Below are 72,089 nucleotides of genomic sequence, written 5' to 3'. Positions count from 1 at the left end.
ATATATATATAATCATAGTGAATAAAAAAAACAGATACTGACAACAAGCAGCCCTGGATACCAGGGGCTAGATAAACGGACTTTATTATAATCACATGTATACTGATTCAAAGAAAGTTCTGGGGATTAATGTCACTTTTGTAATACACTATAATTTCATATATATATATATATATATATATATATATAAAATCACTCAGAACTGAAAATGATATTTGCCAAAGACAGATGCACTTTCATTTCAAAGTATTCCTATCAAACTCTATCAGAAAACTTGAAGGGTTTAAAATGTGGCTCCTGTGAACAATTGGTATTGATATGACACCTTGATAGTATTTGAACGTGACACAAAAGTCATAAAAGTATATAAGCAATTGTAAGGTGTAAAGTGATTTTTTCCACCAAAGCTAGGCTTTAATGTGTTTCCAAATAAAACACAAGATTAAGTAATTTATTTTGTCATATGATTTATTTATGGGCTGAAACACTGTAAACAACAGATAAAAGATACAGACTCAGATGTCAAAGTAAAAGATGAAAATCATTACATTTTATTAGCAGAAGATATATAAAAATGCCAAAATGAACTGTAAAGAGAAGGAAAGTGTTATGCTCAGAGGTCCTGCAGCAGAGTTGCATTTGTTTTTCCCACCTCCCCTAAAGGGGAATAATAGCTCTGAATTTAATTAAAAATCTATTTTTTAAGATTAAAGTCATGAAAAAGTTAAAAGACTGGATCACAAAGAAGAGTAACTGTGAGGATCTCAGGGAATATGAACTGATGAACTCCCTTATATTTTATTTCCTCTCAACTATTTGTGGGAGGATCACTAGCGTTGCATAGGAATTGTTAGTCCTGGATAAAAGCAAGGATTTCATAAAGCAATAAATTTTTCATTAGTTTTACATAAATTTTAGTAGCAATAGTTTAATTCCAGCCAAATTATTTCAATCAGATGAGTTGCTGCTGAATGTAACATTATACACTATATTAACTGGGGCATTTAGAAACCTGGTTCCTAACTGTGCTGCAAGGCTCGAGGCATTGTTTGCCATACATTTTTTTCTTAACATGTAGAATAAAAGTAAAATAGAAGAGATAATGAGAATGAAACTAAAAAGGAATTTTATAAACTTCTAACCACTCAGAGAATTGGAAAACCCAAACTGACTAGACACTTGTGAGGTGTTTTAGTATATTTATACGCCTAGAGTTTTCTTGGTCCTCTTAAAAATAAGTTAGAAGTGTTATGATGTAATTTCTCAGGCTTCAGCTTCATCTGTCCTTTTTCTCAGGCCACATATTGACACTCCAAGAAAAGACTGGAAGAAATAATCATGTTGCATTTGATCCTGACAAATTCTGAAATGATACAACCCTGCAAGTATGTTCATGACACACATGAACATCTCAGACAAGCTCAAGTAGGAAAACAGAATTTCTCAGATAATTCAGAATCATTTATGGCTTGTCGGTCAAGACCAACCTCTTCTTCCTCTAGATATCTGATAACAGATCCTGGTACTAAGCACAATACTGTCCCCTGCAAAGCAGATACAGCCTCTAGTCATAGGCAAGCCAAAGGTTTTCAGGGCAGCCTCATCTGAGGCATATTCCACAAGTGTAACTCAAAGGCAACAAAAGTGTGAGAAACCATGGCTGGGGGCATTTATGAAAGAACCACTACCACACTTCTTTCTTGCAAAGTGCAGTTGATTGTAAGCATCCACTGCTACTTGGCCATCCACGCTGCTTGGCCAGCCTGGAAGAGGTGAGGATGAGGTCATGAGAAAAGAATCAGCATTAATCTTGAAAGAACAGTTTCATTTCAGAGGGTGCATTCCAATACTTACAGGTCAATGTTGGTTGACTCCAACCAGAATTACATACTCTTTATTATAATTTTGATAATACTCATACATTAACCTTCCCCTGTTGCCCATTTTGCCTCAGTCAGAATCGCAGAATGGCACCCAAAGGCCTGTATGTAGAGCTTTCCAGTGCCAAATAAACCAAGCATGTCTTTTTATGCTGTATGGTTTATAATTTTCTTGATCCTGACTTCAACAGAAATGCTGTGTGTGGAAGGATGACAAGATTGGGTCCCCAGGCAAAAGCTCCGTAAAATAATGCATAGGAATGTTATTGTTAGAATTTTAAGAAACAACATGCCCTAATTGGGCCAAACCCAGGCCATCTCCCTTATGCAAGAAATCAGTCAAACTACTCCTATGAGTAAATAAAAAGCTGTGAATCTATTATGGTTTACTTGCCATACCTTTTGGGAATTCTTCTCTGTTATCTGCATACAGTTGTACCAATGACATCTAGTTGGCAGGGGGGAAGGTTTCCTAGCTCACTGATCCCATGATACAGATAAATGGATTGGCCCAGTCCTTCATTTCTAGGGGGTATTTTGCCCTGTTTAAAAACGGGCAGAAACTCTGCTACCTTTGTTACAGCAAGGTTAAGCAAAAGTATGGCTCCATACTGCCAAGCATGGCAACTTGTAATACTTGCTACCTGATGCTTTCCACATATTTGCTCATTTTCATAACTAGTAAAATCGTTATTCATAACACTTGAATTTATATACCTACTCAGAGAATTTCAACTTTGCCCTTTAAACACTAGAGCTTATAATAACTTGACTATTCTCACAGAAACATTGTCAGCAAAGTATTTGAAGTTCACAGTGACTCGATGCAATTATGCCACGTTTTGGACACAAAAGGAACAGTCTGTTAGCATTCCTTCCTTGTACATGGAGTTCTTTTTATTGATAACTTTATAAGCAAGCTTAATGGAGTTAGGTGGGGAAGGAGACGGAGGGATAATGATAACAATGAGAACACAAAGCTGCAATAAATTCTTAATCTTTATTGCTTGATGTACCCTGAGAAACTTGGAAGTACAAGTCTTTTCCCTATGAGTTTTATCCTCTGTTTGCCAAACATTTTAATTTGTTGTTTTTCTAGCACTGAAGAAGCCAGCATGGTTTTGCCTTTTCCTTGCATTTCTGTCGGTGTGTTAAATTCATACTATTATATTTGTAAAGGTGTCAGCAGCAATGTGCACAGCACTGGAAACACAGTTGTATACTAGAAAATTGCCATGTAGTCCACCTATTGCTTTTCCTTTGTATAAAAGGCATATTGCTTGTTAATTACACACCACAGTGCATAGAACAGAGGGAAGTCAGGCAGGCAATGAACACACTGAGCCATATCGTCCCCCGTAGTGTAAAAAGGAAGGGAATGAAAAGATACACCAAAAATCTCTTCTCAAATAAAGCAGCACAAAAGGCACCCAATATCTCCATCTCCCCTAAGTGAGTTTCTTCTGCAAAACAAAAATCAGCTGGTGCTGCAGTGAGTGAGGAAGCTTGAGTAATGAAAGGGTAGCAGTTACCTCTGTGCTGTAGAAGAATCTGAACTTCTATCTTCTGGACACCTACTATGCAGTCAATTGCATAGGATGTATATTTTGTGAGGGGACAAACTCTGTTCAGCAGACTTGCTGTTTAACCAAGCTGCATCTAAGAGTGGGAAAACTCTTGCTAACAACTCAAGAAGCCTTAAAACAGGCAGTCTGTGGCTCAGCGCTGTACATCATCCAGTTAACCCTCTGCAACGACTTGACCACAAAACAGCAATTGGATGTAGAATAAGGAGTTTGTTATGCTAAGCAAATGAGGCAGCAGATACTACTCACACATTGTCAACACACACAACTGAAAACAAGTCATATTAATGGTGAAATGGGTAAAGAGATCCTTGTTGCAGAGGTATGGCTAATGGGCAGCTGGGGTAAACATTGACTGTAGTGGCCTTCAACAATCATGGGAGATCCACACCAGTAAATTAGTTTCCCCCCTTTCTCTCTCCACTCACTGAACTCAAGGCATTCCAATGTATGTCATGATTTTTTAGGTGTCATTCCACCTCTCATACAGTTTAATCTCAAATTTGAACAATTTGCAGGGGGGAAAACATTTTGAATATAAAAAAGTAAAAATGCAGAATGGCTGTACAAGCCACAAAAACGTGAAAAGATTTTTTTAATATGACCATCAGAGACAACAGCTAAGAAAGCATACACATATGAGACATATTACCGATTATGAGAACAATAAATCACAGACACAGCGCACCAGCACTTAACAGCTCAAGACAGAATATGGAATAGTACCTAGTCACAAAGAGACAAGCTGAAATAAATGTACTTTTAAGTTTGGAACAATCTATCCTATATATGCCATGCTTACTATAGGGTAGTCACCCTACACTACTATCACAAATAGGTGTTTTCAGGTGCAGTAATAACATTTTATTGCCACTGCTGCCACTGTTCAGTCACTTTATCTTTTATGCATATTATTACTTTAGGCTGATTCCAAGCAAAAGACAAAAGGGCCATGGCTTCAGAAACTTTTTTACAAGAGGCTGTACCTAGCTTTCCTCACAAAGGACATGATCCAGATACCAACAAAGTCAGTAAGATACTTTCCATTCCTCTAATGTGACTTTGTCCAAAACAAACATGTAGAAACCTGCATATACTGCCACTCGATGGGTCCAAGCACCTGATAGTAATTTCATGGTAATTTGCTTTATCTTGTATTTTTGTACTCCATCTTATTTTGACTCCTTCCAACATAAAGTGTTCCTGCTCTTAGGCAGCATGTAATAATACGTCTGAATAATATAACTGCAGAAGCTGATTGATAGCAGTTTATTAACTTGTGCAGAGTTTAGTTTCCTTTAACTCATTACTATGTGCCTGCATTTTCTAAATTTATATACACATTATAGTCTGGATGAAAACCCCTGAGACAGGAGTCTTAAATAGTGTACAAAGCACAAAAGGGTTACAAGCATTACCAGGTCACAGAGCAGCCCTACACAGCTCTGCACCACCACAGCCAACATATGTATAACGGCTTCCTCCCTTCTCCATCAGTGATGGCTACTGGGAAGGGGAGGATGACTCTAACAGGGAACAACAATTTTTCATGGGCCATACAGTGAAAGGTGCCAACTGTAAATTGGTATGAATACTTAAGCCAAGAAACCTATCTGTAGAGATTTATGCCAGTTCGGGACTTATCACAGAAGTTTTAAAGCAGTCCCCAAAAACCAGGCAGCTATGTAAAAAATACCTGTGTCATGTTGTTATAACTGTTGTCTTGCAAGCAAAAAGACACCAGGCAGTAAGCACCACAGCAAGAAAAATACAAAAACAAAACCAAAAAAAAAACCCAAATCACAGAAAGCACAAACAAACAAAACCCCAGAAGACAAAAGAAGATCTTGAAACATACTAGGAGAGCTTCTTTTACAGTTGCTTTGTGAAACATCAGTTCAATCAATCAAATGACAGTGAAAGAAGTGCTTTTCTTCCAAATTAACATTTAAGTAATTTTGTCAGACTGATAGCCTTTTAACTGATGTTTATTTTTCCACCAAAGGACAAGCTGATTAAAATAAACACTTTGTTAGTCTACCTTTAAATGTGAAACTTAAATCAGAATGACCAAATTCTATATTACTAAGCAGCCTTTGAAATGAAATATGCCTTATTCCTAAGAGTGGTTATGTTTTTATCATATAGAGCTTATTTGTCCACATTCATCTCACACTGCTTTGATATTTATAATAATCTGAATACTTATTACAAACCTAATTGTGTCATCAAAAGAATAAGAGAACAAAGTGACAATACTAATAATTCAAACAGCAAAATTGTTTGGTAAAAATACCAAATGAAACAAGAAAAATACAAAATAGTTTAAGATTTTGCCTTAGCTAGATTTCACAAAGGAGCTCTATACAGAGAGAAAAGTATCTTACCCATTTACAACAGATTATAAGTGGCACTCACTGCATAAATCTATTCAATACAACAGTGGGGTGGGTTCTGATTTCATCTCTTTAAAATATATATAAACCAGATGGTACAAAATTTCTTTTAAAAGCAGAGAGTAAATTCCAGTATCTAGGTCCTTCATTTGGAGATACAGTGAAGAGCTCCGACTATCTGAGGGACTTGCTGTCATCATGAGACTAGGCTGCATGACTATGGTGTACATTCAAAAATGCTTTACTTCTACAGGAGCTCTGCTGCTCACATTTCAATATAAAAAAGGTGCCAGAATCTTCCCACCAGTTTGTCCTATGCACATGCAGTAAAAAATCTGCAAGAAAATTACTTTAGTTCAGCTGAAAGTTGAATGTAAGGTGGAGACTTTGTAGTTGAAAATATAAAGGAAATAAATGATCATAAGACTCAAATTTACAAACATGAAGATAAGCAACTTTATTTTCTAAACCTGTGAATAGCTCACTGACGTAAATGAAGTAAGTTCAGACTCCTTTTCTGTGTCTGAGATAAGGCATTTTTTTGCAAAGACACAAACTTGTTTGGGAGTAAACTGAGAATTAAAGTGCACGGACTCCTTTTATCTGATCATATAGCAGTGAAATAATAGAGATAATCTGAAGGGAGGAGAATAAAAATGGTTTGCATTGGAGATTCAATACTCTATTACTTAAGAATAAAGAATTTCTAATAGCCATTAAAATGAAAATAAAGGAATATATAAATTTTAATTTGGTCTCTGCTTCATATAATGTACTAAAGGTTTTCAAAGTGACTTTTAGAAGCTGGATTTTAGGTGTATGTCATGAAATCAGGAAATGCCAAAGGCAAGAAAAATCTGAGCTATTAGCAAAGCTAACAAAAAATTAGAACATCAAAAATCCCATAGTAAAAAGCTTATGTAGAATTGCTACAGATTAAGGCACTATTGAATAATATTGCTGTTAAAGAAGCCAATTATTTTTATAGAGCAAATAATTTTTTCTATGATAATTCATATAAAACTGGTAAATGGTTAACTGCCTTAATAAAAGGGGAAGAGAAATCTCAACATAACAGCAATTTATACAAAACAAGGGATGATAATGAAGAAGAAGAATTAGCTTTGTGATCTCTCCAGGGCACATTATGAGACTACATAAATCTGAAACTCCTGAAGATGATAGCCAAATTTTGGGACTGAAAATTTAAAAACTTGAGTCTTATCTATCTTTGCCTTAACACTGGAATAAAGAGGTTGGCTATGGTCCAAAAGACGCTGGGAACAGCCAGACCTCAGTGGCACCAGGCAGAGATGGCTGTCCATGACACTTTATTAATGCTGTTCTTAAAGCACTTGGCCTCTTCATGCCACAGTCTTTTACATTTTTTTTGACTGGAGCTAAGTAGTCCCTATAATATTACTGAAATCATTACTATTTTGAAACAAGAGAAAAGGTCTTTGTCATTGTTCAGCTGTCATCCTCTTTTTTTTCTCACTTCTGACAATACCAAAATGCTTAGTTAGCTGGAAAAGCAAGGTAGTGAGAAAATATTCATGGGGATCAGACAGGTTACATTAAGAGAGACTCCCACCACAGACACAAACAAGGTATTTAACATTACTACTAGCTGTGCTCAAAATATTTTCCTCTTCCCTAACTGGTAGCTGCAGTAGCTACTGAAAGACTGTATAAGCAGCATGATTGGCAGGACTATAAAGATTTGTTTGAAAAACAGCCTTAAAGAGGCAGCTCTTCAGAGTGAAAGCTCTCACTGAATTAAGCCCTCAAAATCAACATTTGTTTCAAAGAAACTTTCATTAATGTGATATCATCTCTCAAAGAATTTATTTGTGAGCAAAACCACCTCTGGCTGAACTTAACAGCCAAACAGTAGCCTACAGAGACCTCAGGAAGTGAAGATTCAGTTTTATTCACATCTTCCTTACTGGTAAGTCTGACTGAGAAGTCTGACGGCTCAAGAAAGACTAACTGCATTTGGTCACTTTCATATTGTTCCCACTTGCACTGTTTGGCTAAAAAGAACAGATCTGGTGAAGAAGTTCTTCCAATTAAGCATTTGCTATACAGGAATACAGTGACAATGCTTGAAAATGGATGTTCAAGTGTCTTCCTTTTAACTCGCCTACCTTTCACTCATGTTACTTGAAGAAGTTTTGTTTCATCCTGTATAGATTTATGCTAAGAACAGGACACTTGGTCTCTTTGTGACTCTTGGAGTTACACACAACTCACTAAAACTGACCCACACTCTTCTCCTCAGGATGAAATTGATAGTAAAGGAGAATCAAGCACATTCTGTCAAGCTTAAAACCTTCAAGTTCCTTCTTTCTCTTGTTCTCATTTTCCTTTGAAGTAACATGAAAAAACTGTGTCTGGGGAAGTTGAAAGCAATAGTGTTCAAGATTAGGATAGCAACACACATTGTCTGGAGATGGGTCACAACTAAAAGGGATATATTTACACTAACTAAAAAGAAGTCCTTTGTGTGGTGTCTTTGAACTACCTGACTTTGGCTGCTAATGTTATAGTCTGAGACTTGCATGTTTTCAAAAAGAAACTGATTGTCCTTTCCAAGGTTTTTGTGTAGACTTGGTAAAGGTAGAGGAAGAAATTACAAAAGGTCATAGAAGACATTACCAATTCTTTACATAAGTAGCAGTCCCCCCTCAAGAAAACTTGCCCTTTGATGGGAGAATGGCTTTTGGTTTACAACTCTTGGAGCAGGGATGCTTTATCTTGCTGGTGTGCTGGAAGAATAGTAGATACTCTCAAGCTTTATGATTATTTAGCACCATGGGGACTATTAACTGCTGGTAAGACTACAGTCTGAGTTACTGGATTTCAGTAACAGTTGCAGACTTGGCCTTTAATCTGATTTCCAGTGTGCTGTTTTATTTCTGCCTCATCCAGCATGGTGGCAGCAATGCAGGATCAGGCCTTCAAATTTGCTTACTGACTGTTAATAAAACTCAATGCACAAATCATGGTTTGAAGTCAGTATTTAAAAAAGGGCACTGTAAAACTTTTCTATTGAGAGACATTTTAAAATGTTTAGCAGTTTGACTTCTTGTGATCTCAGGAATACTTTCATTTTCAATGGTTTCAATGAATTAGTGCATTTCAGAAAGGAATAGCAAAGTAAAAAAATAGACTTATGTTCTTTGTGCTTTTATAACAAATTGAACTTTTTTTTTTTTTTTTGGTAAAGAAAAGCAACAAATCATAGAATAACTTAGGTTGGAAGGAACCTCTGGGAGTTGTCCAGCCACCTACTCAAATAGGTCTAATTAGATCAAGTTGCTCATGGCCATGTCCAGCTCAGTCTTGAATACCGCACAGAATGGAGATCCTCTTTGAGCAACCTCTTCCAGAATTTGACCAATGTAATAGTAAAAAAAAAATAATATGAGAATTTCCCATACTCCAACTTGTCTCTCTGTCGCCTTCCTTCCTATTTTTGTGCAATTCCAAGCAGAGCTTGTTTCAGTCTTCTCTGTATCCTCTGATCAGGTCTTTATAGACATCAATAAGGTCTCCCCTTCTCTTTTTAAGGCTGAACAGGACCATCTCTCTCAGCCTCTCTTAGTCCATTATGTTCTCCAGCCCCCTGACCAGCATGGTGGCATCCACTGGACTGCCTTCAGTATGTCAACACCCTTCCTTTACCAGAGATCCCCAAACTAGACACACTACTCCAGATGCAGTATTACAAGTGCTGAAAAAAATGTAAATAAGTGGTCCAGTGGTAAGAAGATTACAGCAGTCTGTACCAAAGACTCTGCTGAAGTCAAAGCATACAACATCAACCGCCATTCCCTTGTCCCCAGCTCCAGCCTCCTTGTTGTAAGAAGCAACTTATACTACTTTGGAATTGTTAGAATTCAGAGCCAAGTCAAAAAAGCCTAATGACTTTATGTTATTGAGTTTATTCCTTATGTCCTGCCCTGCTACATGTAGATATATACCCTTAGATTTTCTCTGTAGTTTCCTACATGAACCTGACAATATATTACTTATACCCTCACCTGATACCAACAGAAAAAATGAACAGCTGTTCAAAAAGGGCAGAAGTATAGAGATGAAAAACAGTAGTTGTCCTTAGTCTTCACACTGTCAAAGTGATTTTTTTTTTCCACTGTTTTATACTGGCCCACTCAGCAAATAAAAACCAAAAGTTTATTCAGGGAGGAACAGGGCCAGTTGCCTTGGTTCACTCACAGGGGAAAGAAGAATTACAGAGGTAACAGAAATAAGATGATCTTCCCCTGGCAGCACCGCATAGTGTTCTAGAGGAAACAGTTGCTTCATTCCTTCCCAATCGCTCACCGGTTATTACACTAAAATGCACCCAAGACAATCACTATCATAATGAGGTTAACGGATATGATAAATTCAGCAGAAGCATTCTTCGGTTTTGATTGACTTTGTGGCTGTGAACTCCTAAATTCATCCTTCCCACACTTTATGACTGACAAATATTTGTTAGGGCTAATGTGAATATTCATTGACACTTTTAAAGATTTTGCAAAATCGTTGAATGAGAATTGCAGCAATAAGAAGTAATAATATTTTGAAAACACCTTAGAGAGGGAGTTTCCTTCTTTTTCTAGGACACCTTTCTGGTGAAGAGGCATGCTGCTACATCAGATCACCAGAGAAGAAAAGATTGTGCTCGAGCAGAGAGGATCTCGTGTACATTTTGCAGAGCCAGAGGGCAATTACTCCGCTCTTGTCTGGCCCACACAAACACCGCATCAGGAAAAAAGAAAATTTAAACCACATTTTTAATGCTGCAAGAGGAGAAACAGTGCCATGAACAACTGGCACTGCTCAGTGTATGATATTTCACTACTTTAAAAATGTCAGTTCCCTTGTAAGGGCCATAAAAATCTTAGCTGTTGTGCTGCTGTAGGGTTTGCGCTTAATTGTTGTAAAAAACAAGTGGGAGTCAGTGTAATGAAAGAGGTGCTCTTGCCCTCAAATTCCTTTAGGCACTAAGTTAGAGTTCTTCAAAATAGGGCATGGATGCGAACTACCATTTTCTTTTACTAGGGAAACAGTCATTTTCAGCATAAATGAAAGCCAATGTGTATTTTTTCACCCATATATGGAGTTTTTTTTTTTATTAAATAAATTCTGGAAATACAAAAATCAAAGTGAAAATAAACACTCTTTTGCATTTTTTTCTGTACCCTTGCTCCTAACTTCCACCTATACTCCACCTGAACACTAGTAACAGTGTGCACAGTCAGTTATTCTGATCCACGTAAGCTGAATCTTCTGCATCAATTATTTTCTAGGCTAGTGAAAGGATAGTATAAAATAATTATTGGCATGGCACATTAGTGTTTAAGAACAACAGTTCTGGGGTTATTTTTAGAAAAAAGACCATAAAAATATATGTGGAAAGGGACTGAGGAAAAAAGCTAACTGCAGAGAAAGAAAACTACTGAAAGAGCTAGACATCAGAACAAGATTTAAAAAGCTGTCTGAGGTAAAGTTGCTTGAACTTTCAATTTGCTTACTCTTCTGTTCTCAGTTTGGAGAATGGGCAGCCACTCTACCCTGATTCTCTCCCACCCATTCTGCCTTCAGTGTGGTTGCCTTCCTTTTCTATGTTCTTGCTTTGCTTCTTTTGTCACTCAACTAGCTTTAGTCCCTTCCCTTTATCAAGTGCCAGCAACTAGAGAGAAGACCCGTCACACTGCAGAGGATGGCCATGCTCAGTGAGGCTGCTGTGCAGGGATCGGGCACAGCAGGGGGAAGCCTGAAACTGCATTATCCGGTCCCTTTCAAACAGTTTTTCAGTATTTGTAAGAAAATGGGCAAGGGAGAGAATTGTTAGAAACTGCCCTTTCAGTGAGGATCACTGGTTACCAGGCACTAAGCACATATTACTATAAAAAGTAACAGCTATTTTAGTCATTGGGAGGTCTTATTTTATGGAAGTACCACTGTAACATTAGCATGCTGCGTGTATATCCAATCAGGGCTGGAAAAGCAGTCAGGATACAGGCTCTTTTAGCAGAGTAACTATAGACAGTATTAGCCTCATTTCAAGTTTCAAATATCAAAATAGAATTGCACAACTTAAATACAAAAAGACTAACCTTTTTCAACAATATTTTTTATTTAAAGAATTGTCACTTTCAGTAGAGGAACAGATTTTGCTTAAACTGAAAAAAAAAAATCCAACAAAATTTTTCCCAAACTTATCATTTCTAAGTAAAGATAGGACCATCTGCCCACTTACACCAGCTGGGTGTCTGGCCATGAATGTCTGATATTTCATGCCAAACTGAGTAGTCATGAATGGTTTATTATTTGCTTATTTACTTATTTACTAAAAAAAATATAATAATCAATCTGCAGTCAGTTAATTTGTCTAAATTGCAGTCTCACATTTTGGCCTCGTTGTACTTTCAATGCACCTGAAGAGTCTGGTTGACGTGCTGGCCCCCAGTACAAAGCCTAATGAAGTCCCACCGCTTCTAGTAAAACTCTAAGCAAATGCTACCCTGGGAATCAGACTGTAGTTTCCAAAAGAACACAAATGTTAATTTATCAAAATAATAGTATCAACTGGTCTACGAGTGCTTTATTTATATATCATATTTAAGTGGCTAATCAGAAGTAATAGCTCATTATTAAATACAAATAGTTTTTTATTTACATAAATAAAGCTTATCTTACTTCTTTTGCCAGTTTTGGCTTCCTTGCTTAGCCATCACAGACTGTATTGGCAACCACAGTACCTCCACTGGTCTTGCCAGCTTAAGTGGAAATAAATCTGATCTTTATTTTTAAATTGCAGTTTAATACTGCTGAAGTACACAAGATTGATCTGAAAATTCCTTTTTTATTCTAATTTTTTTTTCTCAGGCCAGCCTTTTCTATGCAGCTTGGAGTTTCACAGCTTAGTTCCACTGTCACGTTCACTGATTGCAATTTGATCTCATTGCTGCTGTTCCTCAGCACGTTGGTGGTACAGTCACTGGTATTGTAAAAATTAAAGATTTCATCCCTTGCCAGTGCAGAACTGCTATTTATTTAGTCTGGGGTCTGTTTTAATTTTGACTCATTTGGGGACTTTATTCAATACACTAAGGGTTTGCTTAAACAGGGACACTCAGGAAAGTTAATCCAAAGTAATTAAAACAGTGAATTTAAAATGGATTAGTTAAACCACATTAAACCCCAGTCCATACTGGTTTAACTAATCCACTTTAAATTCATACCTTTAGTTAATTTGGATTAATTTTCCTGAGTGTCTCTGTTTAGACAAGCCCTAAAGCCCCAATCCTGTAAACAATTTATGCACACAAGTATTTATATGTGATGCACTTAATTAGCCTTGATTCAGGAAAGCACTTAAGCTCTGCTGAAATCAATGGAACTTAAGTGTCAATGGATGGTTTTGCCTGAACTGGGACCAAAGGCACCATGTGCAAAATGTTGCCCTGGACACTCATATTCACAGGAATCACTGTGCATTTTTGGATACTCTTAGAACGCATTTTTTCTGATATCCAGTTTATTTCATTTTGCCCTATGGCATTAAATCTTCATAAAGCCTTGTTCTTCTCTAACCAGTTCCTCCATCCCTCTGGGCACTGATCTAACAGCTTGTGGTACATCAGATTGTGCTGATATGACTCTGCTTATGCACTGTGTGTTTCTGGATCTCAAGATCAGGCAACTGGTTCCTTTACCCTTCAGAGGATGAATTTTACTTGAACTAGTCTGAATTACATGGTCCTTTTTCAGTCTTTCCAACAGTACTTCCCCAGTCTCTGGTCCTATTGCTCACTCTGCTTGATTTTAAAAATGGCTCAATTTTAAAATGTTTTCAGAATGCATCAAGTAGTACCCCTCTGTCAATCTTATGTGATGAATTTCATCATTTTGAACATAATTGTCAGGATGTTAAGCTATGTATTTTAACTAAGAAAGCATGAGATGTTTAGTTTTCTACTGGATGAAGACACTATTTTTAGTTAAGTATTTAGGAAGTGTAAATAATAACAGAATTACACTGAATCCTATCACTTCACACACAGGTTCACTGGCAGCTTACCTAAACCCCTCTAAACCCAAGAATTTTCAAATTATTTAAGAGACATGTTAGATAAAGTGGGATAAAGCCTATAACCAAACCATATTGTAATTCAGAAGCAAAACATTTGGGTTTTTTTTTTTTTACTTTTTGCCACAACAAAGCTTAGATGGTGAATGAAAAGGGCAGAACAAAACTTGCTTTTTTTTTTCTCCTGATTGGTAAATATTTTTAAATAGTGTACAAAAGCAGAACTTGAGAGTTAAGTGAGTATTTACAATGGAAACTGCAAGCTGACAATGGTGTCAAACACATGCTACTGAAACAAAATTCCTTAAGCTTAATGTCAGTATAACTTTGTCCTTAATGGGTGTGTATAGAATATCTCTCATTATAGGCACTAGAAATGTTAGACATACGCTACAGGTATTTCTCAGTTTCTGCATGGGACTACAGCTGATATAGAAGTGGAGCTTCTTCTGACTCACAGGGTCAACAAGCAAGTAAATCTTTCCTGAGACCTTTTTTTAGATTCCTGAGATTCCAAAATTTGCTGAATTATGGATCAAATATGAAATCCAAACAAGATAGTGTTACAATTTAAAATACAGCTAGCATGTGTGCATTTACCTAACTGCATCTGTAAATGCAATCATATACATATATATACATTCAATAATTTGTACATAATTCACAATTTACACATATATTAAAAATACGTGGAAATTTTTAAATTTCGCTTGCAAGTGTGAGTTAACTAAGCTATAAAGTAAAATTTTTTACTATATATTTTATTAAACTGGCAAGCCTATACTACACTGTTTCAAAACAGCTGGAATCCTGCTAACAACTTTACATGCACGTAATAGCTCTACTCTACAGTGGATAACCAAATTGGATGCACACACACCCCTCCACCATCAAAGGACCAGAAACTAGAATGTATTTCTAGATACTTTATCAGGTATCTAGATACTTTATCATGAATACAGAAAGTCAGTATTTTCCAGTTTTCTTACCCTTAAATTGGCTTCTACCCTCCTCAGAGGTGTGCAAGCAACATATGCATTTTTTGCCATGTATACATTATATGCATATGGATACATATGCATTTTTTGCACTTGCAGCCCAGAAAGTCAACCATATCCTGAGCTGCATCAAAATGAGCGTGACCAGCAGATTGAAGGAGGTGATCCTGCCCCTCTACTCTGCTTTCGTGAGACCTCACTTGGAGTTTTGTGTGCAGCTCTGGTGTCCTCAACATAAAATGGACGTGGAACTGTTGGAACAAGACCAGAGGAGGGTCACGAGTATGATAAGGGGGCTGGAGCACCTCCTGTATGAAGATAGGCTGAGGAAGTTGGGGCTTTTCAGCCTGGAGAAGAGAAGGCTGCATGGAGACCTCAGCAGCCTTCCAGTATCTGAAGGGGGTCTATAGAGATGCTGGGGAGGGACTATTCATTAGGGACTGTAGTGACAGGACAAGGGGTAATGGGTTAAAACTTAAATGGGGGATGTGTAGATTGGTTATAAGGAAGAAATTCTTTCCTGTTAGGGTGGTGAGGCACTGGAATGGGTTGCCCAGGGAAGTTGTGAATGCTCCATCCCTGGCGCTGTTCAAGGCCAGGTTGGACAGAGCCTTGGGAGACATGGGTTAGTGGGAGGTGTTCCTGCCCACGGCAGGGGAGCTGGAACTAGATGATCTTGAGGTCCTTTCCAACCCTAACTATTCTATGATTCCATACCCCTTACATTTCAGATATTAAGAACTGGTATAAAACTTAGCTAGATTACATACAGACTGAATTATTTAAATGTACAATGTAACTAAGTATAAACCAAGATTTTTCACAACTCCAATTTGCAGCTGAGTAAAATTTAAAAAATTTTTCTAACCCCAAGAATATTTCAGCCAACACCCAATATAAGAAACATTATTATTCTTCACAAATAAAGCTTACACACCTTTATTTGTGACTCTGCAGTAGCACATACTCTGAACACAAATCGACTAAGCAGTTTGTTCTTAACTCCCCCTAATCTTGCAAATACAGAAAATAATAATATTTGGAATTTATTTTTCCATTTATTGTTGTGTAAGTAAATGGGACCCATCTCCTTACAATGTTTTAATTTTGGGGTGGAAACTCCATTCATGTTTAAATTGGCATTTTAAGTGTTATGATGAGCCTAACAATTGATTGCCAATGAAACAAGAATAAACTACTTCTGGCAGATTCTGCTGTTGTTTTTCCTGCTGGCTTTTGTTCTAGCTTTTATTTTCCTTGGGAAAATTTTCATATTGAGAACACTGAGAGGGCCAAATCTTTTAAGACATCCCCTAAGTGCACACACAATTAGATATCCTATGCTCATATAATTACTCCAGTAGTTATTTAGACAACCCACAATTGCCTGATTTGAGTACACAGTGGGAGTATGTGGCAAAGGCAGGTGCATACTTCTGGGTTTTTTTGGTTGTTTTTTTCTCTTCTTTTTTTTTTGTACAGGTTTGTAAAGAAAAGATTTTGATACTTTCAGTAAACTTTGTACTTAGTGAACCCTGTCTATACACCTGTATCTTTAACACATAACATGCTATACTATGTATATATATAAAGAATTGTTCTTTACATTGCCATCTTATCTCCTAGCCACATGCTACTCTCCCATGTGTTCTTAATCTAAATTGCACTGCATTTCAAAAAGTAGAAAATGCACGTTTCCATGTATTCCATGTACAGGTCATGTGATATATGCAGACTGACTGTAGATGGCTGTATGATTTCTAAATCAAGTGCTATGCCCAGTATTGAATGAAATTATCATTTCACCACCGAGCTGTTTGAAGTATTCAAAACATGGTATTACTAGACAAAAATTATATGCCTGATTGCTTGGCTTTTTTTTTCCTTCTTTTTTTAATATCGAGATCTGCTCTAACACAAAATAAATCTAAGGGGAGACAAACAAGAAATCATGATTTCAAACAGAAAATGAAATGATGTGTTTGAAATTAACGGATATATGGACACACAAAGAAAATTCTCATGTCTTCATTTTTTTTATTTGCCCTGTGCTTTTTTTTGTTCTAAATCTACCAACATTTAACTTTAAATTGCTCTTTCTACTTTAAACAATCTGTTATAGCATGAAATCTAAATGCACTGCTGTAAAACACTATCATCAGCAGGCCGGAACCTACTTTGGTCTCTCTTTTCTTAATCAAACATCTGGGAATCAAAAACATCTGTAGAGAGGCATGGAGTTAAGACTTCCTCTCTAAGTATCTTTGGCAAAACCACATAGATGGGATGATTATCTTGCCCTGAAATAGCCCCAAAAGCAAAAAAGGGAACCAGAGGAATATCTTAAAAGATTAGATACATTCATTGTGTAATTATTACTACAGTACTAAGTTTTATTCACATTTCTAGGTATATGTTAGATTGATCACCTTTCTTCCTATGTTGCCCTGAAGCATGATGGAATAGTCTAATGGTGCCAGCTTTAGGCTCATTTCCAAATAATAATTCTGCTTCAGCTAGTATGGATGATGGACTGTGTGTCCAGTTTGTCCTGTCTTGTACTGGAGTCTCCAAAGAAAAGCCTGTATCCCTAGTGCATTACCAGGCAGAATCAGAATTTATACAATTGTCACAAAGAGCAAACTAGTACACATACCACTTCATCTTCAAATGGTTGCATAAATATATGCCTTGCAGTAAGAACTCTCTCATACCTGGGGTTCCCAGCAACAGTTCACGTTATTTATTTTTAATGAAGAAAGGGCCAATGCCAAATCCAGTAGATTTACCAGATTTTATAGAATGGTTTGGGTTGGGAGGGACCTTAAAAGACCAGCCAGTTCCAACCCCCTGCCACTAGACCAGGTTGCACAAAGCTCCATCCAACTTGGCCTTGAACACTGCCAGGCATGGGGCAGCCACAGCTTCTCTGGACAACCTGTGCCAGTGTTTCCCAGCCTTCACAGTGAAGAATTTCTTCCCCAAACTTACAAAAGCCAATCATTTTGATTGAGTTGCTCTCAAATGGAAGCAGCAATACAAGTCCACCTTGCGAATTTACATTTGACTGCAGAGGTCTGCTACCTGCTTGTCGAAAAGTATGCTTAAAGAGTTTACTTTCTTAGGAGAAGCAGCCCAGGAGGCCAGTGCCTATCTCCAGCCTTCCGAGGCCTCCAGCTGGGCACGCCCGGGCAACCACTGCATGACCGAGTTAATTTGCCACCACCTATCTCCTACCACGAGGAAGTTTATTTCCAAGCGGTTTGCACCCAGGCAGTCGCTTCCAGGGCACAGAGATACGGACTCACATTAAACTACCTCATTTTAAGCCGCTTCTCCCCTCACCCCTGCCTCGCGTGACTGGGAACTACACTCGACGTGCACGCTTTATGTAAATAAAAGCGCCTCGGGCTTCCTCAGAGGGTAAAAGGCCCCGGAACAGAGGCGCAAATCTCTGTACTTCACAACAATCCCAGCACCCTTTCGCTGTTGCCCGCCAGAAGCAGCCCGGGACCCGCCTCGCCCGGGCCCCGACAGACCGTCCCCACAGTCTCCCAGCCGTAGCGGCGGCCGAGGGCGCAAGCACCAAAGGGGAGCTACCGGCAGCGACGGCCTTACGGCGCAGCGAGCGCCTGCGCGCAGGGAGCGGGGGGGTGGTGGTGTGTGAGTGTAGTAGGGGCGGTGCTATCGTGCGTCCCCGTGTGCGGGCAAGGGAACCGTTCCCGTTCCCCTTCCCTTCCCTTCCCCAGGCCTCCCCCACCGCTTCCCCCTGCCCCGCGTCCCTCGCAGGGCGCCGGGCCGCCGCGGGGGTCTGTGTGCCGCGCAGGGAGGGCAGGCGGGAGGGAGGCAGGCGGGGAGGGGGAGAGAGAGAGAGAGAGGCTGAGCCAGATCTTCATGCCACTGCAGGCAGCAGCAGCAGCAGCAGGTAAAACCGGCCCCAGAGCATCTGCTCCCCTTAACCCGCTTGCCCCTCTCCCCGCCGGCCGCCCTGCAGCCCAAGTGCGCCGCCCCCCGCCCCGGCCCCTACCGAGGCCTTTCCCGGCGGCGGCGGCGCCTGGTCCCGCGGTCCCGGCCGTAAGTGGGCAGCAGCGGCGCCGGCAGGGGCGGTAAGGCCTGTGTCTACTGGGCCGCCGCCGCTCATCGGCCTCTTCCCGCTCCTTCCCGCGGGGCTGCCCGCCGGAGCGCGGCCTGGGGCGTGCTGAGGGAAGGCGCTCCCCGCCAGGGATCTCCCGAGCCAGAGCCTTGTTTATGGGACGTGAAAACAGGGAAGGCGAAGGAGAAGGCAGGTTTGTCACAAGGTTTCCCCCTCTGGGTTGTTGTCTTTAATTGGTAGTGGTCGTTCTGGTCGCTAAAGAGGGAAGTTAAGGTCATGATTTTCTTTCCCCACCAGATCTTGAAAAAGAATTTTTAGGATAACCTAGGTTCCCCTACATTTTTCCTGCCCCAGAGCCTCTCTTCCTCCCTGTTCTCACCTGTGTGGCTCCATCTGTGCTAGCTATCCAGTTCATTACCATCAGTGGTAGATGTTTAACTGTCACACTTGTTTAATTTAGGTTACAGTAGTTAAGTGATGTAGAAGTCTGGATTTCATTGCAGAGGCTGCAGTTAGCACATTTTAACTGTCTGAGAGTTTTATACTCTCAGATTGTTCCACGGTACCCATCAATAGTTTAGTTTAGCTACATGTCCTTGGTATTACACATCCTGGAGGCTTTATGGTTGGCTTTTAAGAAATAGTTCTTCCATCATATTGGCATAACATTGCATTAGTGGTATATATTTGTGAAAGTGGTATCTATGTGAAAGAATCATGTTCCAGAATGTACTGGGATGGGGCTTGGGAGACAGGATTACTCTTCTGTTCTTCCACTCAGCTTCACAACATCCATTACTGCTTTACTCAGTAATCCTGCTTGCCTTCCTTGCAAAGCACTCTGAAACTTAGTTAAAAAGCACCACATGAGAGAATGATCTCTTTTCAGACCAATGAAACTTCATTAAAGTTGTTATTTGTCAGTTCTGTTACTTGCCACACACTAATTCAGCTATTTACTGATAATACCTCCTCTGTGAAAGCTAAAGCTTTCAAAATGTCTTCCAGTTCAATGTGGGATGATTGTTGGTATTAAAAATATCTTTTAAGAGTTTGAGGGTCATGAACCATACAGTTAAATTAATTCTAGATCCCACTTCTCTCTGAATCATCAGCCACTGTTGCATTTGCAACTCACAGGTTGAAATAATGTAAGATCTAAACCTGGGCAGTAAGAAAACTACATTGTTTTCAGATGATATTTATATTTTTGAAACCAGTCCTTTTTTAAAAAAAATAACCAAACTTAATATATTGTCTGAGTTGACACACCTGTGAACTACCAGTTGTCACATTTCTTTTTTATTGACACACATGGCCCATTTACAGCCTAAATGCTGTAAACCTGGAAGTTATATGTGTGTGTATATATATATATATGGTAGTAGCGATTACTAGAGTTGTTAAAATAAAGGTGGTGTTGTAATACATTCAGACTATCAGGTAAACGCAGAATTAGACATAGCCTATGACAGAGAAATGGACGAGTTTTTAAACATTTGTATATTTCCTTACTTGAAATTGGTAACTGTGCTGCTGAGCCACAACAGGAGCTTACCCTTGTCTGAACCGTGATCCTGGGTAATGAATTGCAGTTCATAACAAAGTATGAGATCATGAGCAATTACTATTTTTGTGTAAGAAGTGTAACTAGTAACTGCAAACTCGAAAGGTGGTGCATTTTTTTCGGCTTAGATTTTAGGATGGCTTCATAATTTAGATACTATAGATATGGTAAACTCCTATGAAAACTAACAATGGGTATTGGTAGCATTGTTTAGCAATTAATTGAACTACTGAGGTTCTTGCATATTCACTTCATTTCACCACCCCAGTGATCTGAGGAAAGCCACAAACTTGATTTGTTACAAATAGTTATTTTGTTTCTGCTGCAGTATTAGCAAAGCTGGCTTGTCACACAAAAATGGTTCAGAGCTTGCCTTAAAATACTGTGCCACCTGGAGTGGCACTTAACCTTTGAGAAATGTTAGTGAAAATATGCTTCTCGCATTTTTCCTTCTTTGTGTTACAATGTTGGCTTAACTGAAGCCTTGTTCTTTTTTCTTTTGTTTGCACTTGCATCTTTTGGACTTTGGCACCTTGTATTACTGTTCAAGAAAAATTTGATTTGTTGGATATGTGTTACACACTCTCCACCTGCCTATGATTTATGCTAATGTAGAGGTTATCTTTGCTGTCTCCAGGTTGTTGTTACTATTTAAACTTCATTTTTCATTGGGGAAAGGCTATGCAAAGAGCTGTTTTACTTTGCCCTGAAAGGAATTCTGTTGATGAAGTCTTACAAAGTTTACTTTGTGCTTCATCCTTAGGAGTTTTATCTTAAACTGTTAGGTATGCTGCTGTAATTGACGACTGTTGCTGAGAATTGTGGAGGATAGACAGTTTCTAAGTCTCTAGTCTATTTGAGGCTTTGTTGATTAGCATGTGTAAGAGCATTTTGGATCAGGAGCCAGTGATGTCTGCAGAGTGCAAATGTGGTAGGCTATCTCAACTGCTTGACTTAGAATCTGCCCTCTATAGCAAATTAGCTATAGGGTTTGTTCGCTTTTTCTGCTAGCCCAGGAAAGTGCCCAAAGCAGTTCAGTCTGTAGTCTACGAAAGCACAGATCCTTGTCTGAGTTGTGCTCTCAGAGGAAGAGGGTCGTTAAACATGATAGGAGTTGCTTGCCTGCGTTTGGTTGTTACCTTAGTGACGCTTAAACTCTGGTTTTGACCTCCAAAAGAAGAGCATAGCTGTTACCATTTCAAATTATTAGATAGATTGGTACTGTGGTCTGCATTTTACCTAAGAAAGTTTTCATTAGTTATCCAAATATCTGTTTTTTTTTATTTTTTATTTTTAATATTTTTTCCACGATGTTGCACTTCTGTGATGAAATAGTTTTAAAAAAGGACTTGAAAATGATGCAGAGTTTGAGATCCCTGTCATATTGGGTAACATTAATAATAATATTAACAATTCATATTCTTTTTATTGATGCTGAACAGAAAAAAGCATGATTACTCTGAATTGCATGGGAATCTGTGTGTGGCAGTATTTGAGGAGAAATGGTTGAACAGATTTATACTCTGAGAATTAAGAAGCAAGAGCCAAGCTGGAGCAGTTAGTCAAACTGTATCCAGACCTTGGAGAAAAAAGTTCAACATTTAGCATATTTTGGGTAAAGGTCGGTGAGTTACCAAACAGAATAGAATGTGTATTTTGCCTCTGTAAATGGTTAGATGTAGATTTCCCAAAAGCACTGAGTCATAATGTGACCTGAACTCTGGTTGGGAATAGTTCAAAAGTAATAGGAAAAATTACGTGTCACTGTTGTTGAACTGAATGCAGCAGAAAAGAGACAGTTATCATGGTATCCTGTGTTCTATTAGAAAAAAGAACCCAACATTTTCCTTCTGTATGATTTGAGGGGCTTTTTGTTCTGTTAATGAGCTAGCAAATTGTTATTTTAGGTTTATTAAATAATGTTATTACCACACTACTAATTAATCTCTTTGTGTGTATGTGAAAAGTACTTGCTTAAGTTGACTTGCGTTTAGTACCGCATCAAGTAGTGTTGCATTAGAGTGGGGATCAAATCTGTCTTGATGCATGAACATTTCACCTTAAATGCTTTACAGCATCAGTTTTTGTCTCGATGGGTTTGTTTTCTGAACTTCTAGTTGGCTAAGCTTTTTTTTTTTTTTAAGTTATCAAGATACTGAGAATCTACCATTTACTTCTGTGGATGAATTGCTTCAGTGATTCATCTTTGCCACTATTTAAAAATAAGGCATGCAATTATTGTTTGAATACATTTGAATGCATCTGTCTTTCACTGGTTCTTGTTATCTCGTCTGAATTCTCTGTCATATCAGACTGCCTTAAAACTTGATTTGTCCCTTTGACACTGTGTTTTCACTCCTCTGCATGGTGGCAGTCCCTAGCATTTAAAGACAGATACAGATTTTAAAATACATAGTTTCAAAAGAGCATCAACAGATCATAGATTTGCTGGGCTGACTGCTCTAAGACTCTTGGATAAGTTTAACAAGTATGCTGATTTAAAATGTTTGTCTCACAATATTTTTTAACATCTGATCTGGAACATCTGTTTAACAAATGACTTGGAAAGAAAATCAATATAATGTGATACAATTATAGCATTTTGAATCTTTCCAACTATAGAATGAAAGTATTTATTGACTATTTTTAATCTTTCCTTAAAATTTTTAACACTTGTGCCACCTCTGTCTAGTCCTGAGCCTCTGCTGTTTTTGTGGTAGTGTTTGTTGATAATACTTTTGGCTGTGTCATACGTGGATGTTTTATGTCTCTCAGTTTCTACACTCCATAATTCTAATTCACGTTGATGGTGATCCAGCCTCCCCTCTTCTACATTGTCAATCCTGCCTTTTTTTTTTTTTCTCCTCACGCTTGTGTCTTTTCTCAAAAACCTCAGGTTTTGCACAAGTGGGATGAGCCATAGTCAAAATTATCCTCTTTGGTAGCTGTAGGATTGCTTGACCATAGAAAAAAGCCCTCTTAAGGAAGTTTCCATTCTCATGTTTTTGTCTAAGATTTTTTTTTTCCAATCAGTTTTGTTCATAACTCTTCAGCTTCTGAAATTTCGAAGCCTCAGGAATATGAGCATGTATCTGGGTACGTAATCTCTGCCTGGCTGTGTAATCTGATGATCAGTAATTCTTAAGACTGTCCCCAGTTTCTAGTCCAGTGACCTAACTCATTTTAGCCCTTATAATAGGATATATAATTTCTCTGTGTCAGTTATGGTGAGTGTTGTTAGAAAACTGTTGCTAAAATTTTTTAAAAGTGATGTTTTTACTGATGGCTGCTAAAGAACCTAAGATACTAGGTTTCATTATTAAAGACTTCATTTTGACATTATTCTTCCAGCACATTACAAATGGGGGATGGCAAAAAAAATCCTGCTGTTCTCTAGTTTGAGCTGATGCCGTGAAACAGACCTCTGCTGTCTCCAGCTTCTGAGTGAGCTGTCTAATTTAACCCTTAGATCCACACAGTCAATATTCTTTGGTTCTGAACTATCAGATAATGAATAATGAAACGGTGTTTCTTAAAACCTGGATTGTGGCTGCTGAATAATAAGTGGTATTTTAATTTAATCTCAGTTTTTACACAAATGGACTTTTGGCCTTTTTATTTATTTATTTTTTATTTTTTTTTTTTTTTCCTGTTGGGAGGAAGTATGCCGTGTGATACACTTGAATTTTTGGAAGGTATGGAATTTGTTGAACGTATTAAGAGAATCTTTCTAGAACAGTAGAAGTGGATTTTTGGTATTTAGACTACAATTCTTAGCATAAGAATTGTCATCAGATGAATTTTCATATGGGCCATTGTTTTGTCATGATGGCCTATAGCAGGTATTTTAAAGGAAATTGCAAAAAAATTCCCAGTTGTGGAATAATTGCCATACTGTGGAGCTCTCCAGATTCCTGTCAGTTTACAAGGTTTTACAGTGCTAATCCTGAGTGTTCTGCCCATAGTATTTTTCTTGTTGATATGTAATTTTATATAGGTGGGGATTTTCATGAGTATTATAATGGAAATACGTAATCTTTGTAACAAACTTTACAGTGTTGTGTTTATAAGCTACCTTCCCACTGTCATGCTCAGCACTCTTCTGAACTGTTAAGAGTAGCTTAAAGCTCAGTAGTTACTTGAGCAGCACTGTTGATTATTTCTTATCTACTGAGCCTTAGATGTGCCAACAACAAAGTCCATTTCCCAGCATGCTGTCCGTTTACTTGCATTTTTTAACATCATTAATATTACGTGGTGTTGATGAACATGACTGTATTCTGGGTCCTGAAATTTTCCACTAGCACTGGTGGATGTGACCACTAGCTCCTGCATCCTATATGATGTGGTTATACACACTCTTTCCTCCAACCTTTTTTGATTCCTCCTGTCATTGTTCACAGCAAGGCAACATCTATATCTGGATAGAGATCTACCTATATTTTACTTATTGAAGCATGACATGTTGCAAAGTTGAAAAATGTTGAAATGCTTTCTGATTTTCCCCGATTCTCTTTCAAAATTATTTTCTTAAACTGTGATCAGTTTTTTCTATAATCTATGTTTTGACAGTATTCCCACTGACCTTCCAGATGCAAGTTTGACTTCTTTTGAAAGTAGAAAACATTTAAGCCTGGAACACTATGTTTCAGGCTTATTTTGTAATTGTTCTTTCATCAGCATGCTTGCTGCAATATAAGTATGAGTAAGAGGTTCCAGTGTCAACTTGATACTTTGATTTCTTGTACCTTCTTGACTAAACATTATTTAAAGTATTCATGATTAATGTCTAGTAGTTTTGTACAGCCTTTCATCTATAAATGAAAATAGCATTAATAATTTTCAGTGAGCTGGAAGTGACTTATTCAAGGCCATACAACAAGTCAAAGGGGAAGCTACAGTTAGAACCCAGATTTTATAATATCCCATCACAGCTAATACATGAATGTACTGTAAAATGTTTATTAAACCGCACAATTTAAATGAGTTTGTTAAATGAGAGAAATGAAAAGTATTTTCAGCAAGTTAAATAGTAGGCTATGTAGAAGGAATTTTGGAAGTAGAGTGAAAGAGTAAATATAAAGGGAATAGTACTAATGCTTACGGGACAAATACAAGTAAACATTCAGTATGCTTAATGTAAATCTGATAGGTTATTTGATAATTGTGCTGGAGAAGATTTTTGGGTTCTTAATTTCTTTAGCGAGAAGACTAGCTCTCAGCTGATACTCATGCTAGTTTTGTATGTCCTGCTTCCTATAAACATTATACTTTCAGGATGGTGGCTTGGACACCTGCAGCATATACAGCCTGCTATTTTTATTTAAATACATATAAAAAAAAAAGTGTGTGAGCCTTGCTTGTTTTTCAGTTATTCATGAGTCAATACCATAGGTTTTCCTCCTTTAGGCCTGACTCATTTTTAATTTACATCATTTACACGTATGCCTATGGTGCAAATAAATATACACAGTTTGGGGAAAAGTTAATAAATCAAATAGATTAACTGAGCAATTCTTTATATATATGTATGTATATTTTTTCATAGACTGAAAACTAAATCTGGTGCTACTTGTGATATTATCTTCTGATGTTCTTTATAACCCTTAATCTTTATGTACAGTGCATAAGTAGTCTAGGCTAACAACCCTAAGATTTCACCTCCTTTGGTTTCCATTTTTGGTTCACATTTATACGTAAAGCATGTACTGGTTCTGCCCTGCTATTGCTTCATGAAAATACGTAGTAAATAATACTGAAAAGATTCTTTTAAGTGTTCAGAAACCTGGATTCCTGTAAATCTAAATTTTGTGGCTGATTGAGAGAAGATGATGTTGGATGAGCTCAGGAAGAATCACAGAATAGTTTGGGTTGGAAAGGATCTGAAGGTCATCTAGTTCCAACCCCCACTGCCATGGGCAGGGACACCTCCCACTGAACCATGTCACCCAAGGCTCTGTCCAACTTGGCCTTGAACAGCGCCAGGGATGGAGCATTCACAACTTCCCTGGGCAGCCCATTCCAATGCCTCACCACCCTTACAGTAAAGAATTTCTTCCTTATATCCAATCTAGACTTCCCCTATTTAAATTTTAACCCGTTAGCCCTTGTCCTGTCACTACAGTCCCTAATGAATAGTCCCTCCCCAGCATCCCTATAGCCCCTGTTCAGATACTGGAAGGCTACTATGAGGTCTCCATGCAGCCTTCTCTTCTCCAGACTGAACAGCCCCAACTTTCTCAGCTTATCAAAAGTAGAGGAAAATGCAACAGAAGTTTCCAACTTCCTGTAACCAGAGGAAACTCATATCCCAGTTAGTATAAAGGTTTCTTCCAAACACATCAGTCATATGTGTTCGTTGACACAGAAAACTTAAAGTATTCAATCAAAAGTCAGTGTCTTGAAAACCTGGGAAAGGAAAATACCAAACACCCCCAAATCCCCAACAACACCTTAGCATTTTAGATTAGTGTTGCATTACAGTTAGGACTGGTTGATTTTTTTTCTTTTCAGTTGTGCTTTTCAAAGAAGGCAACCAATTAAAAGACGTGAGAACATTTTAGGAATGAAGATGAACTTCACCGTTTAATCTGTGAATTTGCTTCACAATTTTCTGCAGAAGTACTTAATGTCGGTGTGAAATGCCCTGTGAAATTTTAAGTTGGTACTTTGTGTCTTACTTTAAATAAGTTCATTTTGGGCAATTCTCCTTACAAATTGAAAATTCATTCCCATATAGCATTTCTGAAAAAATACTGTATGGCAGTACGAATATATTACACTTGGAACTTCAGTGTCCCTTTTTCACAAAGTTCCCTTCTGTGGTCAGGGTGGCTTTCAGCTACTAGAAAGCTGCTTTGGTTTTTGGATTTGTGCATATTATACTGCCCATGACTCTTGGTTTGAAGATTGCTTGATTCAGGTGCAAGATGACAATCAAGGCTTGACTGAAGTCAGGGAATTGGAAAAAGCTTTAAGGGATAGATGGAATGAGATATGCACAGGGAGAATGTACCTTCTCCATCTGATTATTAGCTGCTTGTGGCCCCTTTCATACTAAAATTTTTCAGAACTGTGTATGGATCCAAGCAGTTTGCTGATTGCTTTTGGTTCTAACATTTGATCAGTGAAGCTGTTTGTTGATTTGACACACTTTCAAAATAAAATGTTGAATTTGGGCTTGCAGAGATAGAGAAGCTACCCAGTCTTTTGTCCTTTGTGAGTTTTGTATTGAGCCTTGAGTATATTCTTAGGGTGAAGTGAGAGGAATTCTCTACCTGGTAAGAAATAAAAACATATACTGGACAGATACAGGTTAATATTAATCTTTAGTAACCGTATTTGATGATGATGTCAGGCATACATTTGGGGCATTTATACTGCTGTTACCCGTAAGTGCAGAATCCATTTGTTGCTTCTCAGTGGGGGGGGAGCAAAGGGCAGTAGCAGCTGCTATCACTAAACATAGCTCCATTTTGACATTGTGCACGACTGGGATGGATTGTGGTACACTTATGGAATGAACAAGTGACACTATCAGCTGTTGCAAATCCAGCTGAGATGCTGTTTTATTTTTCACTCCTGTGTGCTCTATAGCTTCAGTGATTGGAGAAAGTCCTAATGTGTTTTCAGGATGTTATACCTTTTTTGTTCTGGTATTTAAAGATTTTAGATAAGCTAACAAAGTTCTTGGTACTAGAAGAAAAATATGTAGTTCTATCTGTAAGTCAGTATTCAGAACTGACATATGCCAGGAATTAGAGCATGCTGTTGCTATTTCATAGCTGTTGAGTGAGACTAGATTTTTACATTAATTTACAGTAATAGTGTATGATCAGTCATGGTTATAATTTCCACTGTGAATAATTTTATCTGAGAAGAGGGCAAATGTGGGTTGGGTGAACATCATTTTACTCCTTGTAACAGCTTAACCAGATAGGGATAAAAGTGTCTTGATAGACTTATGCTATAATTTTTGTAGGTTGACTGGAGTGCTTCATTTTCTAGAGCTGCTGTTATTTATTATTTAGCCCATAAGCATGTTAGACACCTCTTAATACAGGCAGTGAATCTTGTGACAGTGTTTCAAGGGACTCAGGGTAATCTCCCCTTTTCTCAAAACCTTCAGACTCACTATCTCCTTCCAAAAGTAATGGGTCAATCTAGTTCAAACTGTATGATCTTGAGAAAGAAGAATGGCCAGATAGGAAGTGGGTGTCTAGGGCTTGAACCAGTGGTTTTAAGAGGAAAACCTTCAGTGTAAAGCTTATTGACAGTCATTGAGTAGCCTTTTTGGTTTTGTTATTGTTTTGGTTTTTTTTAACCACTGAGAGTTTCTTTTAGATCCCTCTTAACGGCTTCTCTGCAGTCTTACTCTGCCCTGATGCTTGCAGCCCTGAACTTTCCTTGGCTGAAAGAACGTAGCCTACTTCTAAGATTCCAACATCCAGAAAGACAGAGTAAAATCAAGCCCAATAAAACAGGTGGTGTGTCTTGGTCCCTTGCTGGCCATTATTCCTTTTTGTTTTGTTTGTTTATTTTTTTTTGCAATGTATGTCTCAACATATTGTTTGCCTGATTTTTGTACATGACAAGCTCTGCTTCTGTGTTTTCAAGCCATGAGTGGGTCCAGCTGCAACAGAAATAATTGTAAGGTAGTTTTGTGGGTTAACCACAGTAGGCAGCTCAGCACCACATAACCACTCACTAAAGAAATGTGGGCAAGGAAGAACAAAAACACTATCAGTAAAGATACAGTTTTACATATTAAAGCATATTGTATTGGTTAACTGCACTTTTGGGAGTAATGGAAGACAGACTTACAAGGGTGTTTACTAAGGTTGTCTTTGATTACTCTAAAATGGTGTGCAATGATAAAGGTGCAAATAGAATAATGTAAAATTGCTGATGAGAGTCTTGATTACCAAAGACAGCTGTCTTTACAGTTATTGAAGACTTTGGCAACCAGTGGGATATGCATTTTAGAGTTTGCACACTGCAGATTGATTGGGAGGTGAATTGGATTGTATGGTTAAGTGTGGAAAATGAGAATTTTAGATATATAGGCAGGTTGAGTCTTACGTGTACAGGTCTTACTAAAACAAGAACAGCAAAGTTTCAGATAAGATCTGAAGATAATGAAAGATAAAGAGGAGCTGATGAAGACTGCCTCCTCATTTTGAACCTGAGTGGTGAAAACAGTGTCAAAGGTGTACTTGATACCAAGAGAAAATGTGGCTGAGGATTTCTCATTCTTCTCAAACACTCAGTTTGCTTTAGGAAGAAAGGTAACTGTAGTTGTACATTACATTAAGCTGACACTCTTTCTGCTGTGCATGGTATGCTATCTGTACTTTCTCCTCTATAAAAAAAAAAAAGACTCAAGTTGCCAGCAAGTCTCTAGATTGCTAATATTGTGTTTCAGCTGATGTTTCTTCCTCACACTGACCAGACAACTTATAAAATTATTATTCAGGTTAACGTCAGAGTAATTGAAGGTTGGGTAGCAGTTTCATTTTTTCAACATGAGAGAATTTATCTTTCAAAGTCCTGAGTTACAGTTTGCAATGATTTCATCATTGAAAAGTATCCTGAACTGACAGCAATAAATTAACTGCCATTTCACTTGAGACTAATTCCTGTCTACAGTGAAGAATTTTGCTTGGTGAAATGTTATGGCCATGCCAATTTTATTCTTGTTCATTTTGCTTAGTTTTGAAGGAGCTGAAACAAGTGTCTGTTCCAGAGTTCTGTTGTAGCAGATAGTAATGGGTTTGTCATGATTCATTGCTGTGTCTGTTTATAGCACCCACTGGATACTGTGGCTTTCCATGTAGTCCCTTCCAATATGCCAAACTCTTCCCTGTAACTTGAGGTACATTTCTGTACTTTCACTATCTTTGCAGAATGTTTTAAAGTATTTTTACTTCCATTTGACATTTGCCTTTTCTGAGGCTGCAGCTATGTTTTACTCTCAGTTCCTCTCAAGCAAAGTCTGTGACACCATTATGATATACTGACTTGAAGACACAGGTAAAGGGTTATGGATAGTGAAATAAAGTTGAAGTGTAAGCAGTCTTTCTAATTGCATGTACATGTAAGCAAATTAAAAACATTAAACTAACATCTTTCACCTTGCACAGGTGAAAGAGGGGGAAAGCTTGCTCTTCTGCAGCAGACGTTTGCTTTGATACCTTCCTCTACCATCCAGCCTTTTCAGTGTTTCTGAAGTAGACTGTCTTAGAGCCAGAGCTCGAGGTTTAACACCCTGTTATGGTCTCTGTCACCTATGACAGTTGATCACAGGTCATCTGACTGCATTGGACCTTGCTGGCCATTCCTTCATCAATTCCTTGCCCATTGATGTTACAGTAGTTACAAGTTACAATAGTTCTTGAAAGACTAGTTATTAATACTGTGATGAAAGAAAGAAAGAAAGAAAGAAACAAAACAACAGAAGAACCCCTCAAAACAAGCAAATAGAATCCCAAACTCCCTCTGTCCTCAAACGTGATCTCTACTGACAATTTCTTTGTGAGCTCTTGTTGTGGTTTAAGCCCAGCCAGTAATTCAGAACCACACAGCTGCTCTCTCACTTCCCCCCCTTCCTCTCCCTGCTCCCAGAGGGATGGTGAGGAAAATCGAAAGAATTTAACTCCCACAGGTTGAGATAAGAACAGTCCAGTAACTAAGGTATAACACAAACCACTGCTGCTACCACAAATAATAATAATGATAAGGGAGATAACAAGGGAAGAGAATACAACCGCTCACCACCCACTGACCAATACCCAGCCCAACCCAAGCAGTGATCTAGCCCTTCTGGGTAACTACCCCCAGTTTATATAGTGGGCATGACGTGCTGTGGTATGGAATACCCCTTTGGCTAGTTTGGGTCAGGTGTCCTGTCTCTGCTTCCTCCCGGCTTCCCCTCCTCCCTGGCAGAGCATGAGACTCAGAAAGTCCTTGGTCAGAGTAAACATTACTGAGCAGCAACTAAAAACATAGGTGTTATCAGCGTTGTTCTCAGGCTGAGAGTCAAAACCACAGCATTGCACCAGCTACTTAGAAGGAGAAAAATGGCTGCTACTGCTGAACTCAGGACAGTATCCACCCCTTATTCCATACCATTCACGTCATGCTCAGATCCCACATTTTCAATATACCATCACTCATATACATATATATGTATATATATATATACACATCTACACACACACACACACACGGATCATTCCTTAGTGTGTGGACCAATCCCTATAAAGCTGCTGAGTCCATCTGGTCCATGATGTCAGTCTCCATCTCTTGTAACAGTCTTTCAGAGCAGGAGAGGCTGTGTGCACTGTTGGATTGTTGCCCGCTGTGGTACCGCAGAACTTGTCTGGTTCCTTCAAAGTTCATTCTTTGTTTGGATGACGGTCGGAGGGAAGTCAGGTCTGGTTGCTGGTGACCTGAAGACATCTAGTTGGTGGGCTATAAAAGTGCTACATAGCAGGCAACAGCATACAGTTGAGTTCATTGGCTGTTTTCCCCTAAAATCAAATGCCCTTGAGGTACACATCAGACTTCCCATCTTCCCACATTATCCACCAGGTATATCCTGGTCCCTGGGCAAAAGCAGTCCCATGACTGGGGATTCTGACTGGGCTGGGCCAGCCCTGTTGACACATCCTCTGGTGTTGACTAACCAGGTGGCTTTTGGTAAATATATATCCCAGTGTTTGAAAGTTCCACCACCCATTGCTCTCAGTGTAGTTTTTAACAGCCCGTTTGTCCTGGGTTCAGCAGTAGCAGTTATTTTTCTCCTTCTAAGTAGCTGGTCCAGTGCTGTGATTTTGACTCTCGGCCTGAGAACAACGCTGATAACACTGATATTTTTAGTTGCTGCTCAGTAATGTTTACTCTGACCAAGGACTTTCTGAGTCTCGTGCTCTGCCAGGGAGGAGGGGAAGCCGGGAGGAAGCAGAGACAGGACACCTGACCCAAACTACCCAGAGAGGTATTCCATACCACAGCACATCATGCCCAGGATGTAAAGTGGCAGTTACTGGGAAGGGTGAGATCACTGCTGGGTTGGGCTGGGTATTATCGGTCGGCGGGTGGTGAGCACTTGTATTCTCTTCCCTTCTTATTTCCTTTATCATTATTATTATTGGTGGTAGCAGTAGTGATTTGTGTTATACCTTAGTTACTGGACTGTTCTTATCTCAACCTGTGGGAGTTACAGTCTTTCGATTCTTCTCCCCATTCCTCTGGGAGTGGGGGGAACAAAGGTGGGGGGGCAGTGGACTGTATGGCTGACTTGCCAACAGGGTTTAAACCACGACACCATTGTAGTGTTCGATTTTCACCTTGGCAAACTGACTCAATTCACCCTCTCCTTCAGCAGTTTTTGCAACTTGTCATCGGGGACTCCATACAGCTGCCTTCCATCTCCACTGCTTTCCCACAGTACGGCAGGACCCATCAGTGAACAAGGCATATTGCTTCTCACTTTCTGACAGTTTATTATATGGTGGGGCCTCTTCAGCATGCATCACCTCCTCCTCTGGTGACATTCCAAAATCTTTGCCCTCTGGCCAGTCCATGATGACTTCTAGAATTCCTGGACGACTGGGATTTCCTATTCGAGCTCATTGTATAATTAGTGCAGCCCACTTACTCCATGTAGCATCGGTTGCATGATGCGTAGAGGAGATCCTGCCTTTGAACATCCAGCCCAGCATGGGCAACCGGGGTGCCAGGAGGAGCTGTGCTTCAGCGCCAATCACTTCTGAAGCAGCTCAAACCCCTACATGGGCTGCCAGTATCTCTTTCTCAGTTGGGGTATAGCTAGACTCAGATCCTTTATATCCCAAACTCCAAAAGCCAAGGGGTTGACCTCAAGTCTTCCCTGGAGCTTTCTGCCAGAGGTTCCAGGTAGGACCATTCTCCCCGGCTGCGGTGTAGAGTGTGTTTTTTACATCTGGCCCAATCCAGACTGGTCCAAGGGCTACTGCATGAACTGTCTCACATTTAATTTGCTCAAAGGCTTGTTCTTGCTCAGAGCCCAATTTAAAATCATTCTTCTTCCGAATCACATGGTAGAGAGGGCTTACAATCAAACTGTAATTTGGGATGTGCATTCTCCAGAACCCCACTGCACCCAAGAAAGCTTGCGTTTCTTTCTTATTAGCTGGTGGAGACATTGCTGTTATCTTGTTGATCACATCTGTGGGGATCTTGCTATGTTCATCTTGCCATTTTATTCCCGAAAATTGAATCTCCTGTGCAGGTCACAGTATCACACAGTATCACAGTATGCTAGAGATTGGAAGGGACCTCAAAAGATCTAGTCCAATCCCCCTGCCAGAGCAGGAACACCTAGATAATGTTACACAGGAATGTGTCCAGGCGGGTTTTGAATGTCTCCAGGGAAGGAGACTCCACAACCTCCCTGGGCAGCCTGTTCCAGTGTTCTGTCACTCTCGCTGAGAAGAAATTTCTTCTCAAGTTTAACTGAGTGAACCCTCTTGTGTTCCAGTTTGTACCCATTACCCCTTGTCCTGTCATTGTTTGCCACTGAGTAGAGCCTGGCTCCATCCTCGTGACACTCCCCCTTTATATATTTATAGACACTAATAAGGTCACCCCTCAGTCTCCTCTAAACTATAGAAAACCAGCTCCCTCAGTCTTTCCTCATAAGGGAGATGCTCCACTCCCTTAATCATCTTTGTTGCCCTGCGCTGGACTCTCTCCAGCAGGTCCCTGTCCTTCTTGAACTGAGGGGCCCAGAACTGGACACAATATTCCACATGCGGTCTCACCAGGGCAGAGTAGAGGGGGAGGAGAACCTCTCTCGACCTACTAACCACCCCCCTTCTAATACACCCCAGGATGCCATTGGCCTTCTTGGCCACAAGGGCACAGTGTTGGCTTATGGTCATCTTGTCCGCTAGGACCCCCAGGTCCCTCTCCCCTACACTGCTCTCTAACAGGTCATTCCCCAACCTATACTGGAACCTGGGGTTGTTCCTGCCCAGATGCAGGACTCTGCACTTTCCCTTGTTATATTTCATCAAGTTATTCCCTGCCCAACTCTCCAGCCTGTCCAGGTCTCACTGGATGGCAGCACAGCCTTCTGGCGTGCCAGCCACTCCTCCCAGCTTAGTGTCATCAGCAAACTTGCTGATAGTACACTCAATTCCCTCATCTAAATCATTGATGAATATATTAAATAATACTGGTCCCAGTACTGACCCTTGAGGCACTCCACTAGTTACAGGCCTCCAACTAGACTCCGCCCCATAGACTACAACTCTCTGGCTTCTCTCCTTCAGCCAGTTCACAGTCCACCTCACTACCTGATCATCCAGACCACACTTCCTCAATTTAGCTGTGAGGATGCTGTGGGAGACTGTGTCAAATGCTTTGCTGAAGTCAAGGTAGACCACATCCACCGCTCTGCCATCATCCATCCACCGTGTTATTTCCTCATAAAAGGCTAAGAGATTGGTCAGGCATGATTTCCCCTTGGTGAAGCCATGTTGACTGCCCCTCATAACCCTCTTATCTTTGATATGCCTTAAGATGGCACCAAGGATAAGGCGTTCCATCACTTTCCCAGGGATGGAGGTGAGGCTGACCGGTCTATAGTTACCCGGGTCTTCCTTCTTGCCCTTTTTGAAGACTGGAGTGACATTTGCTTTCCTCCAGTCCTCAGGCACCTCTCCCGTTTCCCAAGACTTGGTAAAGATGATGGAGAGCGGTCTAGCAATGACTTCCGCCAGTTCCCTCAGCACCCGCGGGTGCATCCCATCTGGACCCATGGATTTATGGATGTCCAGATTGCTCAACTGGTCTCTAACCCATTCCTCATCGACTAAGGCAAACCGCTCCGTTGACCTGACTTCATCTAAGGTCTCAGGGGTACAGGGCTCTTCAGGACTGCCTGCAGCAGAGTAGACAGAGACAAAGAAGGCATTCAGTAACTCTGCCATCTCTGTATCTTCTGTCACCAGGGCACCCATCCCGTTCATCAGTGGGCCTACATTGCCTCTGGTGTTAGTTTTGTCTGCCATGTATTTGAAAAAGCTCTTTTTGCTGTCCTTGACCCTTCTCACCAGGTTTAATTCTAAGGAGGCCTTAGTCATCCTAGCTGCCTTCATACATCCTCTAGCAGCAGCCTTATATTCCTCCCAAGTGGCCAGCCCCTCCTTCCATGACCTGTAAACTCTCCTCTTCCACTTGAGCATACCCAGCAATTCCCTATTTAGCCACACAGGTCTCCTGGCCCTCTTCCTTGACTTCCTACGTGTCGGGATGCTCTGATCTTGAGCTCGGAAAAAGTAATCCTTGAATGCTAACCAACTATCTTGGGCCCCTTTACCTTCAAACAGCCTTGCCCATGGGATTTCCCCTAGCAAATAGCTTGAAAAGGCCAAAATTTGCCCTGCTAAAGTCCAGGGTTGCAATTCTACTTGCTATTCTACTGGTCCTACCACACAAGATCCTGAACTCCACCATCTCGTGGTCGCTGCAACCAAGGCAGCCCTCAACCCTTACTGCTTCGACCAGACCCTCCTTGTTAGTGAGGATGAGATCCAGCAGCGCTCCTCTCCTGGTCGGCTCATCCACCATTTGCAGGAGGAAGTTATCATCCACACACTGGAGGAACCTCCTGGACTGCGGCTGGGTTGCCGAGTGGTCCTTCCAGCAAACATCAGGGAAGTTAAAATCCCCCACGACGACCACGGCCTGTGACTGTGAGGCCGCTCTCAGCTGCCTGTAGAAGGCCTCGTCAACTTCCTCACCCTGATCTGGTGGTCTGTAACAGACACCCACAACAGTATCCCCCCTGCCAGCCTGCCCCTGAATTCTCGCCCACAGACTCTCAACTTGCTCGTCATCTGTCCCTGGACAGAACTCGGTGCATTGTAGTTGCTCCCGCACATAAAGAGCAACCCCACCACCCCGCCTGGCTGGCCTGTCTTTCCTGAAAAGGACATAGCCCTCCATGACTATATTCCAGTCATGTGAGCTGTCCCACCATGTCTCTGTCATTGCCACCAGATCATAGTCTCCTGACTTAACACAGGTTTCCAAGTCCTCCTGCTTATTTCCCATGCTGCGCGCATTGGTGTACAGACATTCCAGGGAGCGAGCTGAGCACACCGATTTCACCCTAGGATTATAGGAGGCCTCCCAGTCTTCATCAATTCTGGAGTGCTGCCCCACTGGGGCAAGCCCAGCTACAATCCCATCCCCCTTCGAATCTAGTTTAAAGCTCTCCAAATGAGCCCTGCTAATTCGTGCCCCAGCATCCTTTTGCCTCTGTGAGAGAAACCTTTCCCACTTGTCATTGTCCAGACTGGTGCCCTATAAAACCAGCTGTTATCAAAGAATCCAAAGCCCTGCCTGTAGCACCAGTCTCGAAGCCAATCGTTTATGGACTGAATCTTCCCATTCCTTCCCACATCATCAGTGGAAGATGGAAGGAGAAGATCACTTGAGCCCCAGACTCTTTCACCATCCGCCCCAAGGCCCTGTAGTCTTTCTTCATCACCCTCAGACTGCGGGAAGCAGCTTCCTCCCCACCTGTCTGGAAGATCAGCAGCGGGTAGTAGTCTGTCAGGTGCACCAGGTTGGGGAGCGCCCTAGTGATATCCCTCATCCGGGCTCCAGGCAGACTACACACTTCCCTATGATGAGGGTCAACTCTGCATATCAAGCCCTCTGTTCCTCTCAGAAGGGAATTGCCTACTACAATAACCCTTCTTTCTTTCTATCTTATCAGAGGCAGTCTTGAGGTGCAAAGTCGACCGCCTTTTCCTATGTGGCCTTGTGGGCTGGCCTTGCACCACATTCTCACCTACCTCTCCTTCAAGATCCAGGGCCTCAAACCTATTACGGACGGACACCTGGGGAAGCAGGGCAGGAAGGGGGGAGGGTTTCCCACGACGCCAAACTGGAACTCGCTTCCAGCCCTCATTGTCTTTTTGGGCCCCTACCTCTGCGCAACAGCTACAGGGCAGGGGGTGTCTCGGGCCATCCCCCTCTGTGTGAGAAGGCAGGGGGTCCTTCCCCTTTTGGGGGTTATCTCCCTGGAACTGTTCCGACTGGCACGCCAGGGAGTTACTCCACCAGTCCATCTCCCTTTCACACTCCCTGATGGTCCTCAGCGTCTCAACCTCCTCCTTAAGTTTTGCCTCCAGGCTAAGCAGATCTTCTACCTGCTCACACCTCACGCAGGTCCCTTGACCTTACTCCGTTTTATGGCAAAACCGGCTTTCAGCAGGATTTGGATTATTTTCCTCCCTTTTTCAAAGACTTCTGCTGCTGTATTGCCCCACACAATAATGTCATCAATTTATTGCAGGTGTTCTGGAGCTTGCACCTGTTCCAGTGCAGTCTGGATCAGTCCATAGCAGATGGTAGGGCTGTGTTTCCACCCCTGGGGCAGTCAGTTCCAAGTGTACTGGACACTCCTCCAAGTAAAAGTGAACTGTGGCCTGCACTCTGCTGCCACAGGAGTTGGGAAAAATGCACTGGCAATATCAATCGTGGCATACCACTTGGCTGCCTTTGACTCTAGTTCATACTGAAGTTCTAGCATGTCCGGTACGGCAGCACTCAATGGTGGTGTGACTTCATTCAGGCCACGGTAGTCTACTGTTAGTCTCCACTCTCCATTAGACTTTTGCACTGGCCATATGGGGCTATTAAGGGTGAGAAGGTCCTACTGATCACTCCTTGGCTCTCCAGTCTATGGATCAGCTTATGGATGGGCTGACAATGTTATGGCAGCTGGTCTTGTATTAGAGGTAGTGAAGTGATTTTTTTCTGAGACTTGGACCAGGAGAGCACAATAAACATTTGAAATATGCCAGTGCAAAAGTAAATTAGATTTGCATTTATCATTTACTCTTACTTTATATCTTAGTTTTAGTTTTACAGCTCACTCACTTCATCAGCTATACAGTCAGTGAATTGAGAATTTTTGTTCAAGGAATCTCTAGTCCAGAATGTGGAATGAAGGAGGACGAATTAATAACTAGGGCTTTGAATGGTGACCCAGACTAATAATTAAACACACAATGATCTTCGTAATCCTTGAATGATTTAATCTTCATGTTATCTTGTGTGACTAGATGATAGAGATACAACAGATTTCTTTTTACATTTAAGATCATGTGAAATCTATATTCATAGTGCACCTCTTTTGATCCTGAAGGTAATCTCCTATAATAAAAAATGTTAAAAACTTCAGAATACATTTTCTAAGTTGATGTATTTTACATTAGTAAAAGTACAGAAGATTGGGAACTACAGGGTGTAAAACTTTAATGGGCATTATTCCTGCTGTTTATGGTTGACTTGGCTTCATATTTTTATTTTGAGCTTAAATGGATTTCAGTAATTAAGCTATGTCTTCCTTTTAGTATTACTTGCACTGTGTGTGTGAATTTAAGGTAAAGCAGTGTAAACTGAAGGCACTCATCTTGAGTGCCATTATGGGGCACATACAGGACAGTGAGGTGATCAGGCACAGTCAGCATGGGTTTATGAAAGGCGGGTCCTGCGTGAATAACCTGATCTCCTTCTATGCGATAAATCACTTCTAGGTGATTTATTTCATGGATGAAGGAAAGGCTGCGGATGTGGTCTGCCTAGACTTCAGTAAAGACTTTGACATCATTTCCCACAGCATTCTTCTGGAGAAACTGACTGCTGATTGCTTGGATTGTGTACAGTTGGCTAGGTAAATATCTGGCTGGAAAGCCAGTCCCAAGGAGTGGTGGTGAATGGAGTTAAATTCAGTCAGTGGCTGGTCACAAGTGGTGCTCTTCGAGGGTTCAGTATTGGGGCCAGTTCTGGCTAATATCTTTATTTAAGATCTAGATGAGGGAATTGTGTGCACCCTCAGAAAATTTGCGGGTGACACCAAGTTGGATGGGAGTGTTGATCTGCTTGAGGGCAGGAAGGGTCTACGGGGGGATCTGCACAGTCTGGATTTATGGGCCTAGGCCAACTGCATGAGGGTCAACAAGGTCAAGTGCTGGGTGCTGTGCTTGAGTCGCAACAACCCAGTGTATTACCACAGGCTTTAGGACGAGCAACTGAAAAGCTGCATGGTGGAAAAGGATCTAGGGGTGTTGGTCGACAGTTGGCTGAACATGAGCCAGCTTGTGCCTAGTTGGTCAAGGAGGCCAGTGGCATCCTGGCTTGTACCAGAAATAGTGTGGGCAGCAGGACTAGGGAACTGATTGTCACTCTGTACTCTGCACTGGTGAGGCTGCACCTCAGACAAGAAAGTAGAGATGCTGGAGTATGTCCAGAGAAGGCAAGAAAGACAGTAAAGTGTCTAGAGCACAAGTCTTATAAGAAGCAGTTGAGGGAACTGAGAATGTTTAGCCTAGAGAAAAGGAGGCTGATGGGAGACCTTGCTGTCTGAAAGGAGGTTGTAGTGAGGTGATTGTCAGTCTCAAGCAACAAGCAATAGGGGAAGAGGTAATGGCCTCAAGTTGTGCTAGGGGCGGTTTAGATTGGCTATTATTAACATGTTCTTCATGGAAAAAGTTGTCAAACATTGGAACGTTCTGCCCAGGTAAGTGGTTGAGTTGCTAACCCTCATGTTATTTAAACAATATGCAGATAGTGCTTAAGGACATGGTTTAGTGGTGGACTTAGTAGTGCTGGTTAACAGTTGGGCTTGATGATCCTACAGATCTTTTCTAACCTAAACAATCATATACTATTGTATTAAAATGAAATAGATACTTGTAATGCACTCTGGATGGGTAGTCTATATCATGTCTTTCAGGCACACAAATGATTTCATGAAATTTATTTACTGTGAAGTACTGCGTGTGATGCTGTACGTTACTGAGAACAGCTTTAGCTCTAGTACAGAAAATCACTTCAATGCAGTTTATTGTTTTAAACCTAGTTTACTTCCTTACCTCATATATTCGGCTTTTTTTACCATTTGAGAGGATTTCTGTTTTGCTTTGCTGTTCTGAAGGCATTTGTCTCTGCTATGGAAACTAATTGATCTGACAGGGGTCAGAGAAAATATCTGTTGGTTGCCCATGTTTTTGCTGCATGTCAAACAATACACTTGTTATCGTTATGAATTCTTACATAAAATGAATAACAAAGAACTGGTATGGCTAAGTGAAATAATGCATTACTTTCTGGATGCCTGCTGAGTAAGCACTTAGTTCAAGAAATCAAGAAGTCCTGTGCTTCTGGATGCTTAAGATTTGTTGCTGGAAGAAAAAATTGGTCTGTATGTTTAAGTCCTGAGTGACTTTGCTGTTAATGTCTGTGATGGAAAAACCTGCACTTAACAAACTTGAACTGACTAATATGATTATAACCAAGATAAATTTAGAGGATGTGAGAGGTGGGAAGAAGAGGGTGTATACCCATTGGTTAAGTTAAACTATTGTCTGTCCATTGTTTCTGGCTCCTAGTCATTAACTGTTCATTTCTGCTGTTACTGTTCTGTAGTGGTTATGGCAGCTGCAGTGTGTTGACAACAGTTTACTTGGCATGGGCTAGATTTATTTATTTATTATTTTTTCAAATAAAGTCATCTAAAATTAAAAAGTAAACACTGAATCTGATTTTTAATGAGTAGCAGCAGAAATCTTACAAATACACTAAGATTACACTGGAAGATACATTGACAGGCTTTTAGTCAATGTAGGCTTTTTTTTAAATTAGAATTCTTTGTGAAGTAAGGATGGGCAGAATTATGTAGGACATTAGGGGTGATGCTGAGAATCAGTTCAGGAAGGATGACTAATGATGACTTCTGAACAGAAATTATGGTATTTTTAATTACCTTTATTTGAATTGAGAGCAGGAAATACTGTATCGTAAGGCTGTTAGTCCTTGAATAGGAGCTGTTGATCTTTATTAGTGGAGCATTTTATCTTGAAGTCTTGGGGGTAGCAGTCCCATTTCCATGTGACTAATAAAACATGGATACTTTGGAATTTAGTCAGTGAACAAATCTGAACAACTCTTCAGATTTAAGTAATGAAAGAAAAAAATATTGGGTTAGAAGCTGGTTAAACCTGAAGGTACCTATTAATAAGAAGCCTTGGTACTGGAATTTAGATGAGAGAAGGCAAAATAAGGTTAGTCAGGAAAACCAGTTCTTTGGTTGTTTATGGGTCTGGGTTGTATTCATTTGCCTTGCTAATGCCTTTTTAATGTGATTAAAAATCTCCAGAGTTTATGACATTCGAAATTCATTGTGTGGAAAAAACCAGAAGGATTCCTTATTGTTGGCTGCAGTGTTGTGTTTGGTGTTGAAGAAAGTAACTCATTTTACAGCTTCAGTCAAAGATCAACACAGTCATTTGAGCCTTGACTTTCTCTTCCCGGAGTCTGACAGGGCTGGCGGCATTTTCTTCTGTCAGGCTTTTGTTGTTTAAGATCAACTCTTTGACTCACTAACACTGTAATGAGGAGTAAACAAGCCTTATTTCTTCTCAACAATTTGTAGTATGTTTCTTGTGGATTCTGAATTTAACAGCATTGATTTAACAGTTGCTAAATCATGTAGCTGGAGTAAACTGCTTTACTAGTGGTAATAGTTGTGTTGAGGAAATAAATATCACAACCCCATATGGAGGTGTTTATCTTCAATACCGATGGTATCAGCTTCTGCCTTCCACTCCTATCTGTCTGTTTCCTTTAAAAATACATGTCTGAGTATAGGTACTCAGCAGAGTTAAGAGGATAGGATGTTGCTGAGAAGCAGAGGTTTAAATTTCATGTAATTTCTGTGATTAAAGAACATAACAGTGATATTCCTTATAACCACCATAAGAATCAACATCTATGGGTACTCATCCTAGCAGGTATATGAACAGTTGAAGCTTTATGGATCTCTGATATTAAAAAGAAGACAGGTCATTGTGTCTTGCAGAACCTTTAATAAAAATAAGTACAGATATCTTCCTTTACTTCTCAGTGACTGATGTATATTCACTATGCAATTTACTGACCATTGGTGACATTTTCAGCAGGCCTGAAAGTTACGATAATTAGGTAGCAAGTGCTTAAAGGAAAGTTATGTTGGCATAATTATTTGGGGAAATTTACCTCTTGTATTCCAGATTCTATGTGGGGTAAGCTAAAGCATTATTTCCGTTATTTTTTTCAGTACTCCCACACAGTCATTAATTAATGTTGAAATCTATCATTAACAAGTGAAATTATGTATTCAGAATATAGAACAGGTTACCTGCTTATTTACCTGGAAAATAATGAAGATTGGGTAATTCTGGATACCCTTCACTAGGGCTTTGTTGTAAAGCTGTAGTTAAGGAAGTAATTTTTTAGGTTGAGGAAAAGATAAACCTTCTTCCATGTGTCCCAAGATTATTATATTGGAGTTGGTCTTAGGTAATCAGCAGTGCATGTGCCTTGATTTGAGGTTCTGTGAACAATTCCATGCAGCCATAAGTTCTCTCCTTGGTGAATAAAAAGAGCAGAAATGGTAAAAAAATCTCAGATGGTTTGGAAACACCAGTCAAGGAAACTCTTGCAAGATAGAATGGTGGTGCCATTGCTAACAATTTTTTTGTGCTACTACCCCAGTTGCTAGAGCACTCCTATCAGTCACAGAGACCAGGTTCAGTAAAGTCCTTTTTGCACCAGAGAATTATCTTGTACCTGTTACCCCTCTAGATTGCTGCTGGAAATTGTGGGTATGACATGCTGATAGTCTCCTGTATAATAAATTTCCTGTTCTAGAAATTAGAAATTCACTGTGGCTACAGATAGAATTCAGGAGACATACGTGATGAGTGAATATCATAATCTACAGAGAAAAGAGTAGATGTCGGTGTTTCACTGGTATTACACGTTTTTGTAGAAAGTGAAGCAGAAATAAGAGTCACCACAAATGGCTGCTCTAAAGCAGAGGAGGGATTGGTTTCTCTGCTTTGTGTCAATCGTCAAACCACATGCACCTTGGTACAAGGAGGGTCCTGCTTATTTTTAGTCAAGGTCCTTTTGACTGCAAATTACTCTTTAGATTGAACAACAGGTATCATAATCATGGCCAACCACCAATCGAACTGAAGACTAATCAGCTGCAGTTCACAGAATCCATTTTGCATTCCACAGGTAATTGTAACTACAGGAAAGTGTCATATGTAGTTCATTAAACTTTTTTGTTAATAATTCTAAACATAATAAAGGGAAAATACATCAGTATAAATCTGTTTAATTAGCTTTAAAAAGCATTGGTAGAACTAGGGTTTTTTTAATTATCCATTACTATAGATAGTGAAGGGTCTATATGGAAAATAATAAAGGTCCCGATTTAAAAGTGGCACAATGAAAGACTGACTGTTTAGTTGGAAAGAGTTTTGCTGTTTTCAGCTGATATTGAAGCCTGAAATACCATATCTTAATGAGAAAAAATAACAACTATTTCTTTTGTGTGTAGAAATTGGATGCACAGTTGCTAAACTGAAGCAACTTATATTTACAAATCTTAAAATGTGCAGTCCTTCTCTAATTTTCTTATAAGAACTTAAATTCTGTGTCTGATTCCATTAATGGATTACTAAACCTGGCTCAAAATTTTTTATTTAACAACTGGAAAAGAGGTGAATGCAGTACTGTTATATCATGTAAAATATTAATTTGCCTTAATGAGATATTTACTTTTAGATAAAGGAATGAAAACAGTGAATGTTTACAAAATATATCAACTGAATCTTGCCTAAAATATCAAAAAGTGAAATTTTGGATATTCACTTAATTCAAAGATCTAATTTAATGCAGGCATAATGATCTTGTATTGTCAGAGTTAATGTTCTCATAACAATATTAATTCTGTCTTCCTTCAGGTAATTTATATAGGGCAGTATACTGCTGTGTAACTTATTAATGATAGGATTCTCATTAATGGTCATTATCTTGAAAATATTCTAGTATCTTCACAATTGTGTTTTCCAATGTACTTTGTGTTTAGGTCGTCATATTCAAAAAAGTGCTGGCAAGGGACTTTGTTTTCCCTGGTTATCACTGCTGTAGGTAACTTGTCTGAGAAATATCAAAGATTTAAATGCTGCCATTAAAGTTTCTGTTAGTTGAATCTTTCCTCCACTTTTTACTTCTTTTTAGTATGCTGGCAAAATTACAGCATTTTTAACAATTAATTGTTTCTCTGTCTCTGTCTCCCTCTCTCTCTCATAAAAGACTGGTATTCATCAGCTTTCTAATTCATGTGAATAATTTACAGGACTTAGCAATGTCTGACGTGCATTTGTCTTTTGCAGACCAGGTGTTTCTAACCTTTTTTACTGATTTTTACTTCACTAATAACATACTATACTACAAATCTAATGATCTGTTTGGGAATTTGATTTTAAAAAGTACTCCTGGTCTCACTTTAGTGGATGAACTAGCTTTGTTTGTATAGTGCTTGCTAACAGAGGTGGCTATTTTATTGATGAATATGTAAAAAGTGTATAGTCCAGTGCTCTGTTCCATTCGTCTAATTTATGACACTAGTAATAATAGATGATGAATGAGATATCCAATACATTAATAAATTATCTTAAGAGGTGTACTAAATCAAAGAGGAGGAGACTGAGAAATAATCTCATATAATGCCTCCAAGAAAAGTAAACTAATTCCGGAGTCATTTATTCAGCAATATGCAAAAACCCAGAGAAATTTGTTGAAATTGGACTGCTATAGTTAGTATGATGTTAATATAACTCAGCATTCCAAATGTGCTATTCTAGACATTTGGATCGCCAGATTCAGGTGGCAAGAGATGTAAAATATACATAATTCTTAAATATTTAAGGTAATTTAAGTTAAAATGTTGAGTTTAAGCATGTTTAAAATAAAACCCAGCAATTTTGTCTTATGTTGATGATGCTTACATCCTCTTTCCTAAATTCATCTATCCATTAACTGGGTTGAAATTTCCAGCACTTCTCTGCTGTGTTTTAAATTCACTAACTTGATGATTCTGTGTAAAATATGCGCTTGTTCTAAGTGAAACTGCAAAGCCTTTTGGGTTTGTTAGATGTGAAACTTCCATGTTTTGTTTATTTGGATGCCACAAGCAATAATTCTTCTGGTCACACTGGCTATCTCAGAAGGAGTCTTCATGTCAGAAGAGGCAGTGGCTGACTATGTGGTATTCATGTGCCACTTTGCTATAGACAGGGAACATCAAAGAAGCGGGCAAATTTTATGCAAGCAAATGATTGCCATTCTTATTAATCTGTTTCTTAGTGTTAATAAGTCCAGTGACATTTAGTCACCATTGTAAAATGGAGTGGGATTTAGGGAATGCAAATGTTACTGATGTTGGTAGAAATAAAACATTCTGGAGGTGGTGTGAGGTTTTCCGTTTCACAAACTGACACTTTGAGGTTCTGTGGTTATGTTTTTTATCACATTTAGATGACCGAAGTGTGGGCGTAGATAATTTTTTCATCAAAATGAACAGTATGTCTTCTGTCCTCCTCATGTTCTCCTTTTTTGGTATTTTCCTCCCATGCCTTGCACCTCTGTTGGGGTTTAAACGCCTGTACAGAACTTACCCAGCTGATCATGTATTTTCTTCTCTGTTGAGGCTATAAAATGAGTTACAAAGTAGTTAGAAGGTTTTGGTATGGAGTTAACTAAGCATAATAAAGGCTATACTTTCTACATTAAGGACAGTGCTTGTTGGTGTATGATTATCCTTAATTATTTCTAATCAAATTGGATCACCTTTGGATACAGATGGTTAAACTTACCTACCTAGTTGTATTAAACTTATGATCCATTTTCATGTTTATTTCTTATGTGTAAAACCATGCAAAAGAACATCTTACTGTGCAACAAGGCCAGTATGGTAAATGGTTTTCTATATTTCATGGATCTCAACTTCATTTTTTGACTAAGGTAAAGCAGTGATAATTGGATACTAAACCCCTTGTATTGAGCTGGATTTTTGTTCCTCAGCTCCCCCTGTCGTGATCCCTTTAAGAGTCTCTGGATGGTGGCATGCTGTCACTGTGCTCATGTTTGTCTTACAAGTGGAAATTTTCTACTTTCTCATTTCCAAGAATGCATTTTATTGGCCTTCTTTCTACTCATAGCCTTGATTTAACTGTTAACTGTAGAATTATTGTAGTTGCAACTCTTTACATTAAAGTTGTCATCAGAAGGTGTCACCAGTTGCTTTCTATTTTTTGTTTCCTCTTGGTTTTTAATAAACACATTGAGTATTGTTAGTCATATACTACTTCTAATCATTGGTCTTTATGATGAAAAATTAACATACTTTTTTAAAATAGTGAGTTATAACAGGATTTTTTTTACTTTATTTTTTTTTGTTTTGTTTTCACCTTAATCTAAATTCAGGCATCATGTGGAAATATTTATATTAATTCTAACTTAAATGAATGTGCTGTATTTATGAGTCAGAGTAGGATGACTTTGGCTCAGTCACCCATACTTATGCAGTTGTTGAATTTTACTTGTTTTTCTACAAAGCTGACATTACCAGGTCTGTAATTTTTAACGCAGTTAAGCTTAAAGAGAAGTGGATGATATCAGTAATTTTTAAAAACTAGAAATTCTATTTTCTAAGTTTATTAGATCTTTACACATTAAGTATATACATTGGTATCTTGGTATATTTGTCTTTTAATTTCCCACTCTTCTGGCCATTTGTATTGGAGTTTCACATATAACTTTTACGAGCTTTGTCACCCTTCCATTTATCTTAAGGTCTGCCTTGGCTGCCAAAGTAGAAACCTTACAATCAGTCTTCAAGGTGGTTAACTCATATCACTGTATTATATGAAAGAAACCAAGGTCTTTCTGCATTGGTACCTGTGGTGTTAACACTGGGTTAGTGATTAGGGTGGGATGGATTTTCCCTTTCTGCAGGCTGACAGACTTTTCATTATATTCTGAATGAAATCAAGATCTGTTGAAGATTGAGAAGATGTTTCCCAATAAGGGAGAGATTGAAGAGAATTTATTTGTGTTAGCAGTATTTACCATAGTGCCAGACCTTAGTTTAAGGCAAATAACTATTAAGAAAGCAACAGAATCCTATCATATGTTCAGTACCTTTCGCATTATGTTCAGTGTGAAATTAAGACTTTTTAAAAATCAGAAAAGTCCATTAAACAGTGTTTTAGAGATTAAGGTGCTTGTTCATGATTGTGGTAACATGGCTTTAAGTTTCTTCTGTCTGTGATACATCATAGGAACTTGAATCAGCATTAGGTATCTGAGATGAGTGCTGTTATGGCTCTGTGCTGCTTTTTGTTCTGGAGAATGTATTTAAAAATCTCATATAATGGATAAATTTCACTTGAAGCAGCAGGCAGCCAGAAAGAGAATGGTAGCAGAACTTGGAGTATACAATGCTCACCCCGATAAAAGATGGACAGACTCAGTACCTCAAGTAGAAAGACTCTGCATTTTGCAGAAATTAAAATATCAGTATTGATATTAAAGTATACTGAGAAAAGGATTTGGCAGCTTTTGCTTTACCAAAATTTGAGCATAAGCATTTAATCTAATAACAGTTAAGGCCTAAACTGGAAGAGCCCTTCTGTGGAATAAGGCATGATTTGGTCTATTTGAGAGTAAGATTCAATATCCACTCTCTTTTATATGAATATCCTTAAAGACCAACCACCATTAATTGTGTAAGATGATGATTGCATGCTGTATAAATTTATAAGTAGTCAGTCCTTCACGTGCAAATCTGTGCAATTCGTAGTTTTGTATTTGATGCTTCAATAAATAGGGTATTTGAATAAAAATGTGATTGCAAAGAATAAATTTGCAGCCATATTAAAAAAAAAAAGAGCTGATTCAGTAATATGTTTTGTGATGGCAACAGAGGAATGCTTTGGCCTTAAGCATAGTACTTGAGACATAAGGATCTTAAATGTAGGCTTGTACTTTGTCATGTGTGTGACAACTGAGGGCTTATTCGAATCAAGAAGTGCATGACTAAGGTTCTTTTGAAAAGGCGAAAAGAACTTTAAATAGCAAAATGTGAATATGAACTAACTGTAGATTAATGTTTTGCCCAGTCCATTTATTTAAGCTTTAATGTTTCATCATTTCTAATTAATAGGCAATGCATTGTTTAAATTAGGGTAGTAATTGTGGGTTTTTTTAAACACAATATAAGAGTGGTTTTAACTGAAAAATCAAGTTTTGTTACTGAAATAAATAGTTTGGAGTACTTCTGGGCTAACATGTAGTGAAGTCCCAATGAATACTGCAGATCAATACATTGAAGAGTTAATTGTGAAAAATGATATAAGTTCTGATATAAATCAAGAGGTTGGTAAAGTGTGTGCTTACTGTTGATCATTAGAATACAAAACTATCTGTTAAAATCAATTAACATGCGTATCTGATGACTGATTGTATAAATATGAAAGTCAGATAATTGTAATCGTTAACCATGGCTTCAGGTCATATGAGTTATCAGCTCAAAAAAACTAGAGGAGAACAGGGTTGATTTGCATATATTTAATGTGGCATGCTGTACATGTAGGAATTTGCTAGTAATCTGCTTGTTTTTATCTAAAAATCAACTAGGAAACGGGGTCATAACAGTCAAATGAGCTATGTGTTGTATTGATAGCAGTCGATTGAGTAGTTTGGGATTTAGCATTTTACTATGTATTTTAATATTCCAAAATTGATTTTTTACTAAGAGACAATTGAAAGAAGCTTGTTAAAAAGTTATTCAAGAAATACTCAAGGCTTTTATCAGGAACATACTCAAAATTGTCCTATAGCTGGTTGTAATGCTGGGTTACTTTGGCAGCTTTCGTTTAGACTTATACAATATATGTAACAAGCACTTCTTTGCTTTTTATGGTAAAAATTGGAGATACATTAAGAATTTTATTGAAGTACTGTACTCTGTCACAACAGTATCTTTCTATGTGAAGTTGGCCAAAAATATAATTTTTAATTTAATTGATCAGTTGTAATAGAGGGAAGTGTGGCAGAGGAATGAGGCTTCTGTCCTGGAAATGATTTACATATTAACTTCCTGAATATAAGAATCCATTTTCATTGATAGTGCAAAATAGTCTATGAAACTTGTAACATTTCAAAGAATCCTTGAAATGTGAATCAGAATATAGTGGTCAGTGCCTTATATTACGTTTAATTTGGTAAAGTAGGTCTGTCCACCCTTTCTCTTTTCCCCTGTATTTGCTCCTGAACATTCAGAAAAAAAAATTAGAATTCCAGTCCTAAATTTTAAAATTATATGTTGTAATAATTTTCTGAAATTTCCTCTGGTTTCTATGTTCATAAGTTCCTAAAGGGAAAAAGCAGCAGTATGCGGTTTCTTTTGGTGTGATTTGTACTTGCAAACTAAGAAACTTTCTGGTGATGGCAGTATCAAAATGCAGAATTGTTGCTTAGTGCTTTTTGCCGTGAGCCTTATTTATACTTTTGCCATTGTAAATATTTGAAATTTGTTCTTTGGTATGCAGTACAATCCAGTTCCTTGTATTATCACACAGAATAAATTGAGTACAGCAAGGCACTCAGTTTCTCAGCCTGGGCAGAGTACAGTGCGCACAATTAGCTGATTTCTGGTGTTCTTTCTCTGTGAACTGCACTTGAATGGCACTGCCTTTTGCTTCAGTCTTTTTTTTTTTTTTTTTTTTTTGACCAATCTTTTGCATGATCTGTTGAGTAAAGGCGCCTTTAGTATGTCTGAGGGTTGGGGAGAAAAGAGCAGCTGGCAGAACAGAGGAATGGAATCACACTCAGTTTCAGACCTACCTGTTACGTAGGAGGGAGTTTTTATTTGCTTGCAAGAGATATAAAAGTGTCTGTATCTCAGGTCATTGGCTGGTTGGGGTCCTTTAAATGATTTACATGTCTATTTGAGCAGGGAGTTATGACCCTCTAACTTGGAAACAGTTGTGCAAGGAGGTCAGTTCTGTAACCACAGATTAGAAGCCCATATTAAACATGAAACTTATTAAAAACTAAGTAAATTGTAAAAGGAAGAAACGTGGTGGTAAGACATTGGTTACTGTAATTACTGTTTTAGTTCTACTGTAACTCATTGGTGAAAAATTGCTTTGCTATCAGAGGCTTCCAAGCTGCAGATGAATGAAAATGATCTATGACTAAGTGGTACTTCCTAAAGGTCTAATTCCAGAACCTTAGGATCATTCCTGAGCCATTTTGTGTCCCAGTAATCCTCCAGATCTTTTAATGTGTGAAGGTATATACTGCTTTTACAAGGATTCATTACTTTCAAAAAGAAGGATTTGGGATATGTATGATTTGTTTAGGGTGGATGGGATTTGCAAATGTGGTGTGGGAAAGTACTGGCATTCTCAAACTGAAATTTGGGCACTAAAAGAGGATACCTTAGCAAAAGAAGTCTCATTTGTCCCACTTCAGAAAAATATTATGAGAAGAAAGTGCTTCACGTTCCCTAAAATACAGCAGTTTTTTGTACTCCTGTGTTGAGGGCCTTGCAGTGTTATTAGCCCAAAGGGGAGATATGCTTTTTCATGATGACTATATTTAGTCAGGAAGAATAGTCCTTTTTAAAGCAAATTGAAATGAGTGTATGAGAGCGTGAAATTATCAGCAGCGCTGGTGCACATTTACATTACTTCTACATACTCTTTTGAATGACCACACAACAGAACAAGTACTTCATTTCCACTGTGTTGATTTTTCCTGACAAAACATGGCAGTCTATCCAAAGGAGGGTGTTTAGCCAAGATAAATATAAAATTTATGATTAAGCAAAGTGTTTTCTTATTATAATCCCTGAAGAGAATTTGAGACTTGTTAAATATAATGTGTCCAGGTAGTTTTAAGAGTAAATTATCCTTTAGGCTTTTAGGTGCTGAAATACAGCAACACCATGAACCATTTGAGATCTTACCAGCAGAAACAGAACTGCATACTGATTACCTTTGAACCAAGTAGCAAAAAAAGTGCATATGTACAATATATAACCTCATGTTTGATGTATGCATTCAGTTTTACAGTCATGTACAGAGATCAAAAATCCATGTCAGTAGCATGGTTTATAAAACTGTCTCTTTCCTGTAATGTGTGTTAGAGAAGAAAGCAAATAAACCTTTTTGACAGAATGGATTGATAACATGATTACACTTCTGGTGCATTTCTTTAACTGCTGTATTTACAGAATACTACTTTGAGGAAAATTATGGTGACTGTCAATATTACTCATTAAAATAAACGGAGAATGAAAATTAATTCAGGAGATGAGTGGATTTTGACCTTTGTGGTACCAGTGTTGGCTTTAGAGTGCAGTGTTGTAATGAAATTGTGAATGTACTTAGGTAGTGGTTATTAAATGATCTCACTGTATTCTTTCAAGGACTATGAACTTCCAAAATCAAGGATAACATTAGATGTCAGCCAAGTATTTTGTCCTTCTCGTGGTTTGTCTTTATATCTGAATTAGTGCCAGTTTGCACAGATTGTGTGTCAGCTTAAATACAAGAAACAGGCCTCAGTCTGCTTGAACTTGTTCCACCAAAGACTTCTGAAAACTTTCGGTAGTCTGCAAACTGTAATGGTGTTTCACATTAAGTTGCTTTGTTGAATTATAAAACAGGTTTTCTTGTGCTTTCAAATAAAATGTTGTCATACGCTAATGAATGAGATACCATCTGTAATAATTAAGATTATTCTACTTGTTTTCCCCCTGCAGCAAAACTTCTGAAGATTTGCAGAAGACAGTAAGAGAACCACCAAGAAGGCTATAGCAGTATTGTAAGTACTTCAGCCAGGAAAAAAAAAGAAATATGTGACTTAAGAGTGCTGTAAACAGATTTTCATTTTTTTTTTGGGGGGGGAAATGAGCTACATAAAGGATTATGTGTAAAATACAGAGCAGGATATATTGTAGCAATCATGTTAATAATTTACAAGGGAAAAGCTGCACTCTTGTAAAACCTAAAATTGTATCCTTGTGCAATGTAATCAGGAATTCACCAATAGCAGTGAAAAATATTTCTCTATCCACCAAAGATTGATCTAGTTTATATACATTTGTTTATTTAAAACTATCAGAATTTAGAAAATCATTGTAGTTTTGTAGGTTTGTCATTTGTTTTAGTGACTTATTGTTTAGGTTATTTTGCAGAATTATTTATTTGCTGATTTATTTATGTATTTCATTATTTATTTATTTGATTATTTAGTAAATTATTTATCCGATGAATTATTAATACATCTTCATGACATGCTTTAAATTATTTATAACTTAATTTTGAGTTTATTGCTTTTCGACGCTGCATTGTTACTGACTAGTTTTGATTTTTTTTTTCTTGGTTCTTGAAAATTAAAGTACTAGCTCTAAGGCAAAAGTATATTCTTTGCAGAATCCATAGATGGTTTTCAATGAAGTAATTTACCATGTAGATACTAATTTTATTTAGCTTTCTATTGCTTAATACCACTTTTCAACTTACTTAGCTTTTGCTTCTATTATTTCATAGATGTGTCAAGATCAAATGAGTGACCTTCAAGGAGCAAAAATGTTTACTTTAAAACATGTTGAAATAAAGTAGTACTGTTATCCCCTTAATAAGTACTCTGTAATTTTTCTTAAAGTTAACTTGAGATATTTTTGTTCCAGTAAAATGGATGTTTTTAAAATGAGACTTTTGATATTTGAATCCGTCTTTTTAATTTCTAATAAAAATAATATATTCACATTAATAACTCATATGGAGATTTCCTTTATCAGCAAGGTTTTATATGTATGAGGAGGAGCAGACCCATGCAGAAGATGATGTATTTCAAGGGGGGAAATTGGGTAGAAGGGTTCTCCCATGTCCCACAGTGTTTTTTTGCATGCATAAGAATTTATAAGCTCCGAAAATTTAACATCTCTGTTTTATATAACCAGGTTCTCTGTTCGTAGTTCCTAGTGCACAACATACTATTGTGAAGTCTGTGTTGCTTTCCTTTGACAATAAAAAGGCCTAAACTCTAATCTTTTACTCCAAAGAGGCTTGAGTGAACGTATAAAAACAGTTTAAGGGGCCAGCTCTAGGCTTTGTGTATGAGCACCAGCTCTGTGGAGTTTAGAACAGGTGCCTGGTATGAGAATTTGACTTGGAGTCAATTCTGACTGGTGGGTTTTTTCAGGACTGATGAGCCTGTTAGCTCAAGTTGCCTTTTTGACCTCAGTTCCTAATGAGTAACCTGTTGGGCAGTTGTAAAGCCACCTTGCAGGAGAGTGCTGTGACTGACAGCCCTGTTTCAGGGCTTTAATGAATAGGGCAAAGCAGCAGTTCATCTGCAAAAGTGCTGTGTGCATAATGAGGCCTTTATTCTATGTTTAGTGCTTGAAATGAATTACTATTATACTTTAAAGTTTTAACACAGCATGGAAAGGCTGCATTGTACATTTCAAGTTTCAGTGTTGTTGAAATACAGTAGAAATGGCCTCTGTAGACAGGTTTCACTATAGAACTTAAATTATGCATGTGTATATCCAAATTCCTTATTTTGAAATATTGAATGTATGAATATTTAATTTGTATCTTGCTTTAGTATCTTCATATGCTTGCCTTAAAGGAAGCTGTTTCCTTTGATTTATATACATGGATAAAAATGTGTGTACAGTATGTATCAATGGTTTTTCTCTATGGTGTTAGATGAACAGCTTCAGATAATGATAGCTACTGTTTTTTACTCTGTCGCTTGCTACCATTGTGTAAAGCATAAATTTGTTGTATTTGTTCTATTAATCTTACTTGAATTTCAAATTCATTTGCTTTTAAGAAGTATTTTCTTAATTATAGACGTTAAGGAAAGTCAAGTATGTTGCAGTATTTTTGGTCTGTGCATAGTAACAAAGCTCTGAATATTATTATTTGGGGCAGAGTTCCAATCTCAAATTTACATTTCTCCTTATTTGAATGTTTTCACTGAAGCTGAGAACTCCGAGGGAGTTCCTCAACATATACTAGTTTATGTGACATGCTCTATGAAATTTAGTACAGTCACTCTCAGTTCCTTGTTTAAATGAGGTCTTACTGTTGAATAAGACCTATTATAAGCAGTTACAAAGGTAAGTGCTGTCAATGCATTCTGCCACCAGTTTCTTGGAGTATGAAACACTTCCTGAAAGACGTGCTACTACTGTTATAGGGTAATATAACGCAGCTTATGTGTTGGCACTGAAAGTAGCTACTTCATAATGATGACAAGTGAAAGTACAGCCAAAGGTCACATTAAACAAGAGAGTTCTTTCACACCTCATCCATTTTCTGGATGTGGTATGAAAATAGCTTTGTTCCCTACACTTAAGTATTTTAAAAAGTAAGTTATCTTGAAATAATTTTTTATGCCTTGTATATTACTTTGTTCATGTTCTTAGAGATGGACTGTGGAATTCTAGCATGCTAACTTCAGTGCTACAGAAGTGTTTGAAATTAGCTTAAATTTTTGGTTCAATTAGACAACATAAGTAGTATTTCATCTCACTGCATTTTTTTTTTGGTTAGCAGATTTGCTTAAAGTCACAGCTTTAAGTTCTAGAAAAAGAACTATTCATGTGCAAAGTGGTATTTATATTGATGTTGCATGACTAACTATGGTTTTATTCCTTTTTGTATCTTTTAAGAAGAAAGATATGGGGTTTATTTTTTTTTCTGAAAATTGCAGTCTGTTTTTCAAAGATGGTGAAAGAATGAACCTATCTGTGTTGACAGAATGTTCTTAGCTCTGTTTTAAAGGGGTCCTACCTGTGATGGGAAAGGATAATTTACGCTGTATGTTCAATCAGTTCCCCACCATACACTGACAGAAACAACGAACCAGGATGCTATAATAAGGTGTCATTTTAAAAATGTGAATATTCACATATTAGGTAATAAAAATGAAGCTGGCTTGTTTCACAAAGACTGCTGAACAGTTAGGAGATGCTTGTTGGAAAGCCTAAATCTGGTGTATTATTGGTAGGTGTATTTCTGTTCTAATCTAACTCCATAGAAAATGCAGAAGCCATATTAAGCTCTTCTTCAATTTATTCCATACAGATAAAAGAATTTACATTTCATGAGTCATATATTTCCTGTTGTATCTTTAATACAGCCATTTTTAGTATTTTTCTTGCCTCTCTCCTCCATTGGTATGCTTAGAGAGTCTGTGTGTAGGAACTTGTTATTTCACCCGTGAGGCAAGGAGGAGTTCAGATCAATAGCAGTGTGTTGTTGACACGAAATGATGTTTCTTCTTGCCACAATAAGACTTGATTTTGTCATCCTAATGATGCTAGCTTGCTTCACAGAATAGGGATCAGCACTCTCTCAAATCAAACTTTAAAAGTATTTAAAAAATTCTTTTGAAGGAAATACTAGAGAAATACTCCAGTATTTGTAACCAAACACATACACTGGCATTGTGAAAGAAATATTCACTTTGTAGGGAACCTGCTTTGAAATGTGTTTTGAAAGTCTGTGGTAAAGGATGTAGGACTGATCAGGGCTTATGGTGAAGAAAGCATGGTGTTTTAAAAAGAAATGTTACAAATGTTACTTAAAGGACAAGTTTATGTTAAACTATAGTTTGTAGTAAGACCTCTGCCAAAAAAAAAAAACAACCAAACCTAAAGGACAAAAAATCTCAAACTAGCAGAGATTCTGTTTATCTCACAAAAAAAATTTTGCAGTACTGCCTAGAAAGAAGATGTCTGCAGGAGGAAAAAGGTAAAGGCAGCAAGATATTACATGCTAGGTCCAGGATTGCACTCTACCATGGTCAAAAAGGATTAAGCAGTAACTGGATCCCATAGGGAGATAGGAGCTGTAGAGAGATGTGAGTTTGAGAGGAAATAATGTAATCGTAGGAATTAATAGTATGATGATAAGTACAGGGTCTTTTGTGTTGGACATCTGAAAGCAATAGCAGAGTTGTATCATCCTATTACTAAAATACCCTCTTCTTTAGAGTGAAAGGAGTTACTTTTTTTTTTTTTTTTAATCTGAAAGAACATTAGAAGATATACAGCTGTGTGGTTAAACATTCACATAGTAAGTTGTGAATTTTAACTTGAATATTGAACTCCAACAGTCTGTTCCATGAAAGCCTTTTTAACAGTAAGCAGCTTTATTACTGGCTACACACATGTAGCTCTTCTGTTCTATTTGTACTGTTTTCACTGTTTTATAGTTTTATGCAGAACATGGGTTCTCAGATATTCATAGTGTAAACTGCAATCTAATTTTTTTTTTGTTTGTTTTACAGTATCTCCTCATTTCTTTTGCATGATTTTCATAAGATCACCTGACAAACTGTCCACATATCATTATAACCTTTCCTGGAGAGGAAATGCCTCCTATTTTGCAGGCAGTGAAAAGAAATCCTCATGGTAATTACAGTAGCTAGTTGTGTTTCAGTAATGGAAGTGACTATTATATAAACTAAGCAATATTTTGTTTTGGTTTGGTTTTGAATGAGTGTTAACTGCAGGAAATGAGTAGCACCTAAAAGAAGATGACCAGCCACATCAGAAATGTAGCTTATTGAGTTTATCTACCTGAAATTCAGAAAGTTTGTGATGATTCTCCTTCTCATTGGCACGTTTTAATGAGTTAAGTCAAGTCTAGGTCAGGAGCACTTTGTAAGTTTGTTTATACTAGAAACAAACATGTACCTCAGATGCAAAATACTAGCAAAGTGGTAATCAGAATAGCTTGGTCTTGTTCATGCATACTTCTGTCTCCAGTGCTGAGAGAAGCTAAAAATCAGTTTTGCTAGTTTAACTTCCCCCTTCTGGCATAAAGTTTGCACACTTGTGGAATACCACCACCATACTTTATTCTCCCACATGTAGGGATAATATCTTACCATATATGTTAAAATACCTACCAGGAAGAGCCTCTAACATCTTGTCAGCAATAAAGTGAAAATGTAAAAAGTTCAGTGGAAAAGGCTGTGCCTAGTGTGGTGACTTGTCTCTACTGAAACATGTTTTTCCTTTCAGCTGAAATTCTTATCTTGTAAACATTTGAGTTTAACTTACGACAAGCTGATAGTGGCACTGAAGTTGATGAATGTATTCTCTTACAGCATTATATTTAGTAAACACTAATTTTAGACTATTTTCTTTATCCCAGGCTCTTGCATTTGACATATGGTTATAGCTGGATTTAATGTTCCTCTGTTGTGAGGATCAACAAACATTAAAAACATCCCTTATAGTTGCTGCAAAACCAGCAAGTATACCAAATGCAAAGAGCTTTGTTATTCTCCCTTTTTTGGTTGTTGTTTATATTATTCCTCTTGTGAGAATAACTGCCATGTTTCAGTTGACTGGAGTTTCCAAAGAACATAGGCATCTGGGATTGCCCCGTTTTATCATATTTATTTCAATTCTAATGTTTGATACAAAAGTTGGGAGGTTTTAGATTAATACTACAAAAATTAAAACTTTTGTACAATGAGCTTTAGCGTGACGTTTATATGATTTGTAGATTCAGGTAAACAAGAAGTTATTCCTCTGAAATTATAGTATCTATTGGTATAGATACAGTTGGTGTGTACAGGTAATCTAGAAACTTGATGTATAAGCTTTTCTTTGAAACTTCTCCCGATTTGCAGCCAACAAATGAAATTGTTGCAATTATTTGACTAGATAAATTTATTTTTTTTCACTTTCTCCACAGAACTGATTTATTTCTCTACTATGCAGCTCCTTTCCATGGTAGGTCTATGCTGTCTGTTCCTTAATTGGTTAAAAAGATAATTTCCTTAACATTTTCATTCACATATGATAGAGTTCTGTTTGCCTTACTGTGCTTACTTGTTCTTAATAAATACCTGCATTACCTGGAGTAAATGTAAAAATAATTTGGGAGTGAGAAGCATATTTTGGTAATGATCTGAAAAAAATTGCCTTTTGTTCTCTTTAATCACCTAATATCTACAGTACTACTCTTTGAGGCTCTTTCTTAGAGAGATTTTATTGTATGCATGTGCATGCATTACATTCTTAAAACAATTAGTAAAACTACAGTCACATCTGAAGGCATATTCTGCATTTTCAGTGAAACATATTTTGAATAAGTAGCTGATCTATGGAGTAGAGTTGTCCATTGATTCTAAAGATACTATTTTTCTGTACTCAGACAACTCAAGATGGTAATCATTTATAATTTCTTGCCTTCATGAAAAGGAGTGATGAATAATATGATTGGAAGGAATGCATGAGTCATGAAATGGGGAGCTGGGCAATCATGGAAAAATTCACTTTAAAAACTGTTCTGCTTACCAGGATCTGTAATGGAAGTTCATTTTTCTGTAACATAATGCAGAAATTATGATGGTAGAGGTTTTAATAAAAGCCTTGGGTGGATGAACAACAACTCTCTAAGTGTATTTGAACATTGGCTGGTGAGTTATAAAAAGGAATTCTTTAACTCTCAGCTAAAAGTGATTGTGGATATGATGATCAGAGGACACTCTTCTAAGCCCATATGAATGTGAAAACAAAATGTCTTAAAATATACTACAGTTAATGTGGAGTGAATGTAGAGCCTACAGTCCTGAAAGTATCTGGCCTAATATAAAACAGCTTTTAAAAGCTGTTAAAATATTGATAACTTGGTAGAGCACTTCAGAAACTCTTATTTCTATTTCAGATGTAGATCCGTGTAGCCAGTCAACATTTGTACTCCTCTTTTTTTAATTGGGTGTACAACTGCATGTGAAAGAGAAAAAACCCAAGTACTGTTACTAAATAAATGGCTTAATTTGTCATAGCTCCACCCACTAAAACATCCATCTGGTTTTCAACTTTTGTCCTGTACTAAAATCATCAAGGATGTATTAAAAAAATTGCTTGGTAAAATCAAGCACCAACTCTGTGTCCCAAACATGACTCTTATAACCAGCTGCTGTTTTCTCTGCAGTGACCTGGGCTAGGCAGCGTAGCATCTGCCTCTGTTTTCTTTACAGTGACCCAAGCCAGATTTCTTCAAAGCCTAGTGCTGATATTTTCCCTGCAGTCACTCATGCTAATTTCTTCTGCATGCTACAGCCGTTTTTGAAAAATCACTTTTTCTTTTCTGACTTACTCTTTCCATAAATTTAAAGAGATGACTTTTAAAGTTACTGAGTAGTATTGACTGTAGGACTGTTTGGTTGCCTTGGTTTAAGGTATATGACAGCATTATAGAAAAAAAAGGTAAATTAGATTTATTTTCCAAAGGAAAGCTCTGACTTGCCTGTGGTTGTTACGGACAAAGAATTCGGATCTTGAACTGTGTTTAATACATTCATTTAACTTCTGAAAATCAAAGTGAAGCTGTTGGTGGTGGTTTGGGACTGGGCAGAGCTCAGAAACAAAAAGGGAGATATTTTGCTCTGTGAAATAACAGTATAAAAAAAGGCAGAATACTGTAAATGAGAATAAAAGGCTACTAATGACATAAAATTATTAATTGCAGGATTAAGGAAGGCAATATTGCTAAATAGTTAAATGCAAAACAGTTAAGTGAGAGTTTGCTATTTTAGGAGAGATGCAGCTCAGTTTTCACAATCATTGCCAATGGAAATTATGGAAAAACTTTTAAGGCTTTTTATTTTATTTTAAGTAAAATCAAGAGTCTGAGGTTGTTTGTGGGATTTATTTATTTATTTTTCCCCTGTAATAGTTCACATATTAAAAACAGGCAGAGGTTCCTAGTTTTCTGCATATTTCATAGTGACTGTATCTTACGAGAGATTGAATTTACCAAAACTTTTCCCTGCAGAAGATTTCTTTCCAGTTCTTGTATTCTCCTGGTACAAACAGGAATAAATGTACAAGTCATCTGCATTCAAAACTGATGCTCTAGTTAAATTCAAGATGCATGTCGATGTGTGTGTATATATTTTGATTTTAAAGAAATATTTTTATGCTATTATTACATGAAGATCATGCAAGGTCCTACACCTTGGTCAGAGAAATCCCAGGCACAGCTGCAGGTTGGGCAGAGGTTCAGAGCAGCCCTGTGGAGAAGGACTTGGGGGTGTTGGTCAGTGAGAAACTTAACATGAGCTGACTTCAGTGTGTGCTTGCAGCCCAGAAAGCCAACTGTACCCTGGGCTGCATCAAAAGGAGCGTGACCAGCAGGTCAAAGGAGGTGATCCTGCCCCTCTACTCTGCTCTTGTGAGACCTCACCTGGAGTGTTGTGTGCAGTTCTGGTGTCCTCAACATAAAAAGGACATGGAACTGTTGGAACAAGTCCAGAGGAGGGCCACGAGGATGATCAGGGGACTGGAGCAACTCCTGTATGAAGACAGGCTGAGGAAGTTGGGGCTGTTCAGCCTGGAGAAGAGAAGGCTGCGTGGAGACCTCATAGCAGCCTTCCAGGATCTGAAGGGGGCCCATAGGGATGCTGGGGAGGGACTCTTCATTAGGGACTGTAGTGATAGGACAAGGGGTAACAATTTAAAACTTAAACAAGGGAAGTTTAGATTGGATATAAGGAGGAAGGTTTTTGCTGTAAGGGTGGTGAGGCACTGGAATGGGTTGCCCAAGGAAGTTCTGAATGCTCCATCCCTGTTGGTGTTCAAGGCCAGGCTGGACAGTGCCTTGGGTGACATGGTTTAGTGTGAGGTGTTCCTGCCCGTGGCAGGGGGTTTGGAACTAGATGCTCTTTAGGTCCTTTCCAACCCTAACTATTCTATGATTCTATGCTATCAGGTACAGTGTCTTGTTCACGTGATATTTTCAGTGTCTTAAAAAAAACCCTAACAAAATCAGGAAAATGATGCTTGTGACAAAATATTTGAAGAAATAACATTGATACAGTTATTTAGGAAGACCTGCATTAGCAAGCTGTTTAAGATCCTATTGCTGATTTCTGGATAATTAACACCAGTTGTATATATATATATACAACACTAGTTGTATATTCAACAGTTGTATATCTGTTGAATACAAATAACTGAGCTAAAAAATTTATGGTTTCCCATAAACCACATTGAAGAATCACAGAATAGTTGAGTTCAAAGGCACCTTTGAAGATCCATCTGGTCCAACCACTCAGCTGGGTCAGATAGAGCAGGTTCCTGTCAGCAGAGCATTGTCTGTCTGAGTTTTGAATATCTGCAAAGGTGGAGGAGACTCCACAGCTGCCATGGACAGTTTGTTCTGGTCTTTTATTATCCTAAGGATAAAAGTTTTTGCTATTTTAAAATGGTATTTCTTGTGTCCATTAACTTTTGTCTCTTCACTGGATACCACTGAGTCAGGCTCTGTGGCATCTGTACTCCCATTGGAAATATCTAGAAATAGGTACAATCCCATGAGCCTTTCCTTCTCAAGGCTAAACAATCCTAGCTCTCTCAGCATCTGCTCATATTTCACTTGATTCAAACCCTTAATTATCTTTCAAGCCTTCTGCTAGAGGCACTCTAATAAGCTCATGTCTCTCTTATACTGGGGAGGCCAGAGCTACATACAGTACCCCAGAAGCATATCACCAGCGCTTTCTAAAGGGAAATAATCACCTCTCTCCACTTTCTGCTAATACTCTTCTAATGTTCTTGGCCTCTTTTGCTGTGAGGATGGATTGCTGGCTCATATTGAACTTGATGTCCACTGGGATGCCTGCGTCCTTTCTGCAAAGCTGTTTTCCAGAAGCTTGACCCCCAGCCTGCAGTATGGCTCACAGGGTAATTCTGTGGTGATTGATGTGAAGCTGATCAGTCTGTAGTTTCATTGATCCTTCTTCTTGCTCTCCTTCAAGAGAGGGGTGGCATCTGGTTTGTTCAAGTCCCTAGGATCCTGCCATATTCTCCATGCTCCTTCAAAGGTTCCTGTGAGTGGATTTGCAATGAGATTAGCCATCTCCCTCAGCATTTGTGAGTCTGTCTTTTCAGGGCCTGTGAATTTGTGTACATGCAGTATATTTAAATATTCCCAAAATTGATTCTGCTCCACCTGCATCAGTCTACAGTGCCCTGGACTTGCACATTGCTTTCATGGACCTGGGATTGCTGAAGGCTTGTCTCGCTGGTAAAGACTGAGGCAAAGAAAGCATTGAGGATACTGGCCTTCTGTTTGTCTTCTGTGATCAAGTTCCCATTCAGGAGTAAGCCCATACATTCCCTAGTCTTCCTTTTGCTGCTGGTGTACTTAATGCCCTTCAGATCTCTTGCCAAATTCAGCTCCATCTGGACTTTGGCTTTCCTAATCCCATCCCTGTATATTCGGATGATGTCTTTATATTCCTTGCAGGTTACCTGTTGCTACTTCCATTTCCTGTTTGCTTTCTTTTTTGTGTTTGAGTTCTGCCAACTGCTCCTTGTTCGTCCATTCAGGTTTTCTACCATATTTGCTTGTTTTCCTGTCTTTTGGAATGAACCATTCTTAAGCTTGAAGATCGTCCTTGACAATCAACAAGCTTTCATGCCTCCTTTTTTCCACAACCATCTGCCATAGAATTCTTCCGAGCAGATCACTGAACAGGTCAGAATCTCCTCTACTGAAGTCCGGGGTTATGGTCCTGCTTTTTGCCTTTGTTTCTTTAATCTTCTCTCAGGATGCTGAATTCCACCATCTCATGGTCACTGCAGCTAAGGTTGCCTCCAGCTTTTATACCCCTGATCATTTCTTCTTTGTTTGTAAGTATGAAATCCAGCAAGCCTTCCCCTCAACAGCTGCTTGATAATTTGTGTAATGAAGTTGTTGTTGATGCACTCCAAAAAGCCTCTGGATTGCTTGTTCCATGCTGTGTTGTTCCTCAAGCAGGTACTGCCATGGTTGAAGTCCACCATGTGGACCAGGGCCTGCAAGTGTGAGGGGAGTCATAGGGATTGTTCCACTCATAGATTAAGTTGTTAAAGGTAAGAAGAAATTATTCCTTTTCAAAGGGAGAAGGGGTAGAATATATAGAATAGGTTAATCTCTTGTCTGATATTAGTAATTGGTTATTGGCCTGATTACATAGAAGGGATTTGGGGTAGAGATTTTTACCCAGATATTGTATATGAAGCAAGAGATTAGTGAATATTTTGCTAAAAAGCTTAGAAAATTGCAACTAATTATTTTTCATTTCCTCATGCATTATTAACAATGCTTCTGTGAAAACATAATCATCCTCACTATTTCTTTTTGACAACCAATTCTATAAAAATTTCTGCTAACAGATGATTAAATATATGAAAGGAATACTGGAGGAGGAAGGGGTGACATGGAAGAAGCCCTGTGATGCAAGGTTTCATTTTTGACACTGATTATTTTCTGATAGTCTTTTTCAGTCTTTTACCTTCCATATATTTTTAAATATATTTTTGTTCAAACTGCAACTAAAGTTTAGTAATTCAGCTCCTTTTGGGGGGGAAATTTGGTGAGCAGCACAGTTGGAGCATACTAGAGACCTCCTATTTGATGGTATTTGAGCTTCAGAAGGTGCAATGTTTTAGCTTTCTTACATTGTTCTCAAGTAGATTAGTGTGCCCATAATCTTAATAATTTAAGAACAGCAAAGGCACAGCTGAAGTGCATTCCATTCATTCAGTACAAGAGGCGTTACTTGTTCCATATGGTTGTGTCTACCAACCTGTTAGCTAAAACATGATTAGAAGTTGAGTTGCTTTCTCTCATGTTGCCTTTGTTGTGCTGATTACAAGAGTATGTTACTCCATAAGTCTGGTCATTTCTTTACATCAAGAATGATTTTTCACTGCATACTTGTGCCTTTTATTTGTTGTATGAAATAGCAAAATGAACTGGCTTACATGACACTTTTTTGAACACTTTCCCAAATATTGAAAAGATCGTAGCATATGCTGGTGTTGGTATATACTCAAAATGGCTGTTTTATTCCACAATGGATTATACTTCCCCCAAGATGTGGGCAACACAAATGAGGCTTGCTTCTACTATTAAATAATAAACTTCCTTTATTCCCTTATGTAAAGTCACTTCCTATTGTATCTTATTTCATCAATTTCAGTCTTAGGGGATGATCTTTATGTGTAGAAAGAAATGAAGACTTTATAGGAGGATGGAACAGAATGTCTTCGTTCATTGTGTCTGAACTGTCATAATAGCTTTTTGTTTTTATTTTTTCCCGAATTCAGACTTTCACATGTTCCTGGCTTGACTGGGCTGACTAGCTGAGTGACTTGCGTGTTAGAACAAAAGCTAATACTAAACAACCAAAAGCCTCCTTCAGAAGGAGGGGGAAAAGGGACTATTTTTACAATTTATTTCCCAAGTATTTCTTGGCTGACTTCTACTAATGAAACATCTGGGAATGAGCTACTAGTTGTTTAGTGGTTCAGTTTTTTTTCCTTCCCCTATCCCTGTCCCCTGAGTCTTCAGGTGGTTTGAAGCCTTTATGACAGTCAATTCAGATGACTCAAAAGTCAATTCAGCATCTCATTACAGTCCAAACTTTGGTTTGTAACTCTGAATTGGGTCAAGACGTTATCTGATTCTCAATAGCTTGCATGGATTTTTTACAGACATTGTTTTATAGTGGGTATTTTTTGTTTAAAATGATTCGCAAGCTGATCCTCATTTTAGAAATGAACTCTCATTAGCATTTTCCTATTAAAACACTCTCTTGGTTCTTGTAGTCTATTGAAAATTTCTTATTTAAGGTTTCTATTCAGAAATGTACCTAGCAGGATTCATGACTTCGGCTTACCTTGCATACCTTTTAGTTAGCTCTGGTTGCTATTTTTTGTTGGGGGGGGGGGGGGGGGGGGGGCGGAGACATGACGCTGAAAAATGTCTTTGATTGCTCAGGTTAGAGTGCAGGTCTGGAGAATCTTGGAGCTTGAGCCTATATTTTCTGCCAAAATGGTAACGATGGATGCATCATACCTTGGAGAGTGTTGCTGTGAGAATCAGATGATGACAAGTTCAGTTCCTGATTCACTGCCACATTCACTCTGCATCCCTCCTTTGCTTCACTCACTTTTGGTAAAGTGGAGATGACAGATTTACTGAATGGTAAATGTAGATAAAACTGAGTGTTCCTTTCTTGTTCCTCATTTCAAGGTTTTGTCACAATTTACGAATAGCTGTGATGAAAAAATGGGAGGAAAGGAAACTGGATTGATGGAGGTGAAAAATCACACCAAGAGTGACTGAGAAAATCTACAAACCTGTACCTTAGGTGAAGATGTTTTATCAAAACTGACATTTGCCAACACAATTCTTCTTTCAGGATAAATACAATTATAAATTTAACCAGTGCTCCCTTAGGGACATTTCTTATAAGCAGACATTATTGACTATAGATAAACCCACAACAGATAGGAGCATGAAGAAGTGCATTTACTCTCTTACACACTGAGAACTGTGAATGAGAATCTCTCATACACTTTCTTTGTATACTTAGAGAGTCAGTGAAGATTTCAGTGAAACTTCCTTACTGTGTAAATGAAGGCAGTTTTTCTGTCCTCCTTGGCCTTGACACTTCTCACCTCCATTTTTTAATCTCAAGTCAATTTTTTTTCCTAGCCTTTGAAGAAAGTCTGAATTGAGTCTCCATGCTTCAAACATGACTAAATCATTTATTTGTGAGAGGGGCCATTTTGGAAGTTTCTGATTATATCAATAGTTATTAATTGTATTTTAATCAGAAAAGGATCAAGTATTGAATCCTCTTTCCTTATAAAAATTATTTCAGACTCTGTATTAGCCCATTGTTTTCTGTGACCAGCTATCACTTTGTAACACTTTTGCATAGGAATATGAAAAAAAAAATAATCAAGAAGTGAAGTCTGGACACAGGGGTTTGTGGTGGTTTTTGTTTGTTTTTTTTTTTAGGGGGGGAGGGAGGAGGGAGGATTCTTTTTATTTCCTTGGTTTTTTTTTTGGTTTGTTTGTTCATTTTTAACCTGTAAGGAAACCTGTACAGTAATAAAACTGTGTTGTTTAATTGCATCCAGAACTTTTAGTAAGGAAATTTACATCTAAATCCATTTTTCTCCAAGTCAAAAAGTCCATGCACTTGTTCAGGGAAGATGCCATAATAAGCTGGCATCAAAAGTTAAATGCCAAAACAGCTTCTTGGATGTCTTTAGTTATAAGACCCATGTCTGGGCTGTATGAGCAACAGGCCAACATACGTTGTAAGTTTTTTTATAGTTTGACCATGGTACTTACTTAGGAATCTAATAATTGACTCCAAGGGCAAAAGACTTTTGGCTCAGTGATCTGATGCTGGGTCAAGTGTATTTTTATCTTTGCCAGACTTCTCAATCTTCCTTCTGTCTACTAAGACCTAAGTTCTTTGAAGGCTTTTGTGGCCCAGCTGTTGAGGAAAGCATAGGTATCAATACCTTGCCTGTGATTTAGATTCTCCAGTTTTGTTTTATTTACAGTATTGCATTTTTTTAGACTTGGGACTGCTTTAAAAGATTACTTGTCATAGTGATAAAAATATTCAGCCCTTGTAACAATGTCATTCTTTTGAAAATTTGGGGAGATTGAGTTCAGCTTGTGCTTGGCTGGTTGCAGCAGCAAATGATTTGTGTTTTCAATGAAGAATGGAAATACCCTACTATACAATAAAATTTGAATACAGATCTTACAGTCTTAGTAAAAGGAATAAATGATGTTTGAGAACTACATAGGATAATTAATTGCTTTCAAATAAATAATCTAAAATTTTCTGTATTTGTGAATTTTTCTTTTTGTATTATTAAAAGTAGCGTGAAAGCATATTTGTCAGCTATTTTGTACTTCAGTATATACTGTACTTTTGTCTATATTGAGATTAATGATGAGAAAAAGGGTAAGGCATTTTTGTTATGGCCAATTTATTTCATTTCAGACTGTATTATCATTTGGTGAAAGCCCTATTGATTAGCCTTCATAGCTTTACAGAGCCTTTCTTCTAAGCACTTAAAGTTTGAGTTGTCTCAGTCCCATAGGGCTGAAAGAAAGCTGTTAGTACCATGAAATCCTTCTTCTGTATGTTTCCAACAGCTTGAAGCCTCTTCTTGGAATGCAAAATATTAGCACATTAATGTTATTAATCCCTTTAGTACAAAATGCTTTTGGAAGTAAAAATAATTTTATATCTTCAAAGTCTGGATTGTTTCTTCTGTATGAGTACTGTTTCTTAAAGCTGAAAAATGTGTTGCTGTGCAACAAACAGATGCTGCTCTAACAATGCAATACATTATGTACCAAAAATGATCTTGGTTTTAATCATAGATGCTGATTTAATGAGAGAAGACTAGCTTACATCAAAAATGGATTTAGGGTGTGATTTTGTTTGCTCTGTGTTTTCTCTACTTAATTAATAGGAATATGGTACCTTATATATTATGTTTTAAATTTGAAAGTGTACTTTGGTTTTATGCCATTTTATAGTCCTGGTTTCCAATTCTGCCTTATAGAATACTCTTAATTTATTTTGTGATAACACGAGGGCATTAGTAAATCTTGGGTCTTTAATATATTTTCTCAAGTATCACCTTTTTACAGAACCATTCTGTTCATGCTTAATCCTTCCATTTTGGCCACATCTTCTTCTTTATTTATTTTCTGTCTCCTGCCCAGTGTTTTCATCCTGTATTTACTATGTGGGACATGCAAGATGTTTGTCCGTAACTAATGTTAGTTTACGGATCAGAAAAACTATGCTAATCAATACCTTCAGACACTATCAGTACTTTATATCTTGAGAACACGCCTGACCCCATGGGAGCATTTCATTGTTGATATATATTCAGTTTAATTTTATTCTGCAGATATTTGTAACTCAACATAAGTTGATAGCTCTAATCCTTCTATCACCAATATAAATTTTGACTGACAATTTTACTTTCAGATAAAGTCAGATAATACTATACTTGAGGGGGAAAGTAAGTCTTCATATTGTGTTTTTAATTCCACTGAACCCAGCAGAGTTAAATGTAGTTTGGATGCACAGGGAAGAATTAATGATTGGAAGATACAGAGTTGGTAAATTATTTATTCTGGCCCTGAGGAAGCTGAAAAGCTGAGTGAAAGACTAATAAATCATTTGTGGTAGTGCTGGTTGTCACTTCCAATTATTTTAGATGGTTTTGTGATAAACTGCAGCACCTGCTAGATATCCCTGCACCATCCCTTGATGCTTGCAGTGCAGCTTGTTCAGTCGATTATCAAAGGCAAATTTGTCTAAAGTTTCCTCAGGATGGAAAGAGAATTACTTTTCTCAGTCAACCCTTCCCCCATTTTTTTAAGCTCCCTTTTCATTGTATGCATGACATAGATAAAATTGATGATAAATGTAGAATTTTATTGACATCATGTACATTCAGGTGTGGTTGATTGAGCCACTGAGGAACAGGAAGAGGTGTGACGAGTCTGTGTGGGTGTAAATGTACCCTTGAAAGGCTGGCTTGCTTTCATCTTTCTGAATAGCAGCTGTTTCTAAGGTATGAAAATTAGTATTCATCCTCTGGTTTTGAAGATTGTATTGGAACTAGTGTGGAAGTTACACACTTGAGTATCAGTTGACTTTGTCACTTATTCAATCTTTCCTATTGCTTTTGTTCAGAAAGTCTTAGTTTAAAATTGCAGTTACATGTGGAGGCCCTGTTGATCCTCAGTGTGCAACAGTTGAATAAATAGACTAAGGCAAAGAAAAGTAGTTGGAGGACTGGAGAGATAATTTAGAAAGAGCAATGGAGTGATTTTCAAGAAGGAGAGGGAGAAAAATATTGGAAAGGTTAAGATTGTTGGTATAGAAAGTCAAAGGAAGATGAATGATGAAGGAAGAAAGAACTGGGATGGATTAGTGGAAGGCAGCTGTTATTTCTGCCACTTCAGTGAAAATAGCATTGGTAGGCATTGTCTCATTAGGTGCAGCCTGACCACCTTTTTCTCTGAGACAAAAGAACCAGGTCAGGCCTACCCTGAAAATACTTGTCTTTCCAAACTGAAAAAGTAGTAAAATGTAATGCCATTCTACATGCATTACTTGCAAGCTTCTAAATTGATTGCCTCAGAAAAGAAGAGAGAAAAGAGGTTTAGAAAGTTGAGCTCAAAGTTCATGTGTTTTGTCTGAATGATAGGGTGGAGGGAGCTCCTAGTTGTGCAAGCACTCACGTTCTCTATTTCTGCTCATCTTGGGGAGAGGACTTAAAAAAAAATGAAAATTGCATTTATTTTAAAAATTAGAGTGCATCAAGTAGTCAGCTTAAAGTTGCTGAGATGCTCTTCATGTCTCTCTTACTGGTGAAAGGATGCGTCTTACACGTGGTGCTGAAGGACTTGCTAGTGAGTGTTGAATGCTGAACAGTTATACAGTAAGTTTTTATCATTTTTGCATTGTCTTCATAACCTAATTAATCCAAATAACACTGAATTCTAAAGATTCTAGGTGAATACAATCTACAGCTCCAGTCCTTGGAAGATAAGAAACGCAAGGTTTTCTAATATTTATCTCTGTTTTTCTTTTAGTGGGTCTCAGAATGTCTTAGGAAGCGATGGTATTTTGACCTAGATAACTGATTCCAGACAAATAAGATAAGTGGCCGCCGTGACTGGAATCAGAATTAAAAAGGCTTTGTGTTTTTCCTTTTCATTGTGCTTCTGTAGGTCAGGAAAGAATCAGGTGGAAATACCTGATTCCCTGCCTTGCTTTCCCAGATGACTTCAGTACAGAGAGATCTGCAGAGTTTCAGCTCTAGATCTGTGATCTTTAAGAAAGCTCTATGAATACATCTATTCGAGTTCCACCAAGTAGATACCAGGCTCAGAAAAGCACACTAAGCTCTGTTAAGGGTTTCTTGTTGTCACTCGGGGGGGGGGGGGGCAGCAGGATTTTTTGCTCAGTTTACTGGAAGCTTTTTTTATTGTATGAGTGTCCATTATTTGTAACTGCTAATGACAGTATAGAAAGGAGAGGCTGTGGGAGCTAATCTGTATCATAATTCTGTTACTATTAGTGTTTCTGTAAGCACAGTGTATCTGATGATAAAAGAAATCAGTAGAATTTCTGGACAGCTTGAATCCATTTATTAAGGATTTGAACACCTACACTTATGTGGATATTAATTGTAGGGTTTTTACTTTATGTTTCCAAAGAAAGATGGGTCCATAGTAAATGTGTTTTTCAAATAAATACACATTTCCTGTAGTAGTTTTGTATTTATTGCTAAATACAGTTAGTATATCTGTGCAATTTTGTAAAGCAATTACAGACCTTAACATGTAGAATCACAGAATAGTTAGGGGTGGAAAGCACCTTAAGACCATCTAGTTCCAACCTTCCTGCCACAGGTAGGGATGCCTCACACTAGATCATGTTGCCCGAGACCCTGTCTAGCCTGGCCTTGAACACTGCCAGGAGTGGAGCATTCACCACTTCTTTGGGCCTCACCACCTCTTCCAGTGCCTCACCACCCTTGCTGTAAGAACTTCTTCCTCATATCTATCCTGGACTTCCCCGTTTTAAGTTTGAACCCATTACCTATTGTCCTGTATCTGCAGTCCCTGATGAAGAGTCCCTTTCTGGCATCCTTGTAGTCTCCCTTCAGACACTGGAAGGCTGCTATGAGGTCTCCATGCAGCCTTTTCCCCAGGCTGAACAGCCCCAACTTTCTCAGCCTATCTTCATATGGGACGTGCTCCAGCTACCTGGTCATCCTCGTGGCCTCCTCTGGACTTGTTCCAAGAGTTCCATGTCCTTCTTATGTTGGGGACACCAGAACTGCAGCAAACAGAATGGTACAAAATTAATATTTTTTATAGTTTTGCATGAAAATGGAGAAACAATTTATTTATAGGATATTTAAAATTCATTATTTATATCTAGTTGATATTGAGTTATGTGCACAAAGATAGCAAACTGCAATTTTTTTTAAGGTAATTTCATTTACAAGATAAGTAAGCTGGCTGTATCTTAACAGAGAAAGAAGTTAAAAAATGCATGTTGAAATGAAAATTTATTTCTTTCAGAAGATATTGCTTATAATAAACTGAACCGTTAACTGGGCTTTATAAAACCCCTGAATTTTATCTTCAGACATTTTTTTTGTTCTCAGTTTAAAATAGGAGAACAAATCCTTTTGCTTTTCTTAGCTGTTTTACAACTTTGAAAGTCATTGAATTACCCCCATTAAAAAAACTGGAAAATTAGGTATGGTACTTAGCACCCACCTGAGATACTGTCATAGTCTGACATGCTGGATAAGTCATTGAGCAAACCACTTCCAGGTTTTCATGCATCTTTTAGCAGTAAGGCTTGTGACAATCACATGACTCAGGCCAGAGGCATTCCTAACCTAGTATTCTTTCTCCAGCCTGTCTGAAGAAAGATGCTTAGGGAGAAGTTCAGAAAGATCTGTGACATTATTTCCCACATATGCTCTTCTGCCTTCTGGAGTTCTGCAAGTTCTTGGGCAAGGAGAATCATTAATGGTGTGTTTTTATCCAGCAGCTTTCAGCTGTATTGTTTGTCATTGTG

General features: G+C 38.3%; 1 long non-coding RNA gene across 1 annotated transcript; it reads left to right on the top strand.

The window, feature by feature from the left end:
* Positions 1-28,977: 28,977 nt before the first annotated feature.
* Positions 28,978-53,381, top strand: LOC134155161 (uncharacterized). The gene is made up of 3 exons (XR_009961449.1): positions 28,978-29,116; positions 52,366-52,427; positions 53,156-53,381. It is a non-coding gene; the product is annotated as an uncharacterized LOC134155161 (long non-coding RNA).
* The last annotated feature ends 18,708 nt before the right edge of the window (positions 53,382-72,089 follow it).

This window comes from Pezoporus occidentalis, unplaced genomic scaffold, assembly GCF_034315485.1.
Source record: "Pezoporus occidentalis ecotype Australia unplaced genomic scaffold, CSIRO_AGI_Poc_V1 ctg75, whole genome shotgun sequence".
In the NCBI taxonomy this organism is placed as follows: domain Eukaryota; kingdom Metazoa; phylum Chordata; class Aves; order Psittaciformes; family Psittacidae; genus Pezoporus; species Pezoporus occidentalis.
Note: the sequence above shows the minus strand (reverse complement) of the source record. Positions and strands in the feature narration are given on the sequence as shown.